We start from the raw sequence: 72,089 nt of genomic DNA, 5'->3' as shown, positions 1-72,089 counted from the left end.
GGAAATAATTATTTAACTAATATGAAGTTATCTTTAATTTTGGCAAAGATAATCACCCAATATCATAAAAATCTGATTTATATCAATAGAAAACGTTTTGATAACTATCCCACAGCCAAAGAAGCACAAAATCCCGATTTTCCCTCTTTCTGACCAGCTGACTCGCCGAGTCAGGCATGGACTCGTCGAGTTCACCATGGACTCGGCGAGTCCAGCCCCCCGAAACCCTAAATTTCGATCTTTAAGCAAGGATAATCCATAATAGCATCAAATACATCAAACAAACAGCCATGGCTCTGATACCACTGATGGGTTTTGAGCAATACATCATTCCTATGGTGTACATGCAAACCCTAATAGCTTTTGGATCTAGTTTGTCTAATGAGCATGCAATTGAATATCCAAAGCTATGAACCCTAGATCTAGCATACAATTAATCATATTAACATAAAATAGGGTTTAGATCTTACCTTTGATTGTTATATAGCAATAACAATCAATCCTTGGCTTCAGAAAGCTTAGTGCCTCAAATGTTGCACCTCTAATGGAGTCACAAACACCAAAAGCAACTTGGATGAAGAGGAGAAGAGAGGAGGCATCCAAAAACGTCTGCAAACCCTAGAGGGAGTCTTAGCCACGTTTTTGGGGCAATAGGGTTCCTTTATATAGGTAGGCTATTAGGGTTTTTTCAACTAGGAAACCCTAATTTGACTGCTTAAGCCCTAAGCAGCCCATGGATTCCTTTAACATATCCCTTGCACGATTTCTAATGGGCTTCCCCATAGAATTCGTCTAACCTATATATTATTAAGTAATCCATAGCCCAATTGCAATTATCTCATAATTACAAATCCAGTCCTCTAAGTTTAATTAATCTCTTTTAGCCACAAAATTAATTCTTAATTAATTCCTGACTAATATTAATTAAACAATATGATTTCTCTTTTAATATATTATTCTTATAATATATTAATAAATCATAATTAAACCTTTCTCTCCTTAATTCATCCTACATATTGCTATGGTGAAGGCAACCCAAAAGGACCATGCACCATCGGGTCAAGTACATACCAAAATAGTTATGGACTTAGACACTAATCCAACAGTTTCCAAATCAATTACATTATGTTGACAAAAAGAAATGAACATTTGACACCTTAGCGTTCCATCCTCAAAAGCGGCCGATTACCTGTTTTATTTATTCCCTGAGAATACAAGTGGTTTTGAAAAAGTGTCAACAATTAAGTTGGTGAGTTCATAAGCGTTTGAAAGTGATACTTAAAATCCTCTTCATGTAAAAGTGATGTTTGTTCAAGAAAATCCAATATTTTCCTTATGTAATGCATTGTAGTCTTAAAAGTCAAGACCGAAGTGTACAAGTATTTTACCACACTTAAAGAAATTTATGCAAGTTTGAATGGACATAAAACTCGTTAAATTTAGAAGTAGAACCCCTAAATCTTATGTTTTGCTAATACCCCATGTGAGTTATTATAACCATACTGTGACTTAGACGACCTCGTAATATGACGTTCTTCAGGTGTCGCAAGTTAAATGACACTTGTCACCCCAGACCTGTCGGTCTAGCAGTTGCATGCAGCTCAGGTGTGGGTTTTTCAGACCTAATATAGATCTATACACAACTATCACGTTCTCCCTACACGAGACTCTGGTTATTGTTTACAGGACTTTTGATTTTGTTACTTTGGATGTAACGCGAAGCGAATGTCTCACAAATTTATTCATTAACAGATTTACGTGAACTGAACCGAATACCTTTGGTAATGAGCTTGAAATGTAATTGATACAAAAACTATACCTATTATAGTTTATACAAAATGTTTGTAATGCAAATGAACCCCATTTTATTGTTGGAATAAAGCTGCAACTATATTAGACAAGTATTTGACCCGGTTGTGCATGGTCCCTTTGGGTTGCCTTCACCATAGCAACTTGACAGGATGATTTATTATGAGAGAAGAAATATTATTAATATATTATGAGAATAATATAAAGAATAATAATATTATTATTTGATTAATATAATTCATAAATTAATTAAGAATTAATTTGGTGACTTAAAGAGATTAATTGAATAAAGGGGCATAAACTGTCAATTGTATGATAATTATACTTTGGGCTATAAATCCCTTATAGATAATGGTGGACGATTTCTAGGGCTTTGGATAGGCTTAGATTTCGTCCAAGGCTTATCAATTAGGGTATTGGATTGCTTAGGGCCGAAGTTATCCAATTAGGGTTTAAGGGTGAAACCCTAGGAGCCTTACAAGTATAAATAGACCCCAAGGGTGAAGGGAAATCGTGACTTGTGCTTTAGAAAGAAACCCTGGCCAATTTTGATCCCCTCTCCTATCTCTCAAATCATCCTCTTGCTAGTTGGTGTTTGTAAGCCATTAGAGGAGTGACAATTGTGACTCTAAAGCTCCAAGGACAAGAAGATCAAGCAAGTGATTCAAGGTAAACTTCTAATTCTGATTTCATATTGTTATTATAGTCTATTAGCCATTAGAAGTCTTGGATTGAAGTATGTTTAATTAGAGAAAACTATATCCAAGCATTAGGGTTTGCATGTGCACATAGGAATGTTCATATGGCTAAAATCCATCATTTATGTGAGTCGAATGTATAGCAAAAACATAACCATGTTTATCATGCCTTATCTTGTATTATTTGTGATGACAAAGGACTCTTACCAATCAGTGAGTATTTTATATTATATAATTATACCACAACGGAAATCACAGGTAAAATATGAAATCATCAATGATTAACACTTTGCTCAACATGTTACAAAGTGTGATGAAAGTTGTAAGTTGTTAACTTGTTTTTTTAACATTTCTGCACTGTTTTGGAAAAATCACAGAAAAATCATATGAAGTCGAAAACTAAATCCGTAAACTCTGAGAGTTTAGAAAATGTGTCTAGTTTGTTCATAAATTTTATTATGATTTTTAGATGTCTCTAACTTGTGTGAAAATGTCGATATTCACAGACTGGTCCGAATTCATAGCTACAGTGATAGGCAGTTTTATAAAAATCGCCATAAATTGTAGAAAAATCGTATGGACATGTGCAAGTAGTCATTTTAAAGTTATAAACCTGAACTATTTGCATCTAATACAATTTTGAATACTAAAATGTTTAAGTTGACCAAAACAGTCCGTGAATGGAGTTAAACTTTTCTGATGAAAGCTGTTGGATGAGTTTAGTTATGTTCTTGGTGTTTTAACTTGTATCCCCCTTTAAAACTTGAAAAAACATGAAAATATAGGGGTATGAACTCACCTTGAGTGGTCTTAATGGATGTATATTGAAGAAAAGAAGTGTTCTACTCAAGAACACTTAGAAGATGCCTTGAAGATTCGAAGATCTACCACAAATGTGATGATGTTTGTGTAAGATATCCATGATTTGAGTAGAAGGAAGTGAAATAATCATATGGAGGATGATAATACTTACCCAAAAGTAGAAGAAAACTTGATGATCGGCCCTTGAATCTCGAGTTTGAGAGAGAGAGAGAAGTGAGAGAGAAAGGTGTTTGTTCTTTGGTGGGTAAATGAGAGAAATGAGAGAGGAGAGATAATGATTCCACCTTTTGTTCAAGTGTATGGCTGGAAGAAAGTGATGGGAATAGGACAATGATTGAATAGGTATGGTGGAATAGTTGATGGGTTTTGAGCATTCTAACACTTCCTAAGTGTACATGCAACCCTAATAACCTTGGATCTATGTTTGTCTAATTATGATGCAAAGTTGAATTCCAAGGTTATATTCCTATCTAGCATACATGGGGAACAATTTCTAACTTGAATGAAAGATAGAATAACTTACCTTGTTATTGCTTATGTTCCTTGAAACCTTGTGAGCCTAGCACCCCAAGTGTGATGCCTCAAATGCTTCACACAACACCAAATGCTCTTGGAAAGACTTTTGAGAGAATACACACTTCTTGAAATCGGCCTAGCCCTCTAGTTTCTTATGTGTAGCCGATTTTGGTGGAGAATGGGATCCTTATATAGTGTTGACACGTCTAGGGTTACACCATGTAAACCCTAATGTGTCATGACTCTTCATTTCCATGACCCATGGGTTTGTAACTCCCATGGAGCATCCATGGAGCATCCTATGGGTAGAACCCAACTTGATAATCCATGGAGCCTCTTAGCCCACTATACAAGATATGAATGATTTACATAATCAACCCATATATTTAATTAGTTATCTTTTGATCACTTAATTAATTCTAAATTAATTCTTGATCAAACTAATCAAATAATATTATTAATATATTAGAACTTATAATATATTAATAATCTCCAAGTGTTATCCCTCTCATTTAGTCTATCCAATTGCATGGTGCCATGCAACCCAAATGGACCATGCCGGGTCGGGTCAAGTACTGACCAAAAATAGTTATGGACTTAGACACCTTATCCAACAGTCTCCCACTTGGATAAGTCTAATAACTATAACTCCAGTACTTCAGGAACCAACCGGCAATCGTAGCTCTTTCAAGGTATCTCGGAACTGAGAAGATGTTGATACGCCATTTAAGATAAGTGATCATATAATCCTCTGTTCTAGATATCAGCCAGAAAAATACATGGAACAATGTCTTACTTATTGTCCAGCAGTTTGTTTCCCGATTTCCGATTTGTTTGACAAAGAACTTAATTGAACACATCAACTTAGTTCTGACCGGGCCCGGTACATAGGTCAAAACAAAATCATCGAGGGGCCCAGATATCAGCTTCTAATCCAAGAAGGAACAGATAAACTTCGACTCATATGTTTGTTCTACCACTCATTGAATTATACACAAAAGCACGTTTTATAACATCGAGTTACCAATGCGTTTTCGTACAATCAATGCATAACCAACTTGTAAGTAACAAATCATATCTCTAGGTTTGAATACTTATATGATATTACCGTCTCACGATCACTCGAGATAGAATTCCATGAAGTGATTCCAGTGAGCGTGGGTTGTGTCCAATGCTCAGAACTTATGAGCACTCATGATTGTTGTAGCCTTGTCCAACACCTTAGACCTCTGCAACCAATCATGACAGTCTTGATTCATACCTACTTCCGACATATGACCGACTATGGAGGTTTGAATAATATGTTATACCAAATAAAATTATTCTGGAAGTCAAAACATGCAAAAGAAATATAGTAAACGATCGACAAGAGATAGCAACACTTTACTCATAAATAAAACACCTTTTATTCATCATCTAATGTCAATTACACTTTACAAATTTCGAGGTTATCTAACTACTAAATCTAATATCATCCTTCAGCCCTATGCTCCGAGCATGCTGAAGATGCTTAACCCGAGTCAGTCCCTTCGTGAGGGGATCTGTTGGGTTCTCATCCGATGATACCTTCTTTGCCACGAGGAGTCCTTCTTCTATCCGATGTCTGATAAAATGGTATTTTCTGTCGATGTGTCTGGATCTCCGGTGATCCCTTGGTTCCTTGGCTAAGGCAACAACACTTTCACTATCACAGAAAATTTCCATTGGCTCTTTAATAGCTGGTACAACTCCAAGATCTCCAATGAAGTTCTTCAGCCCGTATCGCCTCCTTTGCCGCCTCGCTGACTGCAATATACTCTGATTCACAAGTTGAATAAGCCACTGTCTCTTGCTTGGAACTCTTCCAAGAAATTGCTCCTCCATTTAGGGTAAAGACCCATCCCGACTGAGAGCGGAAATTATCCCTATCAGTCTGGAAGCTAGCATCACTATACCCTACAACTCTCAAGTCATCACTCCCACCGAGGGTAAGGACCCAGTCCTTAGTCCTCCGTAGGTACTTGAGGATATTCTTTACCGCAGTCCAGTGTGCCTTGCCAGGGTTTGCCTGATACCTGCTAACCATGCTCAGGGCAAAGGCTACATCAGGTTGAGTACACGTCATAGCATACATGATCGATCCTACTACCGAAGCATAAGGTATTCGACTCATTTCTGCTATCTCAGCCTCGGTGCTAGGGCTTTGTGTCTTACTCAATCTGGAGTTACTCTGGATGGGTAACTCTCCTTTCTTGGAGTCCTCCATGCTGAATCTCTTCAGCACCTTATCCAAGTAGGTACTCTGACTAAGTCCAATTAGTCTTTTACTCCGATCTCTCAAGATCCTTATCCCTAGAATATAGGCAGCTTCTCCTAGGTCCTTCATAGAGAAACACTTCCCAAGCCAGGACTTAACTTCCTGCAGAGTTGGGATGTCATTTCTTATGAGTAGTATGTCATCCACATACAACACCAAAAAGCTAACTATACTCCCACTAGCCTTGACATACACGCACGACTCATCCTCACTCCTAGAAAAGTCAAATTCCTTGACCTTTTCATCAAAGCAAAGATTCCATCTGCGAGGTGCTTGCTTCAATCCATAAATGGATTTCTCAAGCTTACACACTCTATTAGGGTACTCGTTGCTGACAAAACCCTCTGGCTGACTCATATAAACATCTTCAGCCAACTTTCCATTAAGGAAAGCGGTTTTGACATCCATTTGACATATTTCATAGTCATGAAATGCAGCTATGGCCAACAGAACCCGAATAGACTTAATCTTGGCTACTGGAGAAAAGGTCTCATCATAGTCCACTCCAGGAATTTGAGAGAAGCCTTTTGCAACCAGTCTAGCCTTATAAGTGTGTACTTTACCATCCATGTCGGTCTTCTTCTTGAAGACCCATTTGCACCCTACTGTCTTACGACCTGGTACATTCTCAACCAAGTTCCAAACTTGATTGTCATACATGGACTGTATTTCGCTGTCCATTGCCTCTTTCCACTTGGCTGACTCAGGGCCTGCCATGGCTTTCGCGTAACTGTTAGGTTCATCTAGACCTATCAGTGTCTCATCACTGATAAGTGTATCTCCTTCTGCAGTAATATGGAATCCATAGTAATGCTCAGGAGCATTCCTAACCCTTGTGGAACGCCTCAGAGGTACAGACTTGTCAATTGGCTCAACAGGAGTTTCCTCCTCAAGTTGAGTGCTAGGGTTTGAAGTTCCTTCACCGCTTGACTCTTGAATTTCTTCAAGATCAACTTGCCTCCCACTGTTTCCTTGGCTTATGAACTCTCTCTCTCTCTCTCTCTCTCTCTCTCTCTCTAAAGAAAGCCCTCCTAGCTACAAAGACCACATTTTCACTAGGTCTGTACAAGAGATAACCAAAGGATTGTTGTGGGTAGCCGATGAAAATACACCTCTCGCTTCGGGGTTCGAGCTTATCATGAGTCTCGCGTCTCACGAAAGCCTCGCAACCCCAAATCTTGATGTGGTCTAGTTTGGGTACTTTACCAGTCCACATCTTGTGAGGAGTTTTGGCAACTTTCTTTGTAGGGACTAGATTAAGGATATGGGCGGCAGTCTCTAAGGCATACCCCCAGAATGAGATTGGTAGCGAAGCTCGACTCATCATGGAACGAACCATATCCAACAAGGTTCGATTACGCCTCTCAGCCACACCATTCAACTGTGGTGTCTTGGGAGGTGTCAATTGTAAGACTATCCCACATTCCCTTAGATAGTCAAGGAACTCTGAACTAAGATACTCACCACCACGATCGGATCGAAGCATCTTAATGTTCCTGCCCAATTGATTCTCGACTTCCTGTTTAAATTCCTTAAACCTCTCGAAAGTCTCCGACTTATGCTTGATTAAGTAGACATATCCATATCTACTGTAATCATCAGTAAAAGTCAAATGATAACGATTAGCATCCCTTGTGGCATGTTTGAATGGTCCACACACATCCGTGTGTACAAGGTCCAACAAACCTTCACCCCTCTCACATGAGCCTGTGAAGGGTGACTTTGTCATTTTTCCAAGTAAGCATGATTCGCAACTATCATCTGACTTTAGGTCAAATGACTCCAAGACTCCATCCTTTTGGAGTTGGCCTATGCGTTTCTTGCTTATATGTCCAAGACGACAATGCCATAATGATGCTTTATCCAAGTTATTATTAACATAATCAATACACAATACATTATTTCCTAAGTTATCAACCACAGATACTGTTTCATACACGCCATCACAAGGTAATGCTTTGAAATAAAGAACATTATTAAAGAAAGCATTAATCGAACCAACTTCATTATCAAACGAAAAGGTGAAACCTTGTTTATACAATGCATGAAAGGAAATAATATTTCTTGCCATTTCTGGCGAATAACAACACTTATTCAAATCTAAACTAAACCCACTACTTAGCGATAAAGTATAAACTCCAATCTTGGTGACAGGTAAAGCTTTCCTATTCCCCATGATTAAGTTTATTCTTCCTTGCTCCACATTCTCACTTCTTCTTAGTCCCTGCAAGTCACAACAAATATGAATACCACAACCGGTATCTAGGACCCAAGATTTAGAATGGGGTGAGTTATTAGAAGTGATAGTGTAAATACCTGCATGGTTGGGTTTAACTTTCCCATCCTTCACATCTTGTTGGTATTTTGGGCAGTTCCGCTTCCAATGTGATTTTTCATGGCAATAGAAGCATTCAGCCTCTTTTGGGTCAGAAGAAGGAGTAACGAAACCTTTCTTGGTTCCACTTGAAGAAGAGCCATCAAGAGTCCGAGCCTTGGTACCCTTTGAAGAGCTCTTTCTCTTCTTCCTCGACTTTTCCCGATTGCCAAAACCGGAGTAGAATTTGGAGTAGGAGTGTTAACAACCGACTTCCCCTTAAGACCTGTTTCTGCGGTCTTGAGAAGTCCCTGAAGTTTGCTGAGTGTGACCTCTTCCTTATTCATGTGATATGTCATGTGGAATTGATCATAGCACGATGGTAAGGAGTGCAAAATGATATCTATTGCAAGCTCCTCAGGGAAGTTCACATTAAGCTTCAGCAATCGATCCACATACCTTTGCATTTTCTGCATGTGGCTCGTGACGGATTCCCCGTCCTTCATCATGGTTGTTATCATGGAGCAGATGATTTCATACCTCTCTTGTCGTGCACTTTGATGGTATCTTTCCATCAGATCTTGGTGCATTTCATAAGGGTAGAAATCCTCATAAGACTTTTGGAGTTCCGCTGTCATCGTGGCCATCATGATGCATGCCACTTTCGTAGCATCCCTTTCATGTGCCTGAAAGTCAGCGATCTCCTGAGGAGTTGCAGTGGTCTCATCAATCTCCTTAAGCTCCTTGTCAAGGACATACTATTTGCCCTCGTAGCGGGTAATCATCCTGATGTTTCTGATCCACTCATTGAAGTTGGATCCATCAAAAGTGACTTTCCTACACAAGTTCATAAGGGTAAAGGAGCCATTAGGGTTAGAGCCAGAAGCAACATTGTTTGAAGACATCTGAAAGAAAAGGACAAGATTAGTTTAGATATTAAGAGAGTCCTTAATAAAACACCCAAATGTAATATTAAGGCTAGGACCCAATCACAATATATTATAACTTAGAAGAGGTATGCCGTAATCCAAGCTATAACATATTTGAAAGGTAGGTGAATGACGATTCACCAATTTCCACCATGAAAACCGAAATATTAAATATTAGGTTTTTGATTGGTTCTTAGAAATTCCTAGATTCTTTGAGATTCAATGAACTTTTCAAAGGCATGTTTCAATCTCGAGTGTGCCCTCCAAGTTTTGTGACTGGGATACCGAGGATCACAAAACAAGGTGTGAAGTAACCATGCAAATCACTTGGTACCCTTAAAGTTTATCACTCAATCGATGTGTCGGTAAACCACACACGCTCCACCGATACTATAATAAACCTTAAGTCACCCTTTACCTACCTTGTCAAGTCCAAGTTAGTGTGCCGGTTAACCACACACGCTCCACCAACGACTTAAACAAAGTGTAAAGTGTAATTTCATGGATTAGCACCTTATTCACATTTTTCCTAACGTAACTAAGATTGGGAATTTAATAAAACATTTAGTTACTTTATAATATTCATCATACTTTTAATGAGAATTTATAAGTCCTTGTCTTACCCGTTCGGCTAACGACCCTCCACCGGTCAAGCAAGCGGTGGGTGAGAGTGGACACCCATTAAGTTGCCATTTTATAGGCAACAACCTTATACCCACCTTATAGACCGGCTTCGTGAATGAGGCGTACTAGCGGTAAGACGACTTTGTTCTTATATATATATATATATATATATATATATATATATATATATATAATTATTAAATCATAATAATATAAGTATAAGGGTTGAATTTTAACTTTTAAAATTCTAAGGGTTGGAACTAAAGTTTTTTTTTTTTTTTTTTTTTTTTTTTTTTTTTTTAACATGACTTTACTTGTTCCAAAACTTGAGGGCAAGTTTTGTAAGCTTTCAAAACTTTTCATTTTTTGTAACTTATGAGTTTATTAGAGTAATAAAAATAAAGACTCTTCATTTTTCTAACTCTTGTGTTCTTTTAATGGTTTTAACTCAAGTGACTTTTGGTTTTTTCATAACTTGAGGACAAGTTATGGACTCCATTAAAACACATTATGATCAAGAATTAAACTACCACATAGGTTACAAATAATTCCTATGATCATCTAAACATCATAAGATCAAGAACATGAATATGAACACTTTCATGAATCAAAATTACACTTAAAACTTTGTAATTTTGATAACTAGTTGTTGTAAATGGATTAGCAAAGACATTACACCATCTAAAACAAGTTTTCAAGTACCAAAACAGTTTAGGGTAATGTTTCTAGTCCATTTCCAGCAACTAAAGTCGAAAATCTGCACTCTGTGGCTCCTACTCGCCGAGTGCATAAACCTACTCGGCGAGTAGGTTGAAGATACAAGTGAACTCGGCGAGTCTCCCCATGGACTCGGCGAGTTCATCAGGCAGACAACAAGTTTTTCGACTTTTTTCAACTTTTAAGCAGAAATAACAAACAAACAAGCCTAGGCTCTGATACCACTAATGGGTTTTGAGCATTCTAACACTTTCTAAGTGTACATGCAACCCTAATAACCTTGGATCTATGTTTGTCTAGTTATCATGCAAAGTTGAATTCCAAGGTTATATTCCTATCTAGCATACATGGGGAACAATTTCTAACTTGAATGAAAGATAGAATAACTTACCTTGTTGTTGCTTATGTTCCTTGAAACCTTGTGAGCCTAGCACCCCAAGTGTGATGCCTCAAATGCTTCACACAACACCAAATGCTCTTGGAAAGACTTTTGAGAGAATACACACTTCTTGAAATCGGCCTAGCCCTCTAGTTTCTTATGTGTAGCCGATTTTGGTGGAGAATGGGATCCTTATATAGTGTTGACACATCTAGGGTTACACCATGTAAACCCTAATGTGTCATGACTCTTCATTTCCATGACCCATGGGTTTGTAACTCCCATGGAGCATCCTATGGGTAGAACCCAACTTGAAAATCCATGGAGCCTCTTAGCCCACTATACAAGATATGAATGATTTACATAATCAACTCATATATTTAATTAGTTATCTTTTGATCACTTAATTAATTCTAAATTAATTCTTGATCAAACTAATCAAATAATATTATTAATATATTAGAACTTATAATATATTAATAATCTCCAAGTGTTATCCCTCTCATTTAGTCTATCCAATTGCATGGTGCCATGCAACTCAAATGGACCATGCCGGGTCGGGTCAAGTACTGACCAGAAATAGTTATGGACTTAGACACCTTATCCAACAATAGTGACTGGGGATGGTCAATGAGTGGGTATGGGAGGTTGCTTGTGTTACACACTAAGGTAAAGTCAACACTCCACCTCAAATATCTCACCCACTAGATTATATTCCTAGATAAAGATTTCCCTAAAATGTGTTTAAATTATGAATATTTAGGGTCTTATATGTTAAAATATGATTTTTGGTGAAAATCCCGTGTTAAAATCACGAAAAACGAGCTTAAAACGCTAAAAATATTGAAAACCGGGCAAAAATTGCCAATTTCCGAAATTCTGGGCCGGAAGTTCGGTCCCAACCCTTAGAACCGAGAGTTGATGGGGGAACCGAGAGTAAGGTTTGATCATTGAAGAGGAACCAAGAGAAAGGAAAGGATAACCGAAGGTGCGAAGGAGGGGAGGGAACAGAAGGCGAGGCTCGGTCTCGGTACTCCCTGCGAGGTTCGGTCTCGGCTGGTCAGCGAGGTTCGGCTTCGACTGCTTCTCGGTTCAGGAGGGTTCGGTTTAGGGGAGTTCGGCTCCTAAGAGGTTCGGCTCCTTAAAGCTGTTTTTTGCGTATACTTCCGTTTTCCAGTGATTTTTGACCAAGTTAAGGGTTGGGATGACCTAGATGACTATAAAAAGTCGAAATAGATTTTGAGGGAGATTTCTCATATTTGGAGAGATTTGGGAGAGATTTCACATACATGGAGAGATTTGGGAGAGATTTCACATACTTGGAGAGATTTGTGAGAGATTTCTCATACTTGCAGAGATTTGGGAGAGATTTCTCATACTTGGAGAGATTTGGGAGAGATAGAGATTTATAAAGAGGGATTGAGAGAGACTTAGTTTGTGACCTTTTTGAGTGCTTAGCTTTGCAACGCAAGGTCTGCAAACCCCGTTTAGCCATGTTTAAGAGTCTTACACCCCCCCGAAAGGGTATGTAATAGTGTTTTATCGCTTTGCTACCTCACTTACCCCGATTAGGGTTTAAGAAATCTAAAAATACAAACTCGAAAAAAAAGTTAGCACAGAAAAGAAGAGAAAGCAAAGAAAAACAAAATTTTCTTTTGTGTTCAAATGTTGGAGAGAAGTGGAAAGAAAATTAATCATTTTGTTATTTCTTTCAAAATTCTTTCAAATCGGAAGAAAAGTTAGGAGAGAAAATGATTATTCCATTTCTCTCAACTTCATTCCTTTAATAAAACTCGAAAACATAAATTTCTTTTATTTTTTTCTCATTACCACTCATTTCCTATTTTTGAACTTTTGGAAGAGTGTGATTCAAACTCTTTCACCTAACAGTAAAAACATTCGTTTGAACTTTGAACTTGTTAGCCAACTCGATTCGAGGTCATCAGAGAAAAAGAAAAAACGAAGCAAGATTTCACGCGTAAAACGCTGTCGTTCTCATGTTCAACCCCCTCTCGTTCTCCGTACTCAAAGCCCTCGCCTTTGTCGAACAGAAACTGGTTTTCCCCTACACCCACACCCTTTCTGCCCTAATCTTCTTCTTCCTTTACACTCCACTTCCATTTTTATATTTTTATCAAACCCCTCAACCTCTTCACACAATTTCCCCAATTTATATCTCTTTCCAACTTTTCAATTTCAACAACGCCTACAAATTTCGTCGCCTTACTGGATTTCCTCTCTCTACCCCACAAAAAGAGAGGGAAAAGTAGATACTCGTATGTTATGTGATGATGATTTTTATATTCATGATGTTACCTCATTCAAAATCTGTTTCAGTAAGCAGATTTTCTTTGTAAAAGTTCCTATTCAACGCAGCCAATGATCTCTAATGTGTAGATTCTGTAGATAATCATTATCTTTAGCATTTCCTCTTCAAGATCCCTCCACCATGTCCGACGAGCAACCCTCGTCGCCGATCCATTCCGACGACGAAATCAAGAACAATAACAATGATACAAACGGCAACAACGTTGTAGTGAGGAGAGAAAGGCCGTCGCGTGCATGTACTGTTCGCTCGGCTGCTCGAATTTACGAGGCTGCAGTTGCGGAAGCAGCGGTTGTGTCCACTGTTCGGAAGCAGAAGCCACGGCGGAGACCTCGGCGAGAAGTGGAGGAGGAGGAAGAAGAAGAGGAAGAACCACCGCCTTCTCCGCCCAATCCGTACAGCGACATCATTACACCGTTGGTTAGTGAGCCAGAATCTTCACAGTTGCCGCGGTGGGAGATCAGGTCTATGTGGGAGTTGGCCTCAGTTCTTAACTTCTTAAATGTAAAGCTTTAAACAAAAGAAAAAAGAGACAATTTTCAAAGAAATAAGCATCAATTCTATTGATGATGCTGTTATTGCAATGTGAAGTATTATATTCTGGTTTATGATTTGCAGGTTTTCAGGCCTCTTTTGAATATTAAAGTTGAATTCTCGGTGGAGGAGCTGGAAACTGCTCTGATTTCACCGAATAATACATTGGGTGAAGTGCATATTCCTTTATTGAAGGTTGGTATAGCATGCATACAATTGAAAGTTTAAATCTTGCAAACTGTTACTTGTACATTCTTCATAAAATCCTTAATTTGCATTTGAATTTCTTGTTAACTCTGAAAACTATATGTTCTGGGCTTTGGAGAAAGAAAAAGATTACTTCTTTTCACAGATAAATGACATTATACCTTCTTGCTTCTGTGTCTTGGTTTATTCGATAATTTTTGAGTTTAAGGACTATATTTACCAAATAATGTGGTAACTGGTTGTAGTTAGAATACAAAAGCATTGCAAACATCATGTGCTACTTAGTATATTGTTAATGTTTCTTGTGTGCATTATGAAGGAAAAAGAAAGATCGTTATATGATGTGTTTCATATCTTGTAAACATATTAGTTTGGCTTCATGTTTCTTCTTATTTTTTTTCCTGTTAAGTGCTCACTTAGGAAAATTTAAGGAAAAAGTAATTGAGGGCAAATTTGTAAAAGTTAGGACTCATTGGAGAAATTCTAATTTCCCAGACTTAACTCTATTAGCTCATTCTTTATGCACAAATTTCAAAAAATAAAGAATAAACTCATATTTAGTTTGCCAGATTAATTCATGTCATCATTAAACCTGTTAAACAACAGATCAAAGGTGACATATATGGATTTGTTATAGGTAGTCATTTTTGGGAGGTTGGTGATGGATTTAGATGTAATCAAACTTGATTTGAGTAAATGTTGATTGCATCTGTATTGGTTACAAAGACATTCCATTTAAAAGGATGAAAGAGAAGAGAAGAATAATGTTTTCTCATCATGTGTTTTGTGTTTTTCTTGATAAAGTGGAGGTGACAGGGTGTCAAATAAGTTAGTGTCTTTGGTATATTTCAGGAAGAATACCCTTTTTCTTAATATTTTAATGCATCCCCAAATATCTTTTTTGTAAAGGTATTGCATACCTACTTGAGATATTTTGATCCACCATCATTCAACCCTATGTGCATCCTTTAAAATTGTGTTTCTAGAGAAGTTTTTTAGATTGCCCTGATAACTTTATTTGACACTGTAGTTTTTCTACTTGTATGTGGTGCAGTTGAATAGAGGATTTTCAAAAGTAGTAGAAAGGTATATATTTTTTAGCTAATATAAGATTTGATTAGGTCATGCTTGACTAGATTTAGCCCTTTAGGTGCTGTTTCTTTTTGACTTAATGTGTAAAGGACTTAATCCAGACAGCTAGCTATATAGGGCTGTTTCTTTTTGAATGGGTCAAGCCAAAAATGTGAGCTTTATCCATTCTGCAATTCTTCTTTACAAAAATACCCCTCCTCTTTCTTTACCTGTTCAACCCTGACAAATACGTTGAATTGATTAATTTGTAATTAGGTTTAGGTTTCTTGCATGTGTATTAGTTATAAACAAAGGGTAAAATGGTGATGGATTTTGTTAATGGTTTAGGGTAAAATATGTGAAGTAGGTTTAGGTTTCTTGAATTTGTGATCCATTTTGTTAATGGTGATGGATTGAAGCTACAAACACTTGCATATGTATTATTTATAAACAAAGGGTAAAATGGTCATTTAGTCTCATTCAGATGGTTTATTCGGTTCAATAAAGAAAAAGACTTCAAAAAACGAAACAACCCTAAACTTGAAAACTTGAAAAGGAATGCAAATCTATGCATCAAGACAATTTTTTCTTGAAATGAATGATAGTATCATAGTACATACTCATCTCCTTCAATAAATCCTAACTTTATTATTATTATTTTTTAATTTAATGTGTTTTTCCATTTAGGCAATACCTCCAGTTACTCGAATGGCATTAGGACAAAACACTTGGGTTACTGTTCTATGCCGAAAGCTAAGAGATTGGTGGCATTGGGTACTTTTGTAATTTTAGTCCAGACTCTTTTATTTTTCCATGTGGCATTTCTAATAAATGACCACAATTTCTTTAACACTTCATTGCAGGTTTCAGAGGGGGAATTGCCTATAGTTGCATCACATGGGTAAAACTCATACTTATCATCATTCATTTAAGCTGCTTCCACGTGGCCTTTGTTTTCATCATTAATTTTGGATTTTTTTTTAGGGCCGAAATCGATACATACAACACACTTGATCCTCGTGTTCGTGTGGTCATACTAAAAGCCTTATGTGATATTCGTGTCGAGGTAACATTTGACTTTTCAAACCAACATTGATTGCAAATAAACAAAATGTAGGTTTTTCTTATGAAAACATGGATTGATTTTTTGTTTTTTTCAGCAAGATGATATTCGAAGCTATATAGATGACTCTATAAAACATGGTGTCCCACTTTCTGCATTTCGTAAAGAGCGTACAGGTGGTGATTCTCATGGAGTTTCTTACTGGTATGAAGATGATCCTATCATCGGACAGAGGCTGTATCGTGAAATTAGAAAAGTCGAGGTGAAGAAAGGGAAGGGCAAAAACGTACATTCCATTCCTTCGTACCAATGGGAAACTGTTTCAACTAATTTGGACGAGTTTCAAGACGTTTCTGTAAGTTTTCATTATTTCTTTCTTTTTCCAATATTATCCTCCTTGAAATCATGTTTTTCTTTTGTGGTCAACAGGAGAAACTATTTTCTAGCAAAAACAGAACGGAAGCTTCACTCGGGAAGAAACTAAAGAATGACATGCTTCCGGAGATTGAGAAGGTGCAAAAGGTAATTCACATTCCATTCCATTCCGTTCCTTTGTGATTCCATTCCATTCCAACCAAATTTATTGATTTTTTTCTTCTTGTGAAGAGGAAAGAGAAACTGCTAAAGAAACAACACAGACAAGCGCTTCTCCTGGATGGTATGATTGTGGATGGACTGGGTCCCGGCCGATCCCTTCGTGGTAGAAAACAAGTCTCCTACACCTTTGGTAACCAATTTTATATTTCTATTTTTTATAAGTTTTAAATTAATATTCAGCCATTATATATAATATAATATATATTTTTTCAGATGATTATGACCGATCAATCAACGAGGCCATCAAGATAACCAAGTAAGCAATCAATTTTTTTTAACTTACATTTTAAACCATATAGTTAGTTCTCTCTAAAGCCACGTGTCACATTTTTATTGGTTCATTTTTTTTTCAGAAGGAAGCAACCTTCTCCGGAACATACTGTAAGAAGAGAAGGTTTGAGACACTCACAATCACATGATGCTTCCCAAAACGGTAGATGGGGTCCACCCGCAGCCCCCACACATAATTCCACATTTACCCCTCCATCGCCCGATTCTCTAAACGATGTCGGAAGTGATTCCGATCATAAATCCGAACAACTGGACCGCAGGTAGGTATATTCTTTCGACTTTTCCTTTCGTAAAGTCCATGGCTAAAATCGTCATTTTACATTTTTAGTAATCGGAGGAGAGAGAGGCCTCAGAGGTACTCCGCACATGAGTTTGTTGAAGCGGACATGGATACAGATTATGATGAAGAAGAAGACGACGATGATGATGATATAGTTGGTGAAGCTGTGTACGATGAAGAATATTTAAAGAGAAGAAAAGAAAGAAGGAAGGTGTCGAGTAGTTCAGAAGGAGATGAAGAGTATCGATGGGATGGTGATAACAATGAGGAAGATGAAGAAGATGAAGATGAAGGAGATGATTCTTTAAATGAAAGTGAAGAAGAAGACAGTGATGATGATAGCCCAAAAAGATACAAGAAATTACCCGCCCGGGGACGGACCCGGCGAGGAACAAAGTTGAGATCCGTCAATGAATCCAAGTCGGGCCCGAGACGCAGCAGACGGGCCACCCGGAACCGTATCGATTACAAACAATACGAGTTTTCCGATACGGAACCGGAACCGGAATCAGCAAAGCCGGAGACTTCGGAGAGCTCCGATAAACACTCGGAATCGAGCGAAGAGAAATCCGGGTTTTCAATGGGAAGCAGTGATGATAACGACACTGAAGGTGAGAACAACGATCGTGATCATGAAGAGATGAAGATAGAGGAACAAGAACCCATGATTCAAGAACATGAAAAAAACATCCAACAGGAAGAGGAAGAACCCATGAAGTTAGATAGTCCGGTTGAAGATGAATTTGAGAATGAAAATGGTGCAAGAAAAAGAAGGTTTCTTGATTTAAATGAGCTTGCACCAGGTTCTGGTTTTGAAGATGGTTCCATTAAGGATGATGATACAGATAACTTCTAGATTTGTGAGTCAATTTTTCGAGTCAAACTCATTTTTCAGTCAGTGTAATGTTTAGTAAGAATCGTCATAACTTATAATATATAGACCATCTCTCAGGATTTCAGTTGTAGAAGCTAAATTGTACCATTTGTTGTGCTTAAAATATCAAACCCCAAAAGCTACCAATTTCTTTTATTTCCTACATTTTGTATGGAAAAAATTTCATTCTGTATGTACGTGTCTATTGTAAGTTACAAAGACCCTATCTCATGTTACAACATTCTGGTCGTCCAAGAAGCTGCAATTTGTTCCACAAGCATACCATTTGTCTTGGAGATTGATAATGTGCTGTATAATAATCTTCTATGCAACCAAACTGGCAATACTTCAAACTATGAACGTAATCAACCGGCTTCTTTTTGTTGAATTGCTCGACCCACATTCCCATGCTCACATCTTCCATCTTAAACAACTGTTTCCAAAACCAAACCATGGTTAATTTAATCTAGTTCAACCCACTTAAAACACATGTCAACAACAAGAACCAAAGTTGGACCTCACCTTCAATTTATGCTTCTCGAATTCCGATGCTATGAACTCGGCAATATCCGATGATATAACATACCCCGGACCGTTTGCGTATGGTGGATAATCTTCTCCCGGCCATTCCTGTATACATAATTATTGACATCAATATCAGTGTCAGTGTCGGCATCCAAACACAGTACGAGATCAAGATGTACCTCATATGTTACAGCCCATTTCCCATAGCGTAAAGGTTGATGATAGTAATTGATGTTTCCCACATATATGCTTTTGCCATCGCTTACTTTGTTTGCCTCGTTTAAAACAATGTCGACTCTAACAAACGTGTCATCGTCACATTTCATGATATACTTTGCGGAAGCTGTATGAACCTAAATCAAATCATGCTACAAAAAGTTAGTACCCTTTGTATAAAGATTCCATCTTTTGTAATTCAAAACTCACCCCGTATTCGCATATTGCAACGGTTTTCAAAACAACGAGGTCGTAATGATCCATGTAAGGTACAATGACGATATCGCCAAAGAAGTCGGCTTCTTTCTTTAACTCGACATTCACTTCTTTTCTTGCGTGCTGTACATGTTATACAAGGTCAAAATAGTAATTTCACACGTTGTGGCGTAAATTGTTAATGTCATTTACTTACGAGTGCCACAAAGAAACGAGCAACGACATGAGAAGACTTGATGAGATCATGTTGCATCCATGACTTCCTAACCGCCATTCGCTCGGCGAAATGATTTCCTGATGAAAGAATTCCAATAAACAGATCGATGGGCCCACTTGGATGAGGCGGCGCCTTCCATTTTTGGGACATCTCAAGGTGTTTTTGGGGCGCGAAACTTGGATGTGCAGAAGGAAGAGAGGCAGCAAGTATAGTGTGGACATCAATGTCCCCTTTCAAAGCCAAACCCGTAGCATCCTCCAATGCAAATCCCTATGTCAATAGGAGAACTGCATTTGTTACATGGGACAAGACAGTCTTGATAAGACAATACAAAACATGTTTGGGCAAGACCTTATTGAACAAACTTTCTAGGACTATTTTAAATAACTTACGATGAGAACATTCATGTCTTTTGCATGAGCATCGAAACATTTTTCTATATTTTTTTTTGTCTCATTACAATCTCGGTCTATGTCTAATACATGCCAAATGCAACATGTGTTGATGCACTTACTGTTCGATAAGAAAATGAAGTGATGTGTCTGCCATCAACATAGACATGATAACCCTCTAAACCCACGCTAAGAGTGAGGACAAATAGCTTCCCTTCTACAAAGGGAAAGGGCCAATCAAAAGGCACCTTGGTTCGGCCTATCACTCTCTTCAACCACCAACTTGATTTTGAATCTTCGAGGTGACCATCATCATCACGAACCCACTTCTCGCATTTCACCTTACCATCAACTAAAAAGAAACATGGAATAATAGGAAACCTTTTTATTTTCAAAATTCGATTATTTTGATCTTAAATTATCATAAATCACGACTTCATGTCATAGTAACAAGTCTAGATGCATACATCGTAAATAATAGTCAATGTCATGTCACTGGTACCACATAAACAAATGTTCTTTCCAAAGAAGAAAATGACACCAAGGGGTCCATTTTCATTAAATTCACCCATAAATACCATTAAAACACTTGCTACCTTCATCCTAAGTTTCTTTTTTTATGATGCTACGAAATAACTATACCTTTTACTTTTGTGAAGTTTCAATACACGATCAAAAAACATGTTGTAATTTAAGTTTTTCAATGGGATTATCTTATTTCTTAACCTAATATTTCAATCGAACTTTGGGACCAAAGGAGCATTAAGGTTGAAGTCAACATCAAAAAATAAAGTTCATTTGCTAGTGGACCATTAAATTGAAAAGCTAGTTGTGGACCATTGAAATGACACCAGCTTTAGAAATATATTCTATTATTATTACCGGATGGGCAAAAGCATTTTTTAGGTAAAAAGGAAACGAATTGTATGATTTACAAATCATCCACGTGTATATATCTCCTAAAATTGTCTTATTTTAAATTATTATTACATCAATTTTAGTAACAGTTTATACTCATAAGTTGTATATTACTAATGAAATAAAAAAAAAGGTGAACTTTAGTCGATTCAAATGGACTCTTTTGGCAAATCTCTTATAAATTAAAAAAAGTTATTTTGACATGTCATCAAACATGTTGACACGTGGATACACACGTTGACATGACTAGACAACTTGTAGAAATTTATCAAATGACAATTCATTCATTCATTCATGGGGAACAGAGTTTCTAAGCGTTGTCCTACTTCTAAATAAAAGCTTTATAGTTCATACATTTTGGTGTTGTTTTCTTCTTTTAATATAATTTAACAATCTTAATGAAGACAATATTTAAATATTTAATCCGACATATAAGATTATAACTCTTAATTAAATATGTGACTTACCAGTCTCTTCTTCAACCCTAGACTTCCATCCCTCGCATCGATGAGCAATGCCCCATTGCATTCTGTAACAAGTGTTCTGTTCAATCACAGGTTTTCCACTCCAATCACCCTTCAATCGAGGATTAAAATGCAAAATTCTTGGTGGGTCTTCTCCATCAACAGTTTTCAAACCCTGCAACTCCATCATAAACTGTGAAACCTCACCTTGTTTCAACAATGAGATCTTTGGGTCCTGTTCAAAATGAGCCTTTCTAGGTCTCCCGACAAGAGTTATATGTGATCCCAATGTCATCCCACAAGGAAGCACGATAATGTTTCCCTTTTTTTGGAAACCAGAACCTGATAGCGTAATCGAACCAGGGCAAGTCTCGATAGTTTGGTTTTTGATACCTTCTGTTATGTTGTTTTTCGATGGTGATTCAACTTCTTCCCAGAAACTCTTCCCTACGAGAAAAGCTTCTTTTGCAGATGTTTGAATTCCCCCAAATCCAGGTTTAGTGTTTACAAAGTCGACGTCAAATTTCAAGTTTGATAAAGCTTTGAATTCGCGGATTTTTCCAACACGCCTAGGATTTGATGGAGCATAATGGGGGACTTTCAGAGGTCGAATTAGGGATTCTTCTTCACTGTCTAAGACTAACGATTCCTTCGACAATCCGTCGGTGAAGAACAAGGTATTTCTAGAACTTTGTTCTGCATCTTTTTCTTGAGTAACTGATTTGAACAGGAAGGGTACTTCGAAATTGACCATGAGCAGCAGATACAAAATCCCTACGCCGATCAGAAATTGAATCCATCTTTTCTGTCTGAAAGACATGAACCCGTCTAATTTAGTCCGTTTCATGGTTAATCTCTTTAATTATCCAACTAAACGAGAACAAGAACAAGAACAGACTCAGAAGTCGGAAAAAAAACCAACCGTGGTGTGAATTATCGTGGATCATGAGAAGGAAACAAGTTCCGATTGATTTTGTATAGCTCTTGGCTCTCAGAATTGAACATGAAACATCAGACACGTTTGGAGAGAGTGTTGCAGAGAGAGACGAAGGGTTATGCGGTGGAAGGGGAGGTAGAGTTTTACATGGAGACGTGGAACTTGGAAGTGTGTATTGAAAAAGAAGCTTTCGCAGGCGGTGGCCGGTGGCCTCTACCTGAAACCAAACAGAAATTGAATTGATTATCCAAAAATTCAAATTATGTGTACAAGTTAATCTTCTATATCATAGTTATCTATCCCACTGACAACTCTAATATGATAGATAGAGTCGTTAAAATTAAACTTTTGATTTTAGTACTTATTCTCAATTAAAAGATCATATTTTGTTCTGATGTAGCATATTATATCTATATTAGACTTTAACAAAATAATCTTATATAGTAATCATGAATAAGAATAACCCAATAATACTGTGGGAGTAGCCACCTCTGTATGTGTCATGTCAGCTTCACCACCAACCCATTAAATAATGAAAATGGTTACCATTCCAGAAATTCTATTTTTTTATTTTAACATTATATTAAATAAAAAAACATAATTTATAACATAAATTAATTTTGTGAAAACATAAAAAAATAAAACCACTATTTTTTTATTTTAACATTATATTAAATAAAAAAACATAATTTATAACATAAATTAATTTTGTGAAAACATAAAAAAATAAAACCACGTTTCATTAATTTAAAACATAGAAATTTAAAACTTAAATTACTAAAATTGAACATTACGTCTAAATAAAATAAAAATTAAAAAATATAGAAAAATTCTAATCGTCGTCATTGTCGCCACCGATATCATCCGTCTCGTCGTCACCGTCCTCATCCTCCTCGTCGCCACCATCGTCATCCTCCTCATCGTCACCATCATCATCCTCATCGTCTTCATTGTCATTTTGCCCTTGGAATTGTCTTTCCCATATGTATTCGGTCAAATCATGTCGTAGATTGTGATTTGTTTCACGGTTTTGTATTTCCAAAACTCTTGAGAAATACGCCGGACTGCCAACTTGTATTACTGCAGGTGAATTAAATATATTGTTTGTGGTATATGAACAAATAAGCCTACCCTCTTCTTCTATTACATGTTATGTAAAATAACACAAGCAGTCAACACCGTCGTCAATTTTTTCCTGTCCCATGTTCGTGCCGGATGTTTGATTATGTGCCACTTTTGTTTGAGGACTCCAAACGCCCATTCTATATCATTCCTTGCAGATGCTTGTACTAACTTGAACATTTTTCGTTTATTGTTGGCCGGAAATGTGTATGACTTGACAAATGTAGCGTATTCTGGATATATCCCATCACCTAGGTGATACTCATATTTATATTCATTTCCATTGACAACATATGACATTTTTGGTGCTTTACCATGTAAAATATCGTTAAATATTGGAGACGCTTAGAGCACATTCAAGTCATTGTTTGACCCCGCCATACAAAAGAATGCATGCTAAAACCATAAGTCATTTGAAACATCCGCCTCCAAAATAACAGTCGGCACCCCATGATCACCTCGCGTGAACAAACCATGTCACTTGTTGGGACAATTTGCCCACTCCCAATATGTAAAATCAATGCTACCAAGCATCCCTGGAAAACCATGTTTAGCTTGATGCACGACATACAACTGTTCGACATCGCTTTTAGTCGGATGTCGCAAATATATGTCACGGTAAATCTCTATAACATACTCACAAAATAGATATGTACACTCTCGACCCATCCTTTCAGACATTTTCAGATACTCATATGATGCGTCTGCGGCGATGCTGTATGCCAATTGTCTAAGAGCGGACATATATTTTTGTATCGTAGTAATACCGCGTTTACCTCTAGCATCCCATTGTAATTGGAAAAATTCATAATTACGTACCAAATCTCTAGCTATACGTAAAAATAAATTTCTACTAATACGAAAACGTTCTTCGAATTTCAATAGATCATATAAACTATCAACGACAAAATAATCACGTACCAAAAGTTCATGTGCCGCCTCTCGATCCCGGTTGATCCATTTTCTATGCTTCTTCTCAACGTTTGAACTTCCGCCCCTCTCAGGTACCATGTCTTGTGCCACAGACAACAACGTATACAAAATCAAATCCTCATCAGAATCGTTATCATCACATGACCAAGAAATCAGAGGTGGAAAATTATCCATTTTTTGGTTGAATGTGTGTGTTTGTTTTGAAAAAAATATGGGTGTGTGTTAGTGAAAATTATGTGTAAAATGAATGTATATATAGAGAGAATTTGAAAAAATAATAAAAAGATTTTTTTTAATTGTCAAATGGTAATATAACATTCGAAAAACGAATAGCCAATCAAAACTTCCGTCTTCACCCGTCTTCCGCCTCACGCCACATGCAACCCACCCACCCCTGGGGCAGTGTTCACACGTCTCCAGGGGTGTCCACGTCAGCCCCAAGCGTGTTTTAGACTACCATACCGGACAACCTAATTGTGAATAAGCCTGGGAATTCGCGGTAACATTTTTTCATATACCGATAAACTTAACTTTTGTGAATAATAGCGTTTTTTTTCCAAAATATATACAAGTACAATACATTTGTAATATATGATTTCAAGCATAATGGAAATCCGATACCTAAACAAGTCTCATGAAACTAGTAAACACTAGTTTTTCCCATCAAACGTACACACTAACGTACCTTGAGGGTAGAACTTTTCACCCCTGAATCTCCCAAGACCGTCACCTTATTTTAAAGCTTGTTCCTAAGAACTATCCATTGACTTTGGAATGTTTTCCATTCAGGAACTAAACAATTATTTGTTGGTGATTTTAGTGTCATCGGGACATTTTGTGTAATTGGAACTTACATATGAGCTAAGGGGTTTCATAATTTGTACTCTAATACTAGATGTTTGGGTATGTGCGGAGTGCATGTATGTATAAGATCAAATTAGAAGCCGGTTCGACAATAAGTCGGGGGTCCAGGGGTAGCGCCCTCGGGTTCGAGGTTTCCAAAGGGGCAGCGCCTCTAGCGGGGTCCAAGGGGCAGAGCCCCTGGCTAGGTAAAACTGACTAAGATTGTCAGTTTTGGAAACCATTGATTTCCTCATTAATTCTGGATTCCCTTGACTTGTTTCCAAAGGAACCCATGACGACCAACCCTAAGACGAAACCCTACCGATTGTTTTCTATATAAAAATAGCTCTCATTTTAAGGAGAATATATCACTTTTTAGCTCTTGTTTTTCTTCATACGAAATCAAAATTCTCTAGCAATTTGGCTTACGTTTTCTGTGCCTAGATTCGGAAATGTCCCCTTAGGATTACCCTACGCTGAATTTCTTGTAACATGGGCATATGGTAGAAATATTAGTTCGAAAAGTGTTTACACGATCCAAGGGGTATGCAGATCTCTACTATAAACCCTACCCAATTTCTAACACTATTTTGTGAAGGAAGATACCATCCCGATAGTTTCTTAAAAGGAGTCTAGAGAGTAATATAATCCTTAGCCATGCAATTTATACTTTATGATGCACAATCCAAGTAAACTCTTCTTTTTCCAACGACATTGATTCACACACAAGTGTCTTATGCAATATATGTAAAGCAATGGTGTAAAGTCATAATATTTCATAATCTTTACCATTAACAAATCAAACATATTTCATTTTACAAACATAACTAATAACTCATAAAATACTCTAACATGTGTCTCACGTTGGTTAAAACATCACCAATTTATTGTAAAAACATTTGAATTCACTAAGGGGAAGCTACAACACATACAAATCACACAGTTGGTTCAGGCACATAAGTACTAAAAGTTTGGATAGGGAAATGGGTCAAATTGTCACTTTAAAGCTCAAAGTCAACACCTTCTTAATGATAGACCAACTCGGAGCTCAAGAGATCTTGGGTAGATCGGAATTGCGAATATTTGGTTAGTAGGATGTAATTGTGCATTGGTTGGTCACTAATGATTGAAACTTGTGTTGCAGGTTGCCTTTGTTTTCGAGTGCAAGGTTATAGGCGTTGGCAAATGCTCAAGGTTGTTTCTTTGGTATCAACAGGATAATTCAGGGTCGTAAGGATTTTGTCTGGGTTAGGTTGCAAAGTGGAGCCATATTGGCTGTGTTTCAGAATGGTTTGTCTTTCGGGGAGTCAGACAAGGTATTGGGTTTTCGGATTCCGAGCAGAGTAGTGATGGTTTCTCCGCATCAGTTAATGTTAGTGGGTCAATGATTCATTATTCGTCAAGGTATGTGAGTTTCTATAAGAATGGGTTTTGATTGTAGTATGGGGAGGCAGCCGTCTGTATAAGTCGATTTCTTAATTTGGACCGAGATTGTGGAAGGATGGTCCGAATAGTTTGGGGAGCAGTAGGAGTGATTTTGAGGACGTAATCTAATTTAAGTGGGAGAGAGTTGTAACACCCGTTTTCCAGGATGGATCGATTTAGGGTTTCAAGGAGTCAAAAGGTCGAATTTTGGAAGAAATGGAGTCTGACGACGTGACCTTTGAGTGGTCACGACGTGAGATGGGCTAATATGAAAAGTTTTGTAAGGGGTTAGTCTCACAATGTGAGACATAGAGGCTCACGGCGTGATACATAGAGGCTCACAATGTGAGATCTGATGCAGCCCAAGCCCATGATCATTTAGGGTTTCATTTGTATTTAAGTCCCTCTAAACTCATTTTAGGGTTCATTATCAACTTCCAAACCCTCTTTCACCTCAGAAAACCCTAGCCTTCATCCCTTGCTTGATTCTTGGCCATTTTGGAGCATTGATTGGTTTGGAGAATAAGAGAAGAAGAAGAAGAAGGAGGAGGTGATATTTTGAAGAGGCTTGCAAAGAATAATCATCATGATTATTACCTCACATTGTTTATGGAACCTTGTAAGTGTCAAAGCTTCCACCTTTATTGTTGTTTGTGGCTAGATCTAAGTTTTGTCCCACTCTTCTCCTTGGTTAAGCAAGTTTGAATGAATGGAAACCATAAAGTTGGAAACTTTATGGGTTAAAGGGTGTTTAGAGTGTCATGAAGTTTAGATATAGTGAATGGTTGGCTTTTGGGACCTTGCATGAAAGTTGGATGATCTTTTCTTCAATATTGGTCCAAAATGAGATTTAAACATGTATTGGACATACATGACCATAAAGAATCGATTTTTAAGTGTATTATGGAGTTATAAGACCTTTTAGAAAGTTAGAGTAAAAGGATTAATGTATTAAGGACTTAAATGGTTGGATTTTGACTTCAGAATGTGCTCACAAAGTGAGACATAGGGTCTCACTACGTGAGGGTTGAATGGCCCCGTTTTTTCTGTTAAGCTTCTTGGAGCTCATGATGTGAGAGAAGGATGCTCACGTCGTGAGGTCATCTCCAATGAATTTTCATGTGTAATTTGGTTGAGTTGAGTCGAAATAAGTTGGAATCGGACCGAGTGATCTCTCACGACGTGACAAAGGTTGGTCACGACGTGAAGTTGAATAATTGACTTTGACTGTTGACTTTTGGTTTGGGTTGACTTTTGGTCAAATTTTATTTTTATTAGGTAGACTTAGGGTTTACCTTGTGTGGATTGATAAGAGGTGTTAAGAACCCATCATTTGGCAAAAAAGAAGTTAGTTGTGGTGGGTGTGGTATTTAACTGAGTGTTAGCCGACTTTGTGATTCATGTGAGTGTAACACCTCAAATTTCAAACCAAAATATTCATTTTTAAATTACCCAAAATATTGTTCATAAACCAAATCATCTGAAAAACATAAGTGTCAAATACAAATCATCATAAAAAAATATCAGAGTGCCACAAAATACCCAGTAACAAATCTCCCAACGAGTGTGTACAATCAGACATTCGCCTTCCCGCGATCCTCAGTAGTACATGAAATACATATAATCAATATCTGTAAGCACGAAGCTTAGTGAGTTCCCCAAGATACCACATACAACACAACATAAATAAACAACTTTGGGTTATCAGCAACCCTCGGGACTATCAGCAGTCCCAGTGGGCAAACAACACGCCTTGTGGGTTATCAGCAACCTTGGAGACTACCTGCAGTCTCAGTCACACATAAACCTCAAAACAAAATAATCATTGGTAGACCCAACTGGTCATCACAAATACAACTATTCTAATAAGTGAGGTGACTTACCTGATACTGATAACAGGTAAATCCCGCAACCGAACTACCAGAACTAGACTTCGCCTAATAACAAAATAATTAGTCCTAATTAATAATTAAGGTCTATAACTCAACTCATAAGTTCAAATCCCACAACTATGCTCCTTAAGGGAAAAAAGACCATTTCCCCTTCCATGGTCCAAAACCCTAGATCTTGACCAAAAGTCAATAGTCAGCAAAAGTCAACTGCCCAGCACGTACGCTAGGCGTACACTCCCCCTACACACGATGTACTCGAAGGACCTGGTGAGTTGGGTCAGGCCTTGCTACACTGGGCGTAGCCAGTAGTACAATGGGCGTGCATTTTCTGGTCCCAAAAGTCACTCCAAAATGTCTTAATCATTAATACATGCAATCCAAACATAGATTGGACCTCCATAGAATGTATTAATCCATAAAGCCCATAACTTTAAGCCTTTGAATGGCTGAAAAGAGCTTAAGCCTTAAAACCCTAACTTAATACATACTCAAAACCACCAAACTCTTGCATGGCTGGAAAGGGACCATCAAGCAACCATTTTTATGAATCTAAGCACTCAATACATCTAAAAGGAAAACCAAAATACTCTGGAGTAAGCCATACTCACAAAGGTCCAAGGTTTGGGATAAAAAGATCATAAAAACTCATATATGGAGATCTAGAAAGAAACACATCAAGGTATAAAATTTATACCTTCAAAAGATTCATAAAACAAGGTAGTTTCTGGATCTACAAGCTTGCAAGAAACACCACCTTCTTCAATAGTCTTATTCTTCAACAAGAGAGCACCAAAAAACACTAACAAGCTCTAAAATCTTCACACGCCATGCTTAGGCTCGAGATTAGAGTTTGAAAGGAGTGGATGATGATAACAAATGTCTAAGGGAGGAATAAGGTGGATTAAATAGGGGAAAACCCTTAAATTTAGGGTTTAGGAGCTGAGCTAGTACGCCCTGCGTACTAGCATGCATCCCACATTCCATGGCTCGCTCATGTACGCTGTGCGTACCTCACGTTCGCCCAACGTATGGGTTGAAATGTAAGATTCTTGACATAAGGGGGAAAATATGAAAACTTTAATTAGGCCAAGGGCTAGAAGGAAAATATCTAAAAATCATATGTTATAATTCTCCCCTACTAGAATCAGAGTTCGCCCTCGAAGTCAGCCTCGGGAAATAGATGAGGGTAGTGCTCGTGCATCTCAATCTCGGGCTCCCACGTCCACTCCAATCCTTTTCGGTGTTGCCATTGAACTTTGACCAAGTTAACTACTTTATTACTCAACGTATTCACTCTCCAATCCAAAATCGTCCCTGGCCTCTCGATGTAATTCATGCGATCATCAACTTGAGTGTCCTCTAAAGGAACCACATATGTCATGTCAGCTATACACTTCCTCAAATGGGAAACATAGAAGGTATCATGAATCTACCTCAACTCCTCCGGTAGCTCCAACCGGTAAGCCACCTTGACCACACGGGCCAACACTCTGAAAGGGCCAATAAACATGGGGCCCAACTTGCCCTGCTTCCTAAGCAGATAACACCATTAGATGTTCATACCTTCAGAAGCACCAAATCTCCCACCCGAAACTCTAGCTCAGAGCTTCGCCAATCCACATAACTCTTCTTGTGGCTCTAGGCCGTCAACAATCTCTGTCTAACATGGGGCCCAACTCCCCATGACTCTCTGGCAGACCTCGCACCATCAAATAGGATTCCAACACCTCTACCCATACAGAAGCTTAAAGGCTAGCATGCAAATGCTGGCATGATGGTTGTTGTTATAAGAAAACTCAACCAACGAAAGGTAGGAGTCCCAGCTCTACCTGTCCATCTATGGATGATATGCGGTACTGAAATGTAACTGGGTACCCAACTCCACGTGAAACCTCTTCCAAAACCTGGAAGCAATAAAACATCCCGGTACGACACAATCGAAGTCGGCACCCCATGTCGAGCCACCACCTCTAGGACATAAATCTCCACCAAGCTTCTCTATAGAACAGTTGTAATGCCTGCGTTTCCTGCTTAGCATAATTATAAAATCTCTATTTACGTCGGTTGATGATTATAACCTTTTATGAATAAGTGAAAGGGAACTATTCAAGTATCTGTGTTTGGGTCCCTAAGATGGGAGGAATAAGTGGTCTTCTCACGGAAGAGTCCCACAAGACCAAGTACTCCATTCATCCTGACAGTACCAAGATGTATAAGGATTTGAAACCTTACTACTGGTGGCCGACGATGAAGCTTGATGTTGCACAATATGTGGTTGTATGAGTGACATGCGTAGGAGTTAAAGCGCAACATTAGAAACAATATGGGAATTTGGAACCTTTACTAGTACCCATGGGTAAGTGGGAAGACATCACCATGAATTTTGTGACTAAATTACCCAGAACAAAGGGAGGTCATGATATGATTTGGATAATTGTAGACCGATTCACGAAGAGCACACATTTCATAGTAGCCAATGAGAAGTGGTCTATGGAAAAGCTTGCAAAGGCTTACATGAAATAGATAATGAAATCTCATGTTGTTCCCCTAATGATTGTGCCAGATCGTGACAGTCGTTTTACGTCAAGATTTTGGAAGAGCTTACACGAAGAGATGGATACAAAAACTGTGTTTGAGTACAACCTACCACCCCTAGACTGATGGTCAAAGTGAAAGGACAATTCAAACAATGGAAGATATGTCACGAGCATGCACCTTTGAATTTATAGGTAACTAGGATGAGCACTTACCGCTAGTGGAATTCTCCTATAACAACAATTATTATTCGATCATTAAGATGACACCTTATCATGCGTTGTACAAATAGAAGTGTTGTACGACATCTAGTTGGCTTGAAGCTATAGAAAAGTAGTTTATGGGTCATGAGATTGTCCATCAAACTGCCGAAAAATTGAAGGTGATTAGCGCCAGAATGTTAACAACTCAAAATCGTCAAAAGAGCTATGCAGATAAGAAGCGACGACCAATAACCTTTGAAGTTGGAGATTTGGTATTGCTGAAAGTCTCTCCATGGAAGGGACTTATTAGATTTGGAAAGCGAGGGAAGCTGAGTCCAAGGTTAATTGGACCATTTAAAGTGCTTTAAAGAGTTGGAAATCAAGCTTACAAGCTGGAGTTGCCAGATGAATGGGAAGGTATCCACAACACATTTCATGTTTGTTATTTGAGAAAGTTCTTGGGAGAAGAACCGGACATGATCCCTCTTTCGGAGTTAAGAATCTAAGAGAAAAAGAGGTTGGTTGAAGAGCCTGAAGCAATTGTTGACCGTAAGACAAAAACGTTGCGACGTAAAACGGTCAAATTAGTGCCGGTGCGATGGAAACATATGAATGGGCCAAACCTTACTTTGGACACAGAAAGTGATATGAGAAGTCGCTATCCACATTTGTTAGCAGATGCATGATTCCAGGACGAAATCATCCTAAGGGGGAGGTAGCTGTAACGTCCACATTTTCTGCTTGGCATAATTATAAAATCTGTATTTACATCGGTTGACGATTGTAAGCTTTTATGAATAAGTGAAAAGGGAAGTATTCGACTATATGTGTTTATATAGTCTATGTATGAAAATTGGACAAATATTATGTGTATATAATATTTGTGTAAAAAATATATTTTAAAATTTTAATAAATAGGGCTAAATAAAAGTTAAAAAAAATAAAAAATTATTAAGAATAAATAATCTAAACAAAATCGTAGAAATTTTAATTAGTAGCCCGTCTATATAAAGAATAGAAATAAATATATATTTTATATATTTTTGAGATATAACTACCGAAAATATTTGTCTAAATATATTTTATGACATTGGTTATTGATTATTTAAATTTAGATACATATTAGAATAGTATGTATGAGGTAATATTTTGTTCTCTGAATATTTATAGTTATGACATCTATTTAAACAATATATATGTTTAATATTAATAAATTAAAAAAATAGTAAAAAAAACATGTGTGTGTGCGTGTGTATATATATATATATATATATATATATATATATATATATATATATATATATATATATATATATATATATATAATAAATAAATGTTTTTTTGTCACATGTCCTCTTCTCCTTCATTTGGACACATGACATTTTATAACATTTTTAAATTTTCTATTTTCCACTTGTCATTTTATTGTATTTTTCATTTTATTAAATTAAAATTCCACATTTAATATGTAAGGTATTTATTAGAAAGGGTTTATATATGTAATGTATTCAATATATTAAAGACTCATTAATTTTAATAATTCAAAAAATTTCTCATTTTTCTTATAAATTCAAAATTTTCAAATTGTTAAAATTTTAAATTTAATTTTTTTTTAAATAAACCCATGTAATACATGGGTCTCACACCTAGTATATATATATATATATATATATATATATAATTCATTTATGAAAGAAGTAAAGATAGGAAAGAATTTAATTCATAAAAGATTGCGTTGAATACGTAGCCTATACATGACCTAAAATGGGAAGTTCCTAATATGTGTAATATTGTGAAAATTTTGAATTGATACGTGTTAGAGTAATATTCATACCTTTAAATGTGTGTTTCCTTTTCAAAAGACTAAACTATTCAAAATAATACTATAAATAAGAATGTTGATTGTGAATTCAAAGCGTACCACTTAAACATAATTTTAGAAAAAAAAATATAAAATATTTTAAAAAAGAAAAAAAAGAAAAAAGGGGGAAATTTCGGATCGAAGAGTTATTATCGAACTTATTATGATCTGAGGCTTACACTCGTTATATTAAGTGAGTGCTTTGTTACTTTCAGCTTACGCATAGTGTAACATTCGAATTTTGGTAAGTTTCCCTTGTTGCCCTTTATGCAAAAAGTTTACATTTTGGTCATTTATCTAGTACGCGAGGCGTACTAGCCTAATTTGGATCGCGAGACTCATCCACGTACGTGGGGTGTACGTGGATTACGCTTGGCATACGCAAGACTGGGACAAACCCTAGTTTTTAGGGTTTGTACCCTATTAAAACGCTTAAACCCCTTCTTGGACCTTCATTGATCATCCTCCATCTCCCTCTACTCGGGTATCTTAACCCTAAGAGCATTTGGTGAGTTTTTGAGCTTGAGAGTGTTTTTTTTGTGTTTTGTGGTGAAGAAGAAGAAGATGAACACTTGGAGGAGTAACTTGAGCTTGTAGATCCAGGACCACCTTCTCATTTGCAAGCTTTTTGAGGTAAAAAGCTCTCACCTTGATGATCATTTGTGATAGATCTACTTTATGGTGTTTCTTGGGCATTTTTGGGTGTTTTGAAGAAAAGATGAGCTTTTGATCTGCTCCAGAAGCAATGGATGCTAGATCTAAGCTCCATTCATGCCCTATGTTCATAAAAATGCAAACTTTATGAATTTTTTGGTTCATGCAAGTATTAAGACCTTTATTAAGCTCTTTTTGTGCTTTTAAGTCCCATTAAGCCTTGCATGAGTGTAAAGTTGCCAACTTTACGTGATAAGTCACCCTTTAGGACCAGATATGAGAGTTTGGCTTGAGGTCTTAATCGATTAAGTGCTTAATGGAGTAGGTTGGCAATCTGGGGAGTACGATGGGCGTACCCAGCTGGTACGCTGTGGGTATTGGCCCCGGATGGAGTACGCTAAGCGTACGAGCTGAGTATGCCCCACGTACTTAGCAGGTGGGCTTTTGGGCTTGGCAATCCTCAGTATTGGGCCATTGGACTTCTGTTTTGGACTTTGGACTAGTATGTTAGGTTTCTTTGGATTTAGGCCCATGATGGGTTTTGGGCCTAATTTGGAAGATTGGGCCATAAATTGGTCTTTAGGTTGCCATTTAGGATTTGGGCCATGTGAGTAGTTTAGTTGGGCCTTGGCTTTGGGCCAAGTTAGATAAAGGGTAAAATGGTCTTTTACCCTAGTTATGGGCTAAGTAATTTAGATTCTTGGTTATGAGTCGAAATCCAATTAATAGTTGGATATTATTTGATGTTGATAGCGTGGGGATTTTTCGGACTAACAGACAGAGATTCGTTCGAGTGATTCAACAGCTAGAGCTGAGTTTCCTCATTGTGTTTAGCTGGTCGAAGGCACCAATTCCGGTCCATGATTTGTTATGTTAAAATGCTAGATGTCTGCGTGACTCTTGCATGTGTTATGTGCTTGTATGCTTACCGGGCAGGGACCGATGCCGGGTGGCACCTGATGACCATTTTGTATGCTATTTGTCTTTGTGATTATTGCATTTGTTATGTGCATATCTATTATATGATTACATGTATACCAGGCGAGGCCCGATGAATGACAAATATGTATACCGAGCGGGGCCCGATGCCGGGTGGGGCCCATTATGTGTTTATTATGTATGGTATGTAGTATTTTGGGGAACTTACTAAGCTTTGTGCTTACGGTTTTTAGTTTATGTTTCAGGTACTTCTGGTTCGAAGGGGAAGAGACCGGGATGATTGGAGTGCACACACGATCTTATTCTGCGTTTTATGATTACTCTGATGTTTTATGATGTATTTAATACATTTTGTTCCACCATGGTTTTATGATGATCTTTTGGATTACAATTTTATTAATTTTATTATCAGAGCCTTAGTTTGATGGATTTGGATGTACTCTCGGGTATGTATGAACTCAAACTGAGGGTTTGGTAGATTTTTTCAAAAAGAAATGTTTTATAAAAAGGGCTTCTAATAAAAGAAAAGGGTATGGTGGATGCAATCGACCGATCTCAAGTAAGTTTTCCAAAAATACCCATACATGATTTATGATATGTTTTGATTTATGAATCTGTGAATTGCATGCTAAGAGAGATGAATTTATATGCCTACTGTATGAGTTTGTAGACTTGCATGTTAGTACTGATCAATCAGTGATAGGATGGTATGATTAGGTTATGCTTAATTCCGGTTACTCAATGCTCGAATGCTACTTGCTTTGTGCTTTTTAGGAGTTCTCACTAACTTCAGCTAACTAGTAAGCGAATATGCTAAGTAACATATTAGAGAAGCTAAATAATTTTAGAAGGTTAGGTTTTAACTCTATTGTGTAGCTCTTGTTTGAGTCCAACCGTTGTAGTGTGAGATCTTTCATTCGAAGATTATCTGGTGTAAGCGATATGTAATTTAATTCATGAGCTAGTTAGAGGGTGGTGGTAGAAGTTCCTTGTGCAGCTGATGGCGGAAAGTGGTGTGGTGATTGCCTTAGGAAAACCTAGGAAGAGATTTAGAGTTGGGAACCTTGTCTTATGGAGGATTATTTGTGTGGTTATGGAGTGACTTGGAGGATTCAAAGCGATCCTTGAGGAAAGTACATATAGATATGGAAGGTAGTATGGGCCCGTAGTACTGGAAGCAGCGGATCCATACTTGAGTCAAGTAGAACTACGAGGAAACCAGGATGCTTGTAGAGCATGAGACTTCTTGATGTATACACACACACACACACATATATATATATATATATATATGTGTGTGTGTGTGTGTGTGTGTATGTGTGTAACATCCGAATTTCTAGGTATGAGATTTATTCTTTAAAAAGCAAGTTTCCCTTGGAACTCGGTGAGTTGATGGCCTCAACTTGACGTGTTGAAAGGCTTTTGGGTTGCACATCTTTTTGGACCAACTCGACGAGTTGGTGAGGAAAACTCAACGAGTTGGCGGGTGGGTGAGAAACCCTAAATTTTATGGTTTGCACCCTATATAACCTCCTTAAGTCCTTGAGGCCGATCTTTTATCAGGCTCCAAACTCTCATATCGGCCTTGTAAACCCTAATCATCATTACATCTCATATTATGAGCTAGTGTGGCATTTTGGAGCAAAAGAAGGAGAATATTGAGAGAAGGAAGCAAGGATCTAGCAAGCAAAGCTCTTATCTTCAGTTTGGCACTCTTTTGGACCGTTGTTAGTGTTCAAGATCCGATTTTTATCTATCTATCTATGTAGCTAGATCTTGAGTTTTGCCCCCTTTTCACCTTATTCTTATATGTTGCATTGGATAGGCTTCATAAAGTTTGCAACTTTATGAATCTCTAGATCAAGGTTACCTTATAGTGGGCTAGATCTGGTCTTTAGCCAATCTTTGATGCCGTGCATGGAGTTTAGGTCATATTTTCCCTTTTGACCCAATTTGGTTTTAAGACATGCATGTCTATAAAGCACCAACCTTTGGGACGTTTTGATGCTAGAATCTCTTTCGGAAAAGTTAGATTCTAGATCTCAAGGATTTTGTGCTTAATGGTTAAGCCTTTGAGTTTTCAAGCCTTGTGGAGGGGTTTTTGAGCATTTGGAATAGCCCCAAAGGATAAAGTTGGAAACTTTATCCTTTTAGACACATTTGGAGTTTTGATCTGAGCCTTAGAGTCCCTGGAATCAAAGAATCATCTGAATGTGTTAAGCTGGGAAACTCTACGAGTTTTCCAGCCAACTTGGCAAGTTGGCTAGGGTTTTTCCTGAGTTTCTGAGTACTGAAGAAACTCGACGAGTTCATAGGTGCATTCGACGAGTTGGGTCAACATGGACTGTTGACCTTGTCTGTTGACTTTGACTTTGACCATGGTTGACCAAGTTGGACTTTTGAGGGCATTTTGGGTAGTTCAGGATATTGATGGGTTTGGTCATGATGGTTGTATGCATTGAGTCGGGAGCTGAGATTCCAAGTCAGACCTTTTTAGTTAGGCACTACTTGTGAGGTGAGTATCCTCACTATACTTGTGGGTCGAAGGCACCAATGTTAGCCTTTTGGATTTGATATCCTGTTGTGCATTCTATAGTGTTGTGGTAATATGTTAAGTTGATATTATGGTATTTAGGATGTTGCTATGATTAATTATATGTGAGATCTGTCTGTCTGTTTGTTGACTGGTTAGTAGTATGTTATCTGTATTATGTGCACATGATTTGTTGGTGGCTGAGGCTTCACTGCTTTGTGCGTAAGCCAACAGGATGAGGCATTCCAACCCGATGGTTGAGGGCCTAGGGTATTCCATCCCAAGGATGATTGGACCCATAGTAAGTTGGCATTCCAACCTGATGGTTGCGGGTCTGGGGTATTCCATCCCGAGGATGATTGGACCCATAGTATGTTGGTATTCTAACCGGATGGTTGAGGGGTCTGGGGTATTCCATCCCGATGGTTGATTGGGCCAAAAGTATGTTGTTATTATAATTGTGCTATTTGTTATGTATTGGTATTTTGGGGGAACTCACTAAGCTTTGGGCTTATAGTTTGGATTATGTTTCAGGTACCTCAGTGGATCACGGGAAGGCGAAGGCGTAATCATGCACCTCCTCATGTTTTGATTTCACGATTTTGGGATTTATCTGTTGTGAAATTTATTTTGAAAACAAATTGTAATAAATGGTGGTTTTGTGGTTGTTTAAAAAGTTTAAAATTTTCAAAAATTTTGCGAATGTTACAAGTTGGTATCAGAGCCTTGGTTTGAGTGAATTGGCGGAACATCCGTGTGAATCCAGTCTCAAACAAAGGAACATATTTTCAAAAATGATTTTTTCAAATGGTTTTCAAAATACTCAATTAGGATGCGATGTGTACGATCAGACGGAGCTAGTAAGTAGACCCCAAATTACCATACTGCTATGTATAACTAAGATCTTATAGCCTGAGAATGTTTGGTTTGGCCTTATTTTTTTGATAGCCTTGGACCTTTCTTTTATGGAATTAACATCATTACTATAGTTGCTTAGTGTATGCATCATGGCTATATATAACTAAGATCTTATAGCCTGAGAATGTTTGGTTTGGCCTTATTTCCTTTTATTGTTTGATGAAGGGCTTAGGATACGATCATATATTTGAATCTCTATAGGGTCCAACGTTATGTATGGCTAGCATACACGAGTGCTGCAGGGTTGGTAGAAGTTTCATGTATGAGTCGTGAGGGGTTAGCCAGCCAGTTGTGAGATATTTAGCCTTTCCTCTAGGGAGTGAGGATTGAGTGTACGACTATTCTTATGAGTATTGTTAGGGCATTGTGATGATCCTTTAAACAAATACGGATAGGTGTGGAAGGTAGTATGGGCCCGTACTACTGAAAGAAATGACCCGTACGCGTAGCAAGGAAGTCACCACCCTTAGGGTTTCTTTGGGAGTTGGTTCCCCATTATGATATGTGGATTATCTGATATCTTCCAGGTATATTTTCAGTATGGTGACTACGAGACGAGTTGAGATAGGATCCGGGTTGGGATCAGCAGCTGGCAGACAGGGTGAGCCAGTATTGGTAGAGGACCGCGTCAGGGAGATCATTCACGAGGAGGTCGTTGCTATTGTTCAGGGTCAGATTCCGGAGATGATCGGGTCTATGAAGACCGTGATGATGGAGTACTTTGATGATCGCTATGCAACCATTGCTGAGACGGCTGCTACTGCGGTCTCCGCAGTCGTGACGGCTACAGGTGTTGGGACAGGGCGAATCTTCCAGTATCGGGACTTCGATAATATGAAGCCCTCGACTTTCGATGGAGTTCAGGACCCGATCATAGCCATGAGGTGGCTACATGAGGTCTGGAGCGAAGGATTGGTGGAGGCTCGTTACTAGTTCTTATTCTGTTGAGCAGAGAGATGCTGTGTCATGGGAGAAGTTTTCTAAGATGTTCTACTCCCGATATGTCCCACTGGTGGAGCGTGAGAAGTTAGCACAAGAGTATCTGGATTTGAGATAGGGTTCTGAGATGGTGACAAAGATCACCAAGATATTCCCGGAGAGAGCTATGTTTTACCCTAAGTTTGCTGCATTTGAGTAGGCTCAGATGACCCGTTACTTGAGCATGATCAAGACGGAGATCAGGTAGTTTGTTTCTATACAATGCTATGGTTCATTGTTGGAGATGCAGGAGGCCTTCAGGAGGCGTGAGATTGAGATTGAGTTGCAAACTCGGGAGTCTAGACTGGCCTCGGTGCAGTCGTAGCCTACGCTGAAAAGGTTTAGGGCCGTTGAATCCAGGTCAGGGAGGCAGAGCGGTCGCACTTCTGGGAAGTGCGGCAAAGTACATGATGGTGTTTGTCGGTCTTCTTTAGGTTGCCACAAATTTGGCAAGAAGGGCCACATTGCAAAGGATCATCGACAGCAGACTCCAGCTTCTGGCATCATACTTTGTTACCATTGTGATCAGGTGGGCCATATGAAGGCCCAGTGTCCCTTGTTAGCTGCCAAGCCGATGTAGGCTTCAACACCGACTACTTTGAGTATCATTGACGGGAGTCAGGGCAGGGCGGAGCCCCTAAGGGCTCGAGGTCATGCTTTCCAACTCACTACGGAGGAGGCCAGGGTAGCACCTGATGTTGTGATTGATATGTGTCTATCCCTTATCTTATTGATTGTGGTTGTTTTATGATCATATGCTTGTACCTTTGGTAGGTAATTTTCTAATGAACTCCTTACTTGTTTAGTGTTGTTTGACTCAGGTGCAAGTCGGTCCTTTGTTGCTCGGTCTTTTAGTAGGGAGTTTGCTTTGCCCATATAGGAGTTGGAGTGTTCGTTGCGAGTTTCTATCGGGAACGAACACAAGGTTTCTGCTTCTTCGGTTTATCAGGGTTACATTCTGGAGATCTTTAAAGTATCCTTCTCGATTGATTTGAATCCTATTCCCATGGGGGATGTTTGCATGATAGTGGGTATGGATTGGCTGAGCCATTTTGGTGCCATGATCGATTGCGAGGGTTAGCGTGTGGTACTTCGAACCCTAAGTGGGGGTGAACTGGTTATTTATGGAGAGGGCACCAGGTTGGGTTCAGGGTTTTGTTCGGCAGCCAGGGCTCGATAGTATATGCAGGTGTGCAGGTTACTTGGATTATGTGGTGGACACACGAGTTGGGGATCGAGTGTCAGTTGCTGATGTTCCGGTTTTCAGGGAGTTCACTAATGTATTCCCGGAGGAGTTACTCGGTGTGCCTCCTGAGAGGCAGGTTGAGTTTAGGAGCGTCCTTGTGCCATGTGCGGCCCCTATTGTCAAGACGCCGTACCGATTGGCACCACTTGAGATGCAAGAGCTGTCATCTTAGCTACAGGAGCTGCTAGGCAAGCAGTTCATCCGTCCGAGCAGTTCTCCGTGGGGAGCGCCAATTCTATTCATTAAGAAAAAGGATGGTTCACACCAGATGTGCATTGATTACTGGGAGTTGAACACGTTAACAGTGAAGAACCATTATCCCCTTCCGTGGATTGATGATCTCTTTTATCAGTTGCATGGAGAATCTTGGTTCTCCAAGATTGACCTGAGGTTTGGATACCATTAGGTCAGAGTGAGGGAGGAGGACATGGAGAAGACCACGTTCCAAACTCGTTATGGGAATTACGAGTTCGTGGTGATGCCATTCGGGCTCACCAATGCACCGACGATATTCATGGATTTGATGAATTGGGTATGCAGGCCGCTGCTTGATCGTTCAGTTATCGTATTTATTGATGATATCTTGGTGTATTCCTAGACCAGAGAGAAGCATGAGGAGCATCTTTGTGAGATTCTGGGTGTTTTGAGGCGAGAACGACTTTATGCTAAGTTCTCAAAATGCGAGTTTTGGTTATGAGAGGTTCAGTTCCTTGGATATCTCGTTAATCAGGATGAAATTTTGGTCGACCCGGCCAAAATCGAGGCATTAATGTAGTGGGAGGTTCCGAAATCTCCCTCGGATATAAGGAGTTTTCTGGGTTTGGCAGGGTACCACCAGAGATTTATTCAGGATTTCTCCAAGATTGCAGTACCCCTCACTTATCTGATGAGGAAGGGGGTGGATTTCTGATGGGGCCCTGAGCAACAGTTAACATTTGAGACCCTTCGACAGAGACTTTACGAGGCCCCGGTTTTGACCCTCTCTAAGGGAATCGAGGATTTTGTGGTTTTCTATGATGCGTCCATCACCGGGTTGGGGGCAGTCCTCATGTAGATAAGGAGAAGGGTAGCTTATGCTTCGCGGCAGCTGAAGCCGCATGAGATGAGATATCCCACACATGATCTTGAGTTAGGGGTGGTGATTTTCTCCTTCAGGATTTAGAGGCATTACCTTTATGGGGTCCATTGTACCATCTACACGGATCACAAGAGTTCGAGGCATATTATGGATCAGCTGAACCTGCACATGAGGCAGAGCAGGTGGCTGGACGTAGTTAAGGATTATGACTACGAGATCCTTTACCACACGGGTAAAGCGAATGTGGTGGCGGATGCTCTTAGCTGCAAGTCGGCTGGATCTTCTGTTCCGATGTCATGTATGAGGATATCTCTGGATTCTTCACTTGCAAATTTGATTATGGAGGCTCAGTCTGAGGGTGTTCGAGAGGAGAATTGGAAGATTTAAAGGATCAGGGTGAGGTTACCAGATTTGTTTTGGACAACCGTGGTTTGTTGACCCGTTGTGGTCGGGTTTGGGTTCCTATGTTTGGTTGGGTTAGACAGATTATGCTAGAGGAGGATCATAAGTCTCGCTTTTCTATCCATCCGGGGGCCACCAAGATGTATCAGGATCTGAGGTTGAGTTATTGGTGGTCGTGCATGAAGAGGGAGATCGCCTGGTACGTCGAGAGGTGCTTGACCTCCGAGAATCAGAGGCTGTATGGGAAGCTGCAGCCTCTGGAGGTTCCCATGTGGAAATGGGAGCATATTTCAATGGACTTCGTCACCAATTTGTCGAACACGACAAAGGGCTTTGATGCTATTTGGGTCATCGGGGACCGATTGACCAAGAGTGCCCACTTTTTGGCAATTTGGGAGAGCTCGTCAGCCGAGATGTTAGCCAATGTGTTATCGTTGCTTGTCATGGGGTTCCGGTCTTAATTGTTTCAGACCGTGATGTTTGGTTCACCTCCCGATTTTGGCAAAAGTTCCATGAGGAACTAGGCACTAGGCTACACTTCAACACAACTTATAATCCGCAGACCGACGGCCAGATTGAGCGGACCATTCAGAATCTTGAGGATAGGTTGCGAGCTTGGTTTACTGATTTTGGTGGGACCTAGGACTCCTACCTACCTATTGCAGAGTTCTCCTACAACAACAATTTTCACTCTAGCATTGGTGCTCTGCCTTTTGAGCTTTTGCATGGATGGAGATGTCCCACCCCAACCGGTCGGGGCGAGGTTGGTCACAGGGTCATGGGTCGGACTGAGGTGGTTCTACAAACTACAGAGATGATTTAGCAGATCAGGCAGAGATCATAGACTGTTTAAAGTCGGCATAAGAGCAATGCCGACCAACGCCGATCTAAGTTTGGAGTTTCAGGTTGGTGACATGGTGTTGCTGAAGGTCTTACCTTGAAAAGGTGTGATTCGCTTCAGGAAGAGGGGGAAGTTGGGCCACCAATATATTGGACCATTCCGAATTGTTGTTAGGGTTGGCAAGGCTGCCTATAAACTGGATCTTCCGGAGGAACTCAGTCACATTCATAGCACCTTCCACGTTTCGCAGCTACGAAAGTGTGTACTGGACGAGAATCCAGTGGTATCATTCGATGATATTCAGGTTAATGAGCACCTGAACTATGCCGAGAGGCCAGTAGCTATTCTGGAGAGGAAGGTGAAGATTTTGCGTAAAAAGGAAATACCTTTGGTAAAGGTATGATGACAGCACCAGAGGGGATCTAAGTGGACTTAGGAGCCGGAGGATGAGATGCAGGAGTGTTATCCGGATTTGTTCTCCGCAGCAGGCTTCGATGACAAAGCCTAATCCAAGTGGGGGAGAGTTGTCACATCCCGATTTCTAGGTATGAGATTTTATTCTTTAAAAAGCAAGTTTCCCTTAGAACTCGACGAGTTGATGGCCTCAACTCGACGTGTTGAAAGGCTTTTGGATCGCACATCTTTTTGGACCAATTCGACAAGTTGGTAAGGAAAACTCTCCGAGTTGGCGGATGGGTAAGAAACCTTACACTTTAGGTTTTTCACCCTATATAACCTCCTTAATTCCTTGAGGCTGACCTTTTGTCAGCCTCCAAACTCTCATTTCGGCCTTGTGAACCCTAATCATCATTCCATCTCATATTGTGAGCTAGTGTGGCATTTTGGAGCAAAAGAAGGAGAAGATTGAGAGAAAGAAGCAAGGATCTAGCAAGAAAAGCTCTTATCTTCAGTTTGGCACTCTTTTGAACCGTTGTAAGTGTTCAAGATCCGATTTTTATCTATCTATGTAGCTAGATCTTATGTTTTGTCCCTGTTTCTCTTTATTCTTGGATGTTCGAATGGATGGGCTTCATAAAGTTTGCAACTTTATGAATCTCCAGGTCAAGGTGACCTTACAGTGGGCTAGATCTAGTCTTTAGCGAAGATTTGATGTCATGCATAAAGTTTAGGTCATATTTTCCCTTTTGACCCATTTTGGGTTCAAGACATGCATGTCTAAAAAACATCAACCTTTGGGAAGTTTTTGAGGCTAGAATCTCTTTTGGAAAATTTGGATTCCAAATCTCAAGGATTTTGTGCTTAATGGTTAAGCCTTTGAGTTTTCAAGCCTTGTGGAGGGGTTTTTGAGCATTTGGAATAGCCCCAAAGGATAAAGTTGGAAACTTTATCCTTTTAGACACATTTGGAGTTTTGATCTGAGCCTTAGAGTCCCTGGAATCGAAGAATCATCAGAATGTGTTAAGCTGGGAAACTCTACGAGTTTTCCAGCCAACTTGGCAAGTTGGCTAGGGTTTTTCCTGAGGTTCTGAGTACTAAAGAAACTCGACGAGTTCATAGGTGCATTCGACGAGTTGGGTCAACATGGACTGTTGACCTTGTCCGTTGACTTTGACTTTGACCATGGTTGACCAAGTTGGACTTTTGAGGGCATTTTGGGTAGTTCGGGATATTGATGGGTTTGGTCATGATGGTTGTATGCATTGAGTCGGGAGCTGAGATTCCAAGTCAGACCTTTTTAGTTAGGCACTACTTGTGAGGTGAGTATCCTCACTATACTTGTGGGTCGAAGGCACCAATGTTAGCCTTTTGGATTTGATATCCTGTTGTGCATTCTATAGTGTTGTGGTAATATGTTAAGTTGATATTATGGTATTTAGGATGTTGCTATGATTAATTATATGTGAGATCTGTCTGTCTGTTTGTTGACTGGTTAGTAGTATGTTATATGTATTATGTGCACATGATTTGTTGGTGGCTGAGGCTTCACTGCTTTGTGTGTAAGCCAACAGGATGAGGCATTCCAACCCGATGGTTGAGGGCCTAGGGTATTCCATCCCAAGGATGATTGGACCCATAGTAAGTTGGCATTCCAACCTGATGGTTGCGGGTCTGGGGTATTCCATCCCGAGGATGATTGGACCCATAGTATGTTGGTATTCTAACCGGATGGTTGAGGGGTCTGGGGTATTCCATCCCGATGGTTGATTGGGCCCAAAGTATGTTGTTATTATAATTATGGTATTTGTTATGTATTGGTATTTTGGGGGAACTCACTAAGCTTTGGGATTACAGTTTGTATTATGTTTCAGGTACCTCAGTGGATTGCAGGAAGGCGAAGGCGTGATCGTGCACCTCCTCATGTTTTGATTTCATGATTTTGGGATTTCTCTGATGTGAAACTTATTTTGAAAACAAATTGTAATACATGACGGTTTTGTGGTTGTTTAAAAAGTTTAAAATTTTCAAAATTTTTGCTAATGTTACAATATGTGCGTATTCTGATGGTATATATGGTCTATTTTCAGTTTTGTGACTCTTTGAGGCAGACTTGGTGGTGGTTCTGGTGCTGGTGAGGGGCCAGACTCAGGTTCTGGAGCCGGGCAGTTGGATGACCAGACGCGGGAGTTATTTTCCATTATGAGATGGTGGCTTTGATTGGGGTACATTCACTGACCTTCAGGGAGTTCCGAGCATGTGGGGCTCCAAATTACTTCGGGGAGAAGGACCCGATCATGAGCAGGCGTTGGTTAGCGGATATCGCTAACTCCTTCTGGACTAGCAGTTATCCCGATGGGGGCAAAGGTTAGACTTGTTTCCTGTCTTCTGAAAGACAGAGCTCAAGACTGGTGGGAAGAGGTTAGGCTCTCCCTTGCTAATGAGGTTGTTGATTCGATGACATTGGATGATTTTACGACCATATTTAGAGCTGAGTTCACACCAGTGATTGAGGTGCAGTAGTTGGCGAGGGAGTTCCAGGACCTTGACCAGACTACTAAGATAGTGGCGGAGATCACCGCGATATTTTGTGAGAGGGCGTTGTTGGATCCGCAGTATGTGGCGGACGAGGAGATAAAGAAGGCGAGATACCATGAGATGTTGAGGAGTGATATTCGGCAGTTTGTGAGTCGATCCAGTTGCAGGAAACTGGAGGATATGATTAAGAGAGACAGAGACGGAGATTGATCTTGAGATGGAGAGGAAGAGGAAGCCAAATCAGGCTCAGGTTTCAGGAGGTTCGGGAAAGAGGCCCAAAGTATTTGATTCCACGTTGAGATGCCAGTAGGGCTAAAGCAGTTGTGGCAAGTGTGGCAAGACGCACGATGGGGCGTGTAGGGTGGGTGGTTATGGCTGCTTCAAGTGCGACCGGACGGGTCATATTAGCATGGATTGTACTGCTACCACCACCACCACCACCCTGGTATCTGATCTGATTTGCTTCCATTGGAATCAGAGGGGCCACATGAAGGCCCATTATTTGAGTTTGGCAGCAGTGGGACCAGTGGTATCACCCACTACAGTGACACTTAGGATCACCGATGGCCGCTAGGGCAAGGCGGATGCGCATGTGTTGAAGAGCAGGGCTTTTCAGCTGACGGCCGAGGAGGCTCGCGTAACACCTGATGTGGTGATGGGTATGTATCTTCTCCTTTTCTCTTTATTTATATTGAATTGACTTCTTATATTTATGTGTTTTATTTTAGGATCGTTCCCCGTGAACGATATTTATGCCTTGGTATTGTTTGATTCGGGGGGCTACCCCATCTTTTGTATCGCTTGCGCTTAGCAAGAGGTTTGCTGGAGCTCCTGCGGAGTTGGATTGTCCTTTAGATGTTGAGATTGAAGATGATCGATCTATCCGGATCTCGATGGTTCATTAGGGTTGTGTTCTTCAGATTTTCATCAAGCAATATCTGATTGATTTGATTCCCATTCCTTTGCGCGGGAATAAGGTTATGGTATGGATGGACTGGTTGATCCCCGATGGGGGCGGTGATCGACTGTGAGCATCAGTTGGTGTGTATTCGGACCCCAAATGGAGGAGAGTTAGTGGTTCAGGGAGAGAGCTCGATGTGGGCCGATTCTATGTTTAGTGGCTAGGGTCAGACGATATCTTCATCAAGGTTGTTCCAGATTTGTCGCCTATGTTATGGATACCCGAGGTAAGGGTAAGGAGACCTTGGGTGATGTTCTGATTGTACGGGAGTACCCAAATGTGTTCATGGAGGATTTGCATGGGGTGCCTCCTGAGAGGCAGCTTGAGTTTAGGATTGACATTGTTCCTGGCGCGGTGCTGATAGCCAAGGCACCATATCTGTTATTTCCTCCAGAGATTCATGAGTTGTCTACACAACTTGAGGAGCTGTTGGACAAGGGTTTCATTCGACCGATCAGTTCTCCATGGGGAGCACCGATCTTGTTTGTGAAAAAGAAGGATGGGTCGCATCGGATGTGTACTGACTACCGAGAGTTGAATAAACTAACGATGAAGAACCGTTATCCACTCCCGATGATTGATGATTTGTTTGACCATCTTCACGGTGCATCTTGGTTTTCCAAGATTGATTTGCGTTCGGGCTATAATTAGATGAGGGTCGGAGAGGAGGATGTGCAGAAGACGACCTTCCGGACTCGTTATGGTCATTACGAGTTCGTGGTGATGCCTTTTAGGCTCACCAATTCTCTAGCCGCATTCATGGACCTCATGAACCGCTTATGTAGGCCGATGTTGGATCAGTCTTCGATTGTATTCATTGATGATATCCTGGTCTATTCCAAAACCCATGAGCTGCACGAGGAGCACTTGAGAGAGGTTTTGGAGACTCTGAGGAGGGAGATACTTTTCACAAAGTTCTTCTGGTTGTGTGAGGTGCAGTTTCTGAAGCACCTTGTCAACCAAAATGGTATTTTTGTCGATCTGGCAAAGGTCGAGCCATGATGAGGTGGGAGGTTCTGAGGTCTCCATCTGAGATTCAGAGTTTCCTTGGGTTAGCAGGTTACTATCGAAGATTCATCCAGGATTTCTCCAAAATAGCATTTCCTCTGACTCAGTTGACGATGAAGACCGTGACTTTTTGCTGGGGGCCTAAGCAGCAGGTAGCTTTTGAGACCATGAGGCAGAGATTGTGCGAGGCACCGATTTTGAACCTGCCAGAGGGTGTGGAGGACTTCATGGTTTATTGTGATGCATCGATCATGGATTTGGGTGCAGTTATAGTATCATCTCCACGATGAAAGCCAGGAAGTGTTTAGCTAATGGATGTGCATCATATCTGGCATTCGTGATCGATGAGAAGAAGGAGAAGAATGAAATATAGAAGATACCAGTGGTGTGTGACTTTCCAGAAGTATTTCCAGAAGATCTTCCTGGACTACCCCCTGATAGACAAGTAAAATTCTGTATTGACTTGTTGCCAGGAACCACACCAATAGCGAAAGCGTCGTACCGACTAGCACCAACAGAGATGAAGGAGCTTGTGACACAACTTTAGGAATTGTTGGACAAAGGGTTCATTAGACCTAGTTTGTCACCCGAGGGAGCCCCAATGTTATTCATAAAGAAGGATGGGAGTATGAGGATGTGCATAGATTACAGAAAGCTGAAAAAAGCAACGATAAAGAATAAATACCCATTGCCAATGATTGATGACCTGTTCGATCAGCTTCAAGGTGCAAGATACTTTTTGAAGATCGATCTTAGGTCGGTGTATCATCAGTTGAATGTGAGAGAGCAAGATATCAAAAAGATGGCCTTCAGGATGAGGTATGGACACTATGAGTTTTTTGTTATGTCGTTTGGGCTGCCAATACTCCAACAACATTTATGGATCTAATGAATCGGGCTTGTAAACCATTCCTCGATAGGTCTATAATAGTGTTCATCGATGACATTCTAATATACTCAAAGAGCCAGCAGGAACATGGAAAGCACTTGCGAGAAGTATCAGAAGTTCTGAAGAAAGAGAAGTTGTATGTAAAGTTCTCTAAATGTGATTTTTGGATTCGAGAGGTGCAATTCGTGGGTCATGTGTTTAACCAAGAATGCATAATGGTTGATCCAGCCAAGATTGAAGCAGTAATGAAGTGGGAACGACCAAAAAGTCCCTCTGAGATTCATAGCTTTCTAGGATTAGTTGGATATTATAGAAGGTTTATCGAAGGCTTTTCCTCTATAGCTTCCCCATTGATAGCTTTGAACCATAAAATAGCAACCTACACATGGAGCGAGAAGTATGAAGAAGCTTTTGTGAAGTTAAAGAAGAAGTTGTGTGCAACACCAGTTCTTTCCTTACCCGATGGAGTGGAAGACTTCGCAGTTTATAGTGATGCATCGGGAGTTGGGCTAGATTGTGTTCTGACCCAAAGAGATAAAGTAATAACAGATGCATCCCGACAAGTAAAAGTCCACGAATTGAACTACCCCACTCTTGATTTGGAGTTGGCAGCAGTACTTTTCGCACTAAAGATATGGAGGTACTATCTTTATGGCACAAAGTGTAAACTATTTACTAATCATAAGAATCTCCACTATCTCTTTAATCAGAAGAAGTTAAACATGAGACAAAGACACTGGCTAGAATTACTCAAGGATTACGACTGTGAAATACTTTACCACCCTGGTAAGGCAAATATCATAGCTGATGCTTTGAGTAGAAAGATAAACCTAGAAAGGAGAAAACAAGAGCGTTAAAAATTGAAATTTTCTTGACAATTATAGAAAGTATCAAGAAGGCGTAGAATGATGTTTTTGAAGAAGGTAACCAAAAAGAAGAACGTTTAGGCAAAACGTTAGTGTTTGGTACAAACATCCAAGGGTTGAAGGCATTCCAAAATAGGATTTGGGTACCAAAGATGGGAGGAATAAGAGATATTCTCATGGAAGAGTCCCACAAGAACAAGTACTACATTCATCCACACAATACCAAGATGTATATGGATCTGAAACCTTACTACTGGTGGCCGGCGGTGAAGCTTGATGTTGTAAAGTATGTGGCTAAATGTGTGACCTGTGCAAGAGTTAAAGCGCAACATCATAAACCATATGGGAATTTGGAACATTTACTAGTACCCATGGGTAAGTGGGAAGACATCACCATGGATTTTGTGACTAAATTACCCAGACGAAGGGAGGTCATGATATGATTTGGATAATTGTAAACCGATTCATGAAGAGTGCATATTTCATAGCAACCAATGGGAAGTGTTCTAAGGAAAAGCTTGAAATGGTTTACATGAAAGAGATAGCGACATCGCAAGGTGTTCCCTTAATGGTTGTGTCAAATTGTGACAGTCTTTTTTGTGACATCCCCAAATTCATGGTCATTTTAAAATTTTTATTTATGTTTATTTAAAAATCAGAGTATAAATTTTGAAGAATAATATTGCGGAATTTGTTCCCCGAAAAATTGATAAATATAATATCAAAGCATTTCCAAAGAAATGTATTTTGTTTATATTAAAACTTTGGGATGTCATTGTCAATACAGAAACATAAGCATAAACAAACCTTACATTCATTTACACTAATGATTTACATCTCCATTAATCTCTCAGTGTAATGTGTCTTCGTCGATACATGTGATACATATAAAATGAGTGTGCCAGGTTGGGAAACCTGGTGAGTACATAGGGATTTCAATCCCACAATGTTATATAACACATATATGTTTTAGAAGTCACAATATATACAATTTCACCTCATATAAGCCATTTTACCCCAGCACGTCTATCCTCACAACGACACGATCTATACTCTTGGATATAAAATTAACCTCTTTACCTAATCCATACTCCCGGATCAGGTATGTCTAATCCATACTCTCGGATCAATAACTATTCCCATTCCAAACTCTCGGACTAGGGACAATTGACTATGTCTAATCCATGCTCCTAGATTAATGACAAATAACTATGTCCTCTCCATACTCTCGGACTAAGAACAAGTGACTATGTCTAATCCATGCTCTTAGATCAATGACGAACCTTAAAGTTCGACCCTCCGTTTATATCTCACCCACACTCATAAGGAGATACTACCCGATATCCATCTCAATTAATTTAGGTTTGTTTTGTATCCTAAATCATCATATATTATCAAATATGCTCTTAACACGTATTTAAGGAAATAACAAAATATGTCACACACAAACATATATTTAATACTTTGATCAATACTTGTATTAAAATCATGTTCATGAAAGGGACTATGCACTCACTTGTTAAAGTGATGACTCCAAACTCGGGCAGCGCTTCGCTTCTAACAATTTTATTTTCCTTCGACGAAACCTAGTGTCATTACCACTAGATTTTAGTCTAATATATATTGCAACTAATTATAAGTCTAGATTTGCAAGCGATATAGTTTTATAAGTGTTAAACAATACTTTTCAACTACTATGTATAGATAGGGGTCAAACATGAAACACCGGAGGGTAGGACCATTTTGGCATTTAAGCTGTTCTGAAATCCAACAACTCTATGCGACCCTTCAAACCAGATTCCCCGTACCACGAGTAGTTAAAATATATTATAATAACACTTTTTATATTTTATAATACTTAAATATATTGTTTATAAGTTCATAATAACGATAATGAACTTAAACATAAGCTATACTTAAAGTAGGGTAAGCATAACTCACTTACAATGGAGTTTAGTGAAGAACTAGGCTCTGCGTGGGATGAACTTCTGAGCTGAAAGCTCTTCTTCTCGGATCCTTCTAGCGCTCCGAGACTCGCTACCAACTCCTAAGAAGAACTAGAGAAAAGTATTGAGGCTTTCGAGAGGTTTGGGAGGAGATAAGTGGAAAGGTGTGAAGAAATGGGATGATTTGCGCCTCTATTTATAGGCTGAAAATGGATCAACATGGCGTGTTTATGAGCCCTACACGACGTGTTAGTTTGCCAAGTATCATCATCTGATGGCAAGGCGTGGGGAAGAAGCAACGACCACGATTGTGCCATGTGTAACTCGTAGATTACTCCAAAAACTAAATATCTTCTAAAATCCGCAACTTTCGCATACGAGCTCCGTTTTTGACGTTATTTATATCCACACATAGGTATCGACAGGATCTACAACTTTATTTTAGACTCCGTCGACTCATATTGATTTATTTTTAAATTTATATTTTGACAGGCTTAGAGTCCGTTAAAAATTCATACATTTGTCATCCGAAATTCGTTTTCGTCTGTCTTTATATCATTGAGCTCTTATTAATGATATATTCAATTCTCATTTAGGTTGTGTTGGATAAAAATCGATCAATCTAAAATTCGATTTCCGGGTTGTATACTGTTATGCAAAATCTTAAAAAAATCATAACTTCCTCATACGAAGTCAAATTTGGACATTCTTTTTATGTACGTTCTTGGTTTAACGTATACTACGACTTTTGTTTAGATCTTTAAGGCTAAAAAGTAGTTTATCAAGAATTCACTTTTTATGTTACGCGGTTCCATGCCGGTTTAGCCGGAAAACTTCGACGGGTCATAACTTCTTCGTTATAACTCGGATTTCAGCGTTCTTTATATGTAAGGAAACCTTGTGACATATACTATAACTTGGTTAAGATTATTTATTATAAATACACTTTTATTATAAAGTCATTTTTGACGCTTATTGTCTATAAATTGATTAGCCTAAATATGCGGACGTTACAGGTTTACCTCAAGATTTTGGAAGAGCTTACACGAAGAGATGGGTACAAAACTGTGTTTGAGTACAGCCTACCATCCTGAGACTGATGGTTAGAGTCAAAGGATAATTAAAACACTGGAAGATATGTTACGAGCATGTACCTTGAAATTTCTAGGTAATTGGGATGAGCACTTACTGCTAGTGGAATTATCCTACAACAACAGTTACCATTCGAGCATTAAGATGACACCTTATCATGCGTTGTACGAACAGAAGTTTTGTACGCCATCTTGTTGGCTTGAAGCTGGAGAAAAGCAATTTGTGGGTCTTGAGATTGTCCATTAGACTACCGAGAAATTGAAGGCGATCAGGGATAGAATGTTAGCAGCTCAAAATCGTCAAAAGAGCTATGCAGATAAGAAGCGAAGACCAATAAACTTCGAAGTTAGAGATTTGGTATTGTTCAAAGTCTCTTTGTGTAAAGGACTTATCAGATTTGGAAAGTGAGGGAAGCTGAGTCCAAGGTTCATTGGACCATTTCAAGTGCTTCAGAGAGATGGAAATCAAGCTTACAAGCTGAAGTTGTCGGTTGAATTGGAAGGTATCCATAACACATTTTATGTTTGCTGTTTGAGAAAGTTCTTGGGAGAAGAAACCGACATGATCCCACTTTCGGAGTTAAGAATCGATGAGAACAAGAGGTTGGTTGAAGATCCTGAAACAATTGTTGACCGTAAGACAAAAAAGTTGCGACGTAAGATGTTCAAATTAGTGCTGGTGCGATGGAAACATACAAATGTGCCAAACCTCATTTGGGAGACAGAAAGTGATATGAGAAGTCGCTATCCACATTTGTTTGCTGATGCATGATTCAGGGACAGAATCATCCTAAGGGGGAGGTAGTTGTAACACCCACGTTTCCTGCTTGGCATAATTATAAAATTTGTATTTACGTCGGTTGACGATTGTAACCTTTATGAATAAGTGAAAGAGAATTATTCGAGTATATGTGTTTATATATTATTATATATTATATGTACGAAAATTGGACAAATATTATGTGTATATAATATATGTGTAAAAAATATTTTAAAGACTTAATAAATAGGGCTAAATAAATGTTTAAAAATAAAAGGTTATTAAGGATAAATAATCTAAACGAAGTCGTAGAAATCGTAATTACGAGCTAGTCGATATAAAGAATAAAAATAAATATATATTTTATATATTTTTGAGATATAACTCCCGAAAATATTTGTCTAAAAATATTTTAGGGCGTTGGTTATTGATTATTTAAATTTAGATACGTGTTAAAATAATATCTAGGGTTAATGTCATAAAAATCCTAAAGTTTTCAGTATTTTGTTGGTTTTGCCCAAACTTGGATTTTATGTCCATTTATGCCTCAAACTTGCATTAATTTGTTCGCTTTTACCCTATGACGGGTTTTTACCTTCAATAGCAGCTGATCCCTTAGCTGACTGGACGAAGTTGCTGAGTTGGATGCCAAATCAACATCGCTGACTTGTTTCTTCAAGAGAAAAGGAACGTGAATAAATGGGGGCTAGGGGGATTCAAACACGCGTCTCCCAGTAACATAATAGGAGCTGCTTCCACCAAGCTGGAAGGACTTTTATGAATTGACTTCGAAAATAATCTATTTAATGTGTATACTTCTGATCTTTTAAATAATAAGTATTATTATTATTATTATTATTATTATTATTATTATTATTATTATTATTATTATTACTTTTTAAACATATAAAACCATTTTTGTACATATATAAATATATCAAGACGTTTTATATGTATTAATATGAGATACATTATGTATAAAGACGTTTTTAGCAAATTCATATTTATAAAAATATACGAAAAACAAATGTTTATATGTTTATATGTTTATACATATAAACATATAAATATTTGTTTCTTATATATTTTTATGCAAATGACTTTTCTAAAAAGATCTTTATACATAATATATACATATAAATTTGCTAAAAACGTCTTTAAACATAATGTATCCATATGAATACGTATAAAACGTCTTGATATATTTTATATGTATAAAAAAATATTGTACATAACATATACATATAAATTTGCTAAAAACGTCTTTAAACATAATGTATCCATATGAATACGTATAAAACGTCTTGATATATTTTATATGTATAAAAAAATGTTGTATATGTTTAAATACATATAAAAATGTCATGATGCATTTTTATAGGTATTAAAAAATTATACGTTTAAATATATATTTCTAAGGTATACATATGTTTTCAAATGTATATATACTTTGTTAAATGCTTTACATACTTTTTAAATATATATAAATACACTTTTTAAATATATAAATACCTTTAAAATATATTTATACCTTTAAAAGTGTTTTTAACTTAAAAAATATATTTACACATTTAGAAACATATTTAAAAATGCATGTGTAAATTAATAATAATAATAATAATAATAATAATAATAATAATAATAATAATAATAATAAGCATACGTATTATTTAAAAGTTTCATAATGATATACATTAAAGAGATTATGTTCAAAGTCAATCCACAAAAGTCTTTCCATCTTGGTGGAAGAAGTTTTTCTTATGTTAGTGAGAGACTTAGGTTCTAATCCCCGTAGCCCCTATTTATTGACGTTCCTTTTTCTCTTGAAGACACAAGTCAGCAATGCTGACTGGGCATCCAATTCAACAACTGACAAAATGTTGAAAACTTAAGGATTTTTATGACATTAACCCTAATATCTATCATGTAATATTATGTTCTCATTTTTCTCTTGAAGACACAACTCAACAATGCTGACTTGGCATCCAACTCAGCAACTGACAAAATGCTGAAAACTTAAGGATTTTTATGACATTAACCCTAGTATCTATCAGGTAATATTATGTTCTCCGAATATTTATAGTTATGAAATATATTTAAACAATATATATATATATATATATATATATATATATATATATATATATATATATATATATATATATATTATGTTTAATATCATTAAATTAAAGACATAGTAAAAAAATGTAAATATGCATATATAATTCATTCATGAAAGAAGTAAAGATAGGAAAGAATTTAATTCATAAGAGATTGAGTTGAATACGTGGTCTATACATGGCCTAACATGGGAAGTTCATAATATATGTAATATTGTGAAAATTTTGGGTTGATAGGTGTTAGAGTAATATTCATACCTTGGAATATGTGTCTCTTTTTCAAATGACTAAGTTATTCAAAAGTTTACTATAAATAGGAATATTCATACCTTGGAATATGTATCTCTTTTTCAAATGACTAAGCTATTCAAAATCTTACTATAAATAGGAATGTTGATCATGAATTCAAAGCATATCACTTAAACATAATTTTAGAATATATATATATATATATATATATATATATATATATATATATATATATATATATCAAAAAAGAAAAAAAGGCGCCCAATTTTAGATCAGGAGTTGTTATCGGAATTATTACAATCTAAGGCTTACACCTGTCATATCAAGTGAGTGTATAGTTACTTTCAGCTTACACATAGATACAAGTATTTAGTTGCTTAAATGCTATATGTGCTTATTACTTGTATTTTCAATACTTGTGTTATACTTGGCTTACTTGGTTGAACTAGTTTTTGATAAAATACTACATTATTTATTTTATCGTATCTTAAACATATTAGGTAGTGATGGGTTGTAAAAGTTAAAATAATAAAAGGGTGAGGGTGTTCAGGTACTATTGTACCAATGATGAATTGTCATCTAGCAGAGTATATATTACGACCATAGACTATTCTAAACAGTCCAGTGGGAATACTAGCAGACTCGTAACCTGCAGGTGTTAATGAATGGTGTGTTCATTCGGTGTACTCCATCCCTCCCATGGCTGCCTTATTGACATATATTGCTAAGGAATCTCCAAGGAAACAATGTCTATCGTTGCTCACAGGTGTTTTCTTGAGATCATCATTATAGAACCGGAGAGTAAGAGTAACGGGAATGGGTAACTGCGTTATTTGTTTATGGTGAAATGTATAATTAAAACATATTAATTATATTATTATGGGTTGAAAACCCTATGTGCTCACCAGACTTTCCCACGCTTGACCCACTCAGTTTCTTTGTACCACAGGTAGCGGCATAAGAGCACAGGTGTGATGAGTTTAAATATGGAGTGAGATTTAAAGGAGAATAGGCCGTTAGAACAATAAACTATTGTAAGGTATGTAATATTACGTTATGCTTATGTTGTTGTATTGACCATGACATCCCAATGTTTTTAAATATAAATGAAACAGATTTCCTCAGAAATGTTTTGATAATGATATTGTCATGTTTTTGGGAACAAATTCAGCACTATTACTCTTTTGAAAAGAATATTCTGATTTAAATAAGCATAAACAAATCGGTCTTTTCTGGCCATGAAATTGGAGATGAAACATGTAATGCCCGGTTCCTGGTATGTATTTAATTCAAAATTTATTCCTTTTTGTATAGAAACTCAACGAGTTGGAGGGACCAAACTCGTCGAGTAGGGATGGATTGGGACGTGGGTTAAGAAGTCTATTCGACGAGTTGAGAAGCCTCAACTCGACGAGTAGGGCTGGCAGAATGAAACCCTAATTTTCAGGGTTTTGCACCCTATTTAAACACCTTAACCCCCATAAGTTGGCCTCATTTACAACCTCTATTGTCCCAAACCTTAGCCACGAAACCCTAATTCACTTTTGAGAGTTTTGATCCATTTTTGTGCATTCTTTGTGATTTTGAAGAAGAAGATACTTGAAGAAGGAGCAAGGACATGTAGGAGGAGATTAGATCTAGAAGTTGGGCTTCATTTCTGGTTCATATAGGTATAAAGCTCCTACCTTGCCTATAGTATGCTTAGATTTAGTTTTAGGATGTTTTCTCCATGTTTTGGTCCAAGAATGTTGATTGTTGGGATTTGGACGTCCCATGTGGGCAAGCCCTTCAGATCTAGGGTCTTTAGGGGACTTCATGGCATAAAGGTGCCAACTTTATGGCCATGGAAGTCCCATGCAACTTGTAGACCATCTTTTTGGCCTTTTGAGCAAAGTAGACCATGCATGCAAGTAAATATAGGAACTTTACGTGACCAAATCGTCTGTAGAGTCTAAATCAATGACCCCATGGCTTATTTTGAAGTTTTGATGGCTTTTAGAGTTGGATCTAAGCCATTTTGAGTTAGGTTTAGGGCTCATTTCTTCTAGGATGGGTCTTAATGGGTAAAGTCGGAAACTTTACCCTCCTAGAGGTGTATTCGACCTAGATCTGGAATATAGGACTTAGACTCGGAGAATAATGGCTTAATACATTAAGAAAGCTTAACATACTGAAGAACTCGACGAGTTAGGTCGAAATGTCTCGATTCTGTAAAAGGAAGGACTCGACGAGTTCAAGGATGGACTCAATGAACTGAGTTGGAAAGTCCTGACTTTGTTGATAGGAGGAACTCGACGAGTTTGTGAAAGAGCTCAACGAGTTGGATCGCGATTTAAGGGTTTTATGATTTATGGAATTCGGCAAGTTCATGGGCTAACTCGGCGAGTTGAGTCAACCCAGAATGTTGACTTTGACTTTGACCAAAGTTGACCCTTAAGGGTTCATGAGTATGAAAGGGTAATTAAGGAAACCTTTTATGTATAGGATCTTGAGTTGGGTGGATTGTCAGAGCCGAGGATTTTTAGCTATTTTCCGATACTCGAGGTGAGTTACCTTCCAGTAGAAGTGGGTCGAAGGCACAAATGCCGACCCACTAGTAGCTGATTACAATAGAGATGAGTTTCTTTGTGATAATTATCTGGTATGCCACTATCTGTTATGCTTTATGTGCTAGTATGCTGTGATATTATGTGATAGTGGTAGGAGGGGTGAAATAGTCCCCAGAACCGGTTGAAATAAACCAGAGGGTAGGTCGGACTCCCAGATATTCCTGACAATATGTTTATGTTATGTATTGTGTGGTAGTGGTAGGGGTGAAATAGTCCTTGTAGCCGGTTGAGATAAACCAGAGGGTAGGTCGGGCACCCAGATATGTCTGGCAGGTTAGGTTGAGCACCCATATATGCTTGACAAGGTAGGTCGGGCACCTAGATATGCCTGATAGGGTAGGCCGGGAACCCAGATACACCTAGCAGTATGTGATTATGTGGTATGATGGGGGAACTCACTAAGCTTTTTGCTTACAGTTTTCAGTTTTGGTTTCAGGTACTTCTTCTTCGAAAGGAAAGGATTTGACATGATTACAGCGCATCACACCATGATTCTACACATGAGATCTTTGGGAGTTATACTATGATGTTGTTTTACCATGACAATTTTTTACTATTGATACATTGGTTTTGATATGAGTTGATTCTATGATGTTTTTAGACAAATGGTTTTATAATTATTAAATTAAAAATGAAATTTTTGGTCTTGAATTTTGGGATGTTACAAATTCGTATCAGAGCTTTGGTTTGAGGGATTCAAACATACCTTCGGGGGTGTCTGGACTCAAATTGAGGGTTAGAGAAATTTTTACAACAAAAATAATTTTTCTAAAAATTAAAATTAAGAGTTTTGAGAAAGGACATGGAGTGTGATGCATGCAATTGGCCGAGCTCAAGTATGTTTTCCCCAAGATACCCATACATGTTTGCTATGATATATGATTATGAGAACTGCATGCTAGATTAGGGCTAAGGATCTAGTCAGAATGTCTTTTATGGGTTATTAGCAAAACATCATTCCTATGGTGTACATGCAAACCCTAATAGCTTTTGGATCTCATTTGTCTAATGAACATGCAATTGATATCCAAAGCTATAAACCCTAGATCTAGCATACAATTAATCATATTAACATAAGATTGGGGTTTAGATCTTACCTTGATTGTTATGTAGCAATAACAATCTCAAATCCTCCTTTGTAATGGCTTTAGAATGCTTAGAGTCACAAGTGTCACTCCTCTAATGGCTCACAAACACCAAGAGTAAGAGGATGAAGAATGATAGGAGAGGAGGCACCTAAAAACGTGTAGAAACCCTAAGGAATTAGTTGGTTACGTTTTTGGTGCCCTAGGGATCCTTAAATAGAGAGGCTATTAGGGCTATCTAACAAGGAAACCCTAATTTGACTGCTTAGGCCCTAAGCAACCCATGGACTCCCTCCTTAGAGGCCTTGGGCGATTTCTAATGGGTTTCCCCATAGAATTCATCCACTCCATCCTTTATGGAGTCCATTAGCCCAATATTTAACTATCACACAATTGACAGTTCCACTCCCCTTTATTTAATTAATATCTTTTAGCCACAAAATTAATTCTTATTAATTCTTGACTAATATTAATATGGTTTATCCTTTTATATATTATTCTCATAATATATTAATAAATCATAATTAGTCCTCTCTCTCCATAATTCATCCTATCAAGTTGCTTTGGTGAAGGCAACCTAAAAGGACCATGCACAATTGGGTCAAGTACATACCAGAATAGTTATGGACTTAGACACTAATCCAACAGTCTCCCACTTGGATAAGTCTAATAACTATTCTGCATATGACTTCAGATCCCGATATGCAATCGTAGCTTTCAAAAACCGCTGTGAACTCTGATCTTATCAGATACGCGTGTCCTTTAGATAAGGGATCATATATTCCTCCATTCTAGATATCGTATAGACTGAGACATGGATTTAAACCATACTCTCTATACTGTTTCCCGATTTCCGATTTATGACGACTGACAACAGACTATAATTGAACACATCAAATTAGTTCCGGCTTGGCCAAGCGCTTATGTGTCATCACTAAATCATCGAGGGGCCCAAAGATATCGCTTTCATCCCACTTTAGGTAAAAGGAATGGATAAACTTCGACTCAATGCTTGCTTGCATTTACTTACCGAATCACACACAACAATATGTTTTATGACACCAAGTTACTGGTGCGTTTACATATTATCAATGTGTAACCGACTTGCAAGATACAACTCACACATCTCGGTTTCATGAATATAAGATATTATCGTCTCACCAATCACTCGTGATAAAATCCATGAAGTGATCCAAGCGAGCGTGGGTTTAATCCAATGCTAAAATCACATTCATAAGCACTCATAAACGTTGCAGCAAACATTTGCTTATGTCTAATACACTTTAGACAATTCACACACCAACTCACGACAGTCTTCATTCATACCTACTTCCAACATATGAACGACTATGGTCCGTTCGAATAATTTGATTGTTCTGAACCAATTTAATTATTCAGGAAGTCAAAACATGCCAAGTGAAACACAAGAATAATACTAATCCCATATGGCCCCAAACTCTGGGTATAAATAAAACTTTTTATTTAATCACCATATTAATTACTCATTATTTGTTGTTTTGGATAATAAACTTCTTACTTGAATTATTACTACACTTGTCCCATGCTCTCAGCATGCACACAATGTTTACCTACGGTCCTTACTTTGTGAAATAGATCAAATGAACACATTTCCAATCATACTCATTTCACAATTCCCAATCCTTATCATAAGTATAAGAATATCAAATTCTTGTTACTTATGATATATTCTAACATTTTATGCAATGATTCTTTCGTAAAGTCATAGCTCAAAATCATCAAGACTTGCCAATCTCTATCATAAACAATTCTATAGATATGATGTCTCTCACTCAAAGTACATTCCTTTGAACATCCTTCTTGCATAAAAGTTTCTAATCTAGACATAGATTCTCAATATCCAACTCCCAATATGGAAACATTTCCATATTTTCCATATGACAATTCATTCTTAATAGAATCTTATCTATTCATAATAATGTCATCCAATACCATACTTCCAACTACTCACAAGCGACCAATCCTCAGCAAGCTTTGGATCGTCCTTTGATAGTTGTTTAATTATTTTAGTCAAAACCGATTCTAGTCCTTTTTCCCTCTAAATGCCCTAGACATTTGGAAAATTTTAGAATGGTCAAATATAATAGCACTGGCAATCAATCCTATACCCGAAGCCTATGGGACACGATGCATAATGTCTTACATAAAGATATGATACTTTATCAATCTTCTGCCATAATATTTTATGTGTCTCGTTCTTACAATTCGAACTATGAAGAGGCATACCGTAATCATAATCGAAATTTAAGAACACACTATGTATCCTTTGACTAAATTTATTAAAATTTCTCAATCTAAGTGATGGGATTAAAATAACTTTTAATCTATGAAGATCGATTAGATCTTGAACAAGTATATAAATATAAAACAGTAAGAACTCAATAAAAGAACAAGACAAGATAGAATCAAACGAGTCGAATGATTAAAACAAAATCCTCAGAAGAGCTCGATTAAGAACATCAACTGTAGAGGATTGATAGGTTACAAGAACGATTAAAGAAACCTGCTGTGTTCTAGATGAATCGCTATTCATAAATCTCTATAATCGTTAACCTCTATCTCGTTGTTGACCTAATATGCATGCAAGCATTAACTTATATACAATACATAAAAGGCTTTCGGTTTGGACAAGCCCAAACCGGAGTGTACATGGCTAAACTATCGAGCCCAAAAGACGCAACATCAAAATAATCTTCAGCCCAACAATCTCCCCCTTTGCGTCAATTTGGAGCGAGACCTTCATTTTTTACTTGGGCCGGCAGCTGAAGCAGGTACCTTCTTCTTCACGGTGCTAAACAGACACTTGGTGATGGAGAGGATGGTCTGTCTAAACCGGATGTACCAATTGATCATATCATTGAAGTACTTGATGTCATCAGCCGAATTCTCTTTACACCGCTTGATAATTGATAAGACGTGCTCCAAGCAAGCTGTGGTGTAAAGGTGTTTGTCAGCTAAAGCGAAGAGACATTTCTGTCCTTCGGCTCTAGTGAACATAACCGAGTTACGCCTCGGATCAATCTTGCCCATTTTCATTTGGTTGAGATCACTGGCCGATCCCACAGGAGCTATCTTCGGTTTCTTCTTGAAGACTGTGGCGACCTCCTGATCCATTAGGGCAACCTCCATGATGTAGCATGCTAACATCCTCTTGACATGGTCTATAATGGGACCATATTCGGCTTCATCAGTCAAAAGGATATTGTACAGTACAATCCAATCATGAGGATTTAGATTCGGCAGATCCGCCAGGGAGATAAGATGAGCAGTTCTTGCTGATCCTCGAATGAGCTTGAACTTAACGTTTGTGAATCTCCCCACGGCATAGGCTTCAGCACCCGAACGTTCACAATCTTCTGAGCGCTCCATGTAAGGTATTGAGGGCGAGCGGCCTCCAGATAGAAGTCAATGAGCTCCCTGTCAAGCTCATCGTTCGGATGTGGGACTTCAAAAATGTTAGAGAAGGCGTGGAAGATGAACGCCTTTCGAGTCAGCGGCATATCAAACTGCGAATCGACAGTGTTGTTGTAGTCGAATGATATAACCGGCTCGAGCCATAATATGCTTGGAGTTTCTATGGCCTCTTTAATCATACGTTCCCTGGTCCAGGCAGGGAAGAGCGTCTTTCGGCTCTCAAGGAGATCGTGGGCTTCTTTTTGCTTGCGTTCGGCTTCTTCAGCCTCTCGCGCCACACGACTGTCATCATCATCAGCATTGCGACTGTTCTTTCGTTTCAACATGTCGGCAATGGTCTCCCTGTCTTCATCTTCATCTTCATCTTCCTCAGCTATGTTTTTGCCCTTGTTCTTCACACCCGAACCCGAAGCATGACCAGTCTGAGGTGGTTCGGTTGTGTGAGTAGCTTTGGAGGAAGGAGGTGGTTTCGATCCGGTCTGCTCATCTCCCCCTTGTTTCGGAATGGACACGAAACTCGGTAGGCCTTCGATTTTGTTGAGAAGGTCCATGGCCGGAGAGAGCTTTTCAGCGAGGGTACGCCTCACCGAATGGTTTAGGATGGGGTCGTGTGCTTCCAGGATGTTGGATAGTGCTGCGTGGACATCCGAAACACACGTTCTGATGACCTCCCTTTTGGATCGAAGAGCTTCCAGTTGTTGTTGGGAGTTGGAAAGTTGCGTGCTCTTGATCTTGAGGGCAGTTGTTTTACTCGCCAAGACGTCCATCAGAGAATTTTTAGCTGCAAGATCCTCTTGTAGCTTAGCCAGGCGGGCATCGATGGAGGCACGAAGTGCCGAGTTGTCATCGCTTATATGTTGGCGGAGTGTAGCGAACGAAGACAGCTCCGTTGAGACGAACTTGGCCAATTGTTGAACAATCGGTTCCAAAGTTGTCTTCGTGGCGTCGGCGCTTTCCTGCAAGGACTTCAGCAGGACGGAAGCATCGGAGAATAGTTTATCGACTTTTTCGGTCGCAGCCTCACAGGCTCTGGTGGAGTCATCAATCGCAGCAGTTGCTGAGGCCACCGAATCATGTTGAGCCCTGGAGAAGGCATCAACGATTTTCTGAAGGGCAGCTTCAGAGAGAGAGGACTGTTGGTTGGAAGAGGAGGCGAGAAGTAGATCAACCTTCTCGTGAAGCTCTTTGAGATGCTTCTTTGTCACTGGAGCATCATCCTCCTCGTCACTCTGAACTTGAAACGGACTATAGTAGACCGAATCAAAGTTCATGTTATCACCACCAAGGTAAGGGTTGTCGCCATCGGAGGCATTTTCTGGAGTTGGAGGTGGTGGTGAAGCTGGGGGTGTTGTGGTTGGGGTATGTTGAGTTTGAGTGTGGGGTGGAGTAGTTTCGGGTGGTGGTTGAGTTTTGGTTTCGGTTTGTGGTGGTTCGGTTACTGGAGGGGTTTCGGTAACTGGTGGTGTTTCGGTTGATGTGGTAAAGATGGGTGGAGGTATAGGGAAAGAGGTTGGGGGAATAGTGGGGTTTATGGTGGGAATGGAAATAGGAATAGTTGGTGGAGGTGAAGGAACTGGAGATTGATGAAGTTCCATCTCTGGGGTTGGGGACCGAGGTGGTGTGTTGCCTCGTTGAGGAGATTCGTCTCCTTGAGATCCTTCAGAGTCCGAACTTCCACCCTCAAATTCGCTTGAAGAGGAGGGAATAACTAGCTTTCGCTTCTGTTGGGTCTTCCTCCTCTTTGGCTGTGGGGATGATGCAGCCTTCGGTTGTTTCCTCTTTTTGGGAGAAGGTCCCTTTGGAGCTTTGGACACTTGCTTCCCTTTCTCTGCCTTTTTGCCCCTGCCCACCGGTTTGTCGGCATCATGAATCGACCTTAGCATGTCCGGTGTCAGTTCCCTCGGACCAGTTGGCCTAAACTCCTTGATCGTCCGGATCAGTCTGCTGTCGGAGGGCACATTACCATACATTGTCTCCGTGATGGAGCCAATGAAGGAAAATTTTGATGCATCTGAGACGATGATCTTCTTGGTATGGAACGTACCAATAGAAGACATCGATGCACCATCAGCAGTTGGAACATCAAACTTGTCCATGGCCCATCTTGTAATCAAGATCCAGAACCGGGCCAACGACACCTCAGAGTGTCGGGATGAGGAAGAGAGGCTCTGAATGAGCTGTTGCCATAGGACAAACCCATAGTCCAGGTTTATCCCGTTGTATACCCCGTAAATTATCGATAGGAAAAGACGACTTGCACCGTCAGATCCTGAGCTCCTCTCCGACAGGCCCTTGAAAAGAACTGTAAATAGGCCATTCCACTGGGGCGGCAGGCACGACTTCTTAAATTTAGCAACAGAGGTGAGAACCTCAGTGTATCCCATGTTGTAAAACATGTTGAACAGCATCCCAACCGGAATCGTCTCCGGATGAACTCGTGAAGGGTCAACCGCCAACCCTAGCATGGTGCAGAACCGTTGGCGTGAAACGGAGGTCTTGTGTTCTGCAAGCTCGAAAAACACCCGGTCGACGGCCTTGTCGTAGTAAGCAGTCGTGTAGACCTGCGATAGGGCCACCATAGGCACAGTTTCAATTCTTGAGAGAGCGGTGGCTATTTGAGAATACTTCAAACAGTCGATGACCGGCGACATGTAGGAGTCGTACGCCAGTGGGTTAAGATCAATGACTAGACATTGTTGGGGTCGGATGGGAAGAATCGGTGAGGTTGCATGAACAGAAGAAGATTCAGCCATTGTTGCAGGTTTGGAGAAGAAGATGAACGGGAGAGTGTTTGGGAGTATTTGTGCTTTGGAAATTTTAGAGGCAGTAAAGAGGTAAAAGGTTTTGTGGACTGCCTTTTAAAGTGAGGGATTGGAAAGAGAAAAATCGTTTCATATCTTCTATGCGACGATCACGTAGGAGAGAGATTGTCAGAATCCTAGGATCACGCTACCCAACAAGCGCCGTTTCAGAAGAAAATCGCTTCAAATCTGCACGCACTATTAATTGCCAGAGATATGACGCTTGGATTTCGCACACGCGTCCATGTTGTCAGTAAAAGCGCGGCTGTTTCAAATTCACGTGCGCCTCCTTTTTTCCGTCGTTTGAATTTTTTATCCCTTTAACTCCCGCCGAGTCAGCAACCTTTCGTCTTATCCCTTTTTAAACGGCATCTTTTTGAATTAAACGCCCACGTGGATTGTTGCTGACCACAACTTCATAATTAACCACCGAGTAATAAGCCAGCCTGTAAATAATTAGTAACGGAATTTTGGAAAATCAAGGATTTTCGTGCAAAGAGTGTAAAGGAAAAAGAAATAAAGCAACTCTTTTAAGGATATTCTGTGATGTCAATAATGACACGAAACTGATGATCCCGGGCACGAATCTCTTCCTTCAAGGTCAAGAGAGACCTCAAAGTGTTAGTGTGGAATCCCGTTGAATTACGATCAAACATTTACTAAAAAATGTTGAAATGCTTCTTTTAATTAGGCTAATAAAGGGTGGCTTCGCTTTGATTCATCAATTCTATTCTTGATATAAGAAAGAAAGTGAACAAAGTACTTGTGAGACCGGTGTAGCCTGTTGAACAAGTAGGTAGGAATTTATTTTGTATTGGCTTGGATTAATATAAAATCTCAGATAAATAGAAATTAAAATTGGATCCCTTGGGAAGAAATGTTATGGTGTTTAACAATTTCATAGGAATCACACAAAAGAAAATTTGAGATTTCATAAGGGTACATTCGTCAATTCTTTGGTGAAAACTTGAGCAAATTAATTGGCCACCGTCAATTCATTAGGTGTTGAATTTTAGGTTTCACTCAGCTCAGAGTGACATGAAGCTAAGATCATAAACACAGATGTTGAGTAACCATAAACCTCAGTGGTAATTTCTGAGAGTCTCAAGGGTTACGTTGATGAAACGAATGTAATGGAGAAGAGTTATTGAGATGGTGTAAGAGAACAAAGTACCTCTGCTGCGAAAATAAGAACCAAGCAGGAAACCTTAACTCATGTGAGAAAAAGGTTGAGGTAGCTCACGATTAGAATAAATGTGTTAGCCTTATTGGGAAGACAAGGTTTGTGTATACCAGGTCATGAAGGCTATTAGTCAAAATCTTATGAGGCTTGGGACACATGCAGCAGCATGCTTCTAGGGACACTTAAGTAATTCAGCAATGATATCCCCATAAACGAATGAACACACAAGAAAATAATAAGGAAAATATTTTTGGAGTTTTTGAGATTTATAAAAAAACAAAAAAAAAACCTTGGAAATAATATGAAAAACCGAACCTGAACGTTCAGTTGATTTCGGTTGGGAAAAAGTTGAAAAACCGAACCCGAGCGTTCGGTTGGTTTCGGTTCTAGAAAATTTTGTAAAACCGAACCCGAACCTTCGGTTGGTTTCGGTTCAACAAAATTTTGAAAAACCGAACCCGAACCTTCGGTAGGTTTCGGTTTTGAAAATTTTTGAGAAACCAAGGAATTTAGATATGCAATAGAAAAATATTTTTACCAGAAAGAAAAAAAAAATTGTACAAGAAATATACAACTGAGAAAGACTACCTTTGAAGTAATGAGCGAGTCAGATGGTTGAACCGAACCCGAACGTTCGGTTGGTTTCGCTTCTTACGTTTGAGGTTGAGAGGTAGTGTGAGGTACTGACTCTGATTCCATCATACCTAGCCCTTGCAATATTTTATTGAATGATGCTTCAGGAAGAGCTTTGGTAAAGACGTTAGCCAGTTGATCAGTGGTTCTTACGAAGTGAACTTCGACGTTTCCATCTTCCACGTGATCTTTGATAAAGTGATACCTCAGTGCTATGTGTTTGGTTTTAGAGTGTTGCACTGGGTTATGACAGATCCTAATTGCACTTTCAGAGTCACAATATAGTGGGATCTTCTTCATATTGAGTCCATAGTCTCGAAGTTGACTCTGGATCCAAATCACTTGTGATGTGCAGGATGCAGCGGCAATGTATTCCGCTTCGGCAGTAGACAGCAACACACACGTTTGTTTCTTGGATTGCCAGCTGACCAACTTCCCATCAAGAAATTGACAGCCACCAGTTGTGCTTTTACGGTCGAGTCCACATCCTCCAAGGTCAGCATCAGAATAGGCTTGAACGAAGAAGCCTGAGTTGGATGGATACCATAGACCTAAGGAGGTGGTTCGCTTGAGATAGCGTAAGATGTTCTTTACAGCAAGCATGTGAGGTTCGCGTGGGTTTGCCTGAAATCTAGCACAATAACACACAGAAAACATAATATTAGGCTTGCTAGCAGTTAGATACATCAGTGAGCCTATCATTTGACGATAGAGCGTGATATCGACAGCCGGTTTGTCTAGAGATGGGGTAAGCTTGGTGCCGAATGCCATTGGGACTTTGACTTTTGAGTCTCCCATCATGCCAAACTTCGCTAGGAGAGTCTTCGTGTAAGCTTCCTGATTTATAAAGATGCCTTCGGGTCTCTGTCTTATGTTTAAACCAAGGAAAAAGTTAATAGGACCCATTGAGCTCATTTCAAACTTAGTCTCCATCAGCTTTCTGAATTCAGCTGTTAAGCTAGGATTCGTGGAGCCAAAGATGATGTCATCGACATAAATTTGAACTATCATAAGGTGGTTACCTTCCTTTTTGCGAAAGAAGGTTGGGTCAACCGAACCTTGTTTAAATTTAGACATCTTTAAAAATTTTGTAAGCGTTTCATACCAGGCTCTCGGAGCTTGTTTGAGGCCGTACACAACTTTATCCAGAATATAGCAATGATTTGGATACTTTTCGTTCACGAACCCAGGAGGTTGCTCCACATACACAGTTTCTTCGAGTTCTCCATTGAAAAATGCACACTTGACATCCATTTGGAAAACCTCAAAGTTTTTGTGAGCAGCATATGCCAGGAATATTCTAATAGATTCTAGCCTAGCTACTGGAGCGAAAGTCTCTTCATAGTCTATCCCTTCCTCCTGACAGTATCCCTTGACCACCAGACGAGCCTTGTTCCTTATGACATTACCTTCCTTGTCCATTTTGTTCCTAAAAACCCATTTGAGACCAACAACTGAAGCATCTGGAGGAGTTGGAATGAGGCGCCAGACTTTGTTCCTTTCAAATTCGTTCAGTTCGTCTTGCATTGCTTGAACCCAATCAGAGTGGTCGAGGGCAGTGTTAACTGTCTTCGGTTCAACTTTTGATATGAATGAGTTAAACATACAAAACTCAACCTTTGAAAATAAGGATGTCTGTTTTGCCTTCAGTTGAGATTGGGTCAGAACATTTTCAGATACATCACCAACTACTTGAGAGATAGGATGATCTCTGGTCCATTTGGTAAGAGGAGGGTAATTCGGATCGAAGGTTGGGTCTAGTTCAACGTTGATCATTTCTTCTGGCTCATATTGGCAATCGTAATCAAGTGTCATATCATCATGCTCCCCCTTAATTGATGAGTCTTGAGAAACATGAGGTTCAGGGGTTTCTTGTGGTGCTGGGCTTTCAGGCGTTGAAGCACCTTCGTTTGGAGAGGCATCTTCGGTTGGTGAAGGACCTTCGATTGAAGTTGTAGAGCTTGGCTCCCCCTGGACTTGTGAGCTTGTCTCCCCCTCGATATGAGAACTTGGCTCCCCCTCGACTGAAGCATTGTTGGATGGAGATTCATCAGTGGGCGATTCTCCTTCATGCATTCTTCGTGCAGTATCTTCGACAATCTGCTTCATATGATCAACTTTGTTGTCAGCTGCACCTGCTTCTGAGAGAGAAGCTTTTTCCGGTTCGTCAAAGAGTTCCAGAAATTTCTCGTATAAATTGGCGATCGAGACTGTGACTTGGCTAGTTTGAGGAAAGATTTCCCCGGCAGTGTCTTCATTGGCCTGTAGCTTCTTGACATAGCTATCGTCAAAGGTCACGTAGTATGTCTCTTCAATCCTTCTCGAACGCTTGTTTAGGACCCTGTACGCCTTAGATGTGAGCGAGTAACCCATAAAAATTCCCTCGTCGGCTTTGACATCAAACTTGTTGCGGTGTTCTTTAGAGTTAAAGATGAAACACCTTGAGCCGAACACGTGGAAAAATTTCACATTGGGCTTTCTGTTGTTTAATATCTCATATGGTGTGAGCGTGAATCGCTTGTTGAGATAGGACCTGTTCTGTGTAAAACAAGCAGCAGAAATAGCGCCAGCCCAAAAATAAAGAGGTAAGGAAGCGAAACTTAGCATAGTTCGGGCAGCTTCACACAAAGATCGGTTTCGTCTTTCGACTATTCCGTTTTGTTGTGGTGTGTAAGGAGCTGAGAAATTGTGACTGATTCCCTTTTCTGCAAGAAACTCTTCAAACTCCCTGTTCTTGAATTCAAGACCATTGTCGCTCCTGATGTTGCGAACGACCTTCTTGAGCTGCACTTCAATTTGCTTGATAAACACTTTCAGCTTTTGAGTCGCTTCAGATTTGAGCTTTAGAAAGAACACCCATGTAAATCGTGAAAAGTCATCAACGATAACAAGAATATACTTGCTACCACCGATGCTTTCGATAGATGAAGGACCACACAAATCGATATGAAGCAATTCGAGTGGTTCAACAACTTTTGTGTTGATTACAGATGGGTGACTTTGACGACTCTGCTTCCCCATTTCGCATGCAGCACACAAATGCTCTCTGTCGAACTTGAGCAATGGAAGACCCCTAACATGACCTCCAGTGACAAGTCGGTTGATATCTTTAAAATTGAGATGAGAGAGTCTTCGGTGCCACAACCAGCTTTCGTCGGATTGAGCTTTCGATAACAGGCATATGGCTGGGTTTCCTTTGATGGGTTTCATGTTTAGAGGAAACATTTCACCCTTTCGCTCTGACTTGAGAATCACTTTCTTCGTCTTTTTCTCTATGATTTCAGAACCTTCATCATCGAATGAGACTTTGAGACCTGTACCTCCAACAAGCTGAGATACACTGATGAGGTTGTGTTGGAGTCCTTCCACATAAGCCACCTTCCTTATAGTGAAGTCTCCATTTGTTATTATTCCATATCCCTTTATGGTGCCGAAAGAGTTATTTCCAAACTTGACGTTGCCACCATTTGCAAGAGATCTGTATTCCCTGAGCTCCTCTTTCCTCCCTGTCATGTGACGTGAGCAGCCACTATCGATGTACCATTCTTCGTCGAACTGCTCGTCACTTATAACCTGCAAAAATTAAGCAGATTTAGGAACCCAAAGTTTCTTGGGTCCACGTGAGCTTTTCATGGGAACGGGAACAGTAAGAGAGACGTCAACTAGATATGTTCGTTTTATTAGAGTTGTTTCATCTTTCTTTTTAATGGTAAAAACTTTTATTTTGTTAGGATTGGGTGTGTTCGGTTTGGACTCTGGTTTGGATTCATTGTCCTTCTGCTTTCCCTTTTGTTCAGCTGATGGATGAGAACGGACAGAATTTGCTTTAGAACAAGATGGAGATGAATTAGTAGAAGAATTAGAAGAAGTAGAAGAAGTGGGTTTAGATGGAGATGGCTTCTTGACTGGAGATTCTAGGTGACCCTTTTGCTTTTGATCATTGGAGGGACTGACCTTAGAGTTTTGTTCTCTTTTGACTTCAGAACCGAACCTTTGCTTTCGGTTGAAGTCTGTCTTGGAACCGAACCTTTGGTTTCGGTTGAAGTCCTTTTCAGAACCGAACCTTTGCCTTCGGTTAGTATTTTCTTGTGAACCGAACCTTGGCTTTCGGTTGTTGTGAGATTCAGGCTTTCCTACAGGATTGTTTTCATACTTCAGATTCTTGTCTTGGTGTGAGAAGTATGCATTCTGGGAGTGCCAGAATTGTTTTCTTTCAGAAAGGTTTTTCCTGTATCTTTGGTTCCTTTCAATCTTCTTATTCCTCATCTACTTTGGTTGATGATGAACATTCTCTTTCATTTTTGGTTTCTCCTTGGCTGGTTCCTTTTGAACTGTAGGAGTTTTGCTTTGAGCCGAGGGAGCAGAGGGAATGTCTGAAGAAGTTCCACTTTGAGCTGAGGGAGTGGAGGGAATTTCTGAATTTGCCGAACGATCATCCTCCTGAGGAATATCTTTCGTACCATTGGTGCTTGGCTCACTGAAATTATCAGGCTTATTCAAGGGTTCAGGTATGTATCTCCCTTTTCTCATCCAGGAGGTTCTTTCAGATAGGCCAACAGTTTCGTTTCCATTATCTATTGGAGCTTCCCAGAAGTACTCATCATAGCCATCAACATTGTCTTCGTTTACAATATCTGTGAGCTCAGCTGTTTGATGTTCGGTTACTCCAGTCACCTTGTATACTTGATTCGGAGTGGTCCTGACCTTTTGATACACAACTGCTTTCTCTGCTAATTTCGAGGACTTTTGTTGGGACAAACGAGCGAATTCCACTGAATTTTCAGAAATAAGATTTTTGTGGTTTTCAGGTTCACTTTTAACAAATTCTGAGCAGTCAACCGTGTCCTCTACAGAAATTTCACTCAT

The 72,089-nt window shown here is 39.1% G+C and overlaps 3 protein-coding genes across 4 annotated transcripts; 1 reads left to right on the top strand and 2 right to left on the bottom strand.

Moving 5' to 3' along the window:
- The first annotated feature begins 13,068 nt into the window (after positions 1-13,068).
- LOC145052363 (DDT domain-containing protein DDR4-like) lies at positions 13,069-18,503 on the top strand. The gene is made up of 11 exons (XM_079000175.1): positions 13,069-13,934; positions 14,049-14,159; positions 15,930-16,016; positions 16,106-16,143; positions 16,227-16,308; positions 16,403-16,660; positions 16,735-16,827; positions 16,912-17,032; positions 17,116-17,158; positions 17,256-17,453; positions 17,522-18,503. The coding sequence occupies exons 1-11, from the start codon at positions 13,554-13,556 to the stop codon at positions 18,327-18,329; spliced, it is 2,220 nt and encodes a 739-aa protein (XP_078856301.1). The 5' UTR covers positions 13,069-13,553; the 3' UTR covers positions 18,330-18,503.
- Positions 18,434-22,601, bottom strand: LOC145052364 (hydroxyproline O-galactosyltransferase GALT6-like). Of its 2 annotated transcripts, XM_079000177.1 has the most exons (8): positions 22,218-22,600; positions 21,299-22,104; positions 20,036-20,265; positions 19,501-19,791; positions 19,299-19,427; positions 19,052-19,225; positions 18,870-18,977; positions 18,434-18,780 (listed from the first exon to the last, which is right to left on the bottom strand). In XM_079000177.1, the coding sequence occupies exons 2-8, from the start codon at positions 22,047-22,049 to the stop codon at positions 18,571-18,573; spliced, it is 1,893 nt and encodes a 630-aa protein (XP_078856303.1). In that variant the 5' UTR covers positions 22,050-22,104; positions 22,218-22,600; the 3' UTR covers positions 18,434-18,570. The 2 variants fall into 2 exon arrangements, with proteins under 2 accessions (XP_078856303.1, XP_078856302.1); XM_079000176.1 differs by having other exon boundaries at positions 21,299-22,601.
- Positions 22,602-23,831: 1,230 nt separating this feature from the next.
- On the bottom strand, positions 23,832-24,461 carry LOC145049469 (uncharacterized). Its single transcript, XM_078997868.1, has one exon. The coding sequence runs from the start codon at positions 24,459-24,461 to the stop codon at positions 23,832-23,834; it is 630 nt and encodes a 209-aa protein (XP_078853994.1).
- Positions 24,462-72,089: the final 47,628 nt, after the last annotated feature.

This window comes from Lactuca serriola, chromosome 5 (assembly GCF_051521515.1).
Source record: "Lactuca serriola cultivar US96UC23 chromosome 5, Lser_US96UC23_V15, whole genome shotgun sequence".
Lineage (NCBI taxonomy): Eukaryota > Viridiplantae > Streptophyta > Magnoliopsida > Asterales > Asteraceae > Lactuca > Lactuca serriola.
Note: the sequence above shows the minus strand (reverse complement) of the source record. Positions and strands in the feature narration are given on the sequence as shown.

Coding starts and splice junctions, on each gene's coding strand:
- LOC145052363 (XM_079000175.1), top strand. CDS start 13,554: ATGTCCGACGAGCAACCCTCGTCGCCGATCCATTCCGACGACGAAATC. Junction 17,033..17,115: donor ACAAGTCTCCTACACCTTTG/GTAACCAATTTT, acceptor ATATTTTTTCAG/ATGATTATGACCGATCAATC. Junction 17,454..17,521: donor TCCGAACAACTGGACCGCAG/GTAGGTATATTC, acceptor TTACATTTTTAG/TAATCGGAGGAGAGAGAGGC.
- LOC145052364 (XM_079000176.1), bottom strand. CDS start 22,142: ATGAAACGGACTAAATTAGACGGGTTCATGTCTTTCAGACAGAAAAGA. Junction 19,792..20,035: donor CTTCATTTTCTTATCGAACA/GTAAGTGCATCA, acceptor CTATTGACATAG/GGATTTGCATTGGAGGATGC. Junction 18,781..18,869: donor TCGAGAAGCATAAATTGAAG/GTGAGGTCCAAC, acceptor TTTTGGAAACAG/TTGTTTAAGATGGAAGATGT.
- LOC145049469 (XM_078997868.1), bottom strand. CDS start 24,461: ATGGATAATTTTCCACCTCTGATTTCTTGGTCATGTGATGATAACGAT.